The sequence below is a fragment of the Triturus cristatus genome, chromosome 6 (assembly GCF_964204655.1).
Source record: "Triturus cristatus chromosome 6, aTriCri1.1, whole genome shotgun sequence".
In the NCBI taxonomy this organism is placed as follows: domain Eukaryota; kingdom Metazoa; phylum Chordata; class Amphibia; order Caudata; family Salamandridae; genus Triturus; species Triturus cristatus.
This window is the reverse complement of record NC_140589.1, coordinates 856709741-856781829: the sequence shown is the minus strand read 5'-3', so window position 1 is coordinate 856781829 and position 72089 is coordinate 856709741.

Genomic DNA, 72089 nt, shown 5'->3' with positions numbered 1-72089 from the left:
TAAAACAGGAACCCCAGTCAACACCACCACTAAGGGTGCAGCTTCTGGGGGTAAATCAACCCGAAGGCCATGAATCCCAGGAACCCCCTCCCACCTAGGGTTACCCTGCACCTGGACAGTGCTCCCTTCTGGGGCAATACTGGCTTCCTCCACCAAATCCATAACGGGCTTGCTAACTAAATGTTCCTTCGGCAACAAAGGTTCATTTCTGCCCTGATCCGTAGTTAGGTGGCCCACAGTCTGCACTACATTCCTACTGAGATCAGGAGGTTCCCTGGGTGGATTTATAAGGGGAGCTCCAGCCTGTTTACTAGTACCATCCGTTGTAACCTTACCTACAACGGCCATATTTCTCATTGTAGATTCGATGTTCGCTAGCCTATGCTCCAGCTTCCTTAAGGTGTCAGTAATTGGTAAAAGGAGAATGCTAATCATGTCCCCCAGTTGGGGTAAAAAATCTATGGGAATGGGCACCTGTGGGATAACTTCGGCTGATAGAGCAGGCTCTGGGGGGGTCACAACAGGGTTCACGACCGTTGGACAGGTACTAGTGGCCGCCGTCTGGCTATGATCTGGCCCAATTAATAACCCAGAAACAGACCCTTTAGAAAGATAGTGGCCAAATTCTGAATACTGTATTCTGGGGCCATTGGTCACCCCCACCCTACGCCTTTTTTTCCTGGGAGGAGGGCCATGAGTAATCCCCTTGTTCGGATTCTTAGCCTTTTTTCCTACCCCCCGTCCCACAAGCCGCGTATTAAAAAGTTTAGAATGACTTATGGCATGTGGGGGGAGAGAATCGCTGATAACCTGAACACTAGGGACACAGTTTGTGGGCGAACAGTCACGTAACAATAGCGGAACACCCTCTTGCGAGAGGGGGGTGTCGTTTACACCATTACTACCACTCTCGACAACAGGAATGTTTGGGGAAACAACCTCTGGAGCTCTACGTTTCATATTTTCAATAGAGCGACGACGTTCTAGTCTGCGCTCCTCCAGGGTAGTGTCCAGCTCCTTATCCGTTACGATAGGTTTTTTGAAATAACTGTCAAGGGGGCCATTTACCACTGGCCTTGGTTTCTCCCCAGGCATAACAATCTCGCTAGAAGCCATGGCAATGTTTAAAAGAGAAACTCCCAGTTACCACGATGCAGTAGAGTCACTCCTGGCCCAACCCAGCCTCGATCGGCCTCGGAGGGTCTCAGAGGGTCCGCCCTTAGTCCGGGCTTTGTCCCGGTTGATGTCCCGCAAACGCGTCCCGCTGACGCGTAATACCTTCAGGTATTATACTAGCTGTTGATAAAGGGGGCGGAGTCACGGGAAGAGGCGGCAGGTGTGCTGGATGGAACACGCACAGCCTGCTGGTCCTCGCAGTCCCGTCCTCCTCCACAGCAGCTCCCCGATCAACTTTCAATGCCCAACGGGGCTCCCTGGACACAGGTTAGGTGAGATCAATGCCCTACGGGGCTCCAGTAGGCAGCAAGCAACGCAGGTCAAGTACTCCTCTACGAGCGGCGCCCGCGAAGCGGGGGCCGCGAGGAGTTTTCAGCGGTCAGCAGGGGGCGGAGCCACGGGAAGAGGCGGCAGGTGTGCTGGATGGAACACGCACAGCCTGCTGGTCCTCGCAGTCCCGTCCTCCTCCACAGCAGCTCCCCGAACAACTTTCAATGCCCAACGGGGCTCCCTGGACACAGGTTAGGTGAGATCAATGCCCTACGGGGCTCCAGTAGGCAGCAAGCAACGCAGGTCAAGTACTCCTCTACGAGCGGCGCCCGCGAAGCGGGGGCCGCGAGGAGTTTTCAGCGGTCAGCAGGGGGCGGAGTCACGGGAAGAGGCGGCAGGTGTGCTGGATGGAACACGCACAGCCTGCTGGTCCTCGCAGTCCCGTCCTCCTCCACAGCAGCTCCCCGATCAACTTTCAATGCCCAACGGGGCTCCCTGGACACAGGTTAGGTGAGATCAATGCCCTACGGGGCTCCAGTAGGCAGCAAGCAACGCAGGTCAAGTACTCCTCTACGAGCGGCTCCCGCGAAGCGGGGGCCGCGAGGAGTTTTCAGCGGTCAGCAGGGGGCGGAGTCACGGGAAGAGGCGGCAGGTGTGCTGGATGGAACACGCACAGCCTGCTGGTCCTCGCAGTCCCGTCCTCCTCCACAGCAGCTCCCCGATCAACTTTCAATGCCCAACGGGGCTCCCTGGACACAGGTTAGGTGAGATCAATGCCCTACGGGGCTCCAGTAGGCAGCAAGCAACGCAGGTCAAGTACTCCTCTACGAGCGGCGCCCGCGAAGCGGGGGCCGCGAGGAGTTTTCAGCGGTCAGCAGGGGGCGGAGTCACGGGAAGAGGCGGCAGGTGTGCTGGATGGAACACGCACAGCCTGCTGGTCCTCGCAGTCCCGTCCTCCTCCACAGCAGCTCCCCGATCAACTTTCAATGCCCAACAGGGCTCCCTGGACACAGGTTAGGTGAGATCAATGCCCTACGGGGCTCCAGTAGGCAGCAAGCAACGCAGGTCAAGTACTCCTCTACGAGCGGCTCCCGCGAAGCGGGGGCCGCGAGGAGTTTTCAGCGGTCAGCAGGGGGCGGAGTCACGGGAAGAGGCGGCAGGTGTGCTGGATGGAACACGCACAGCCTGCTGGTCCTCGCAGTCCCGTCCTCCTCCACAGCAGCTCCCCGATCAACTTTCAATGCCCAACGGGGCTCCCTGGACACAGGTTAGGTGAGATCAATGCCCTACGGGGCTCCAGTAGGCAGCAAGCAACGCAGGTCAAGTACTCCTCTACGAGCGGCTCCCGCGAAGCGGGGGCCGCGAGGAGTTTTCAGCGGTCAGCAGGGGGCGGAGTCACGGGAAGAGGCGGCAGGTGTGCTGGATGGAACACGCACAGCCTGCTGGTCCTCGCAGTCCCGTCCTCCTCCACAGCAGCTCCCCGATCAACTTTCAATGCCCAACGGGGCTCCCTGGACACAGGTTAGGTGAGATCAATGCCCTACGGGGCTCCAGTAGGCAGCAAGCAACGCAGGTCAAGTACTCCTCCACTATTCTATATTCCTTCATCAATTATAATGGTAAGTCAATCTCTCTTTTAATCATGTTGTTTGTCACTAAACAAAATTAATAGCAACTGAAGATTTGCAGTACCTTATAGTGATGTCTTCAGCATAATAATTTTCTGTCAAGATGGTAGTGATATGGATGACCTATGGAGCTCTTGTAAGTTAATCAAAGACTTTGACTGTCAACAATGCTGCCAAATCCTTCTTTCGATACCTGTTCTAGAAGTAGTTCTTCAGAGTAAAATACTGCCTTTGGGGATGGAATGAGTTGTCTTAAGTTTGAGTGATTGACTTCCTTTCTTACAGAGGGCAGCTCATTTATCCTCTTTCCCTGCACTCTGTATGTGGGACACTGATACTCAAGACGGATGGATGTTTATGATACTTTGTGTTCTTTTAACTCCATCCCACTTTTAAAAGGAGCACAATGCTTTCAGTGGTTCAGAGTACTTTCCCATTGCACCTCCTGCTTGGCTTGCATTCATAAATAGATGGTTACCTAGGTCATAATTGCTGATGTCTAATCCACCTGTGCCATCTTGACCCAGGGCAACAGGCTAAGTGTTGCCCTGACATCATAATGCTACAGCAGAATGTCATCTTACATGAGGGCCAATCAGTTGCCTAGAAAGCAATAGGATGGTATCATGGCATTGAAATGGGTAGCAGGGTAGACAGTATGCCCAGGTCAAGACTAAGATGGCGAGATGATAGAGAACTAGTCACTTTTTGAGACTTATGAATTTGTTTGAGGGTGTGGTTGATAATAATAATCTTGACTAACCTATTGCTTAACTGATAGGCGTGCTAAAATGAAGATATTAGAATCTCTTATTCATAATTATTATTCCCACTAACTCTAGCATAAAACTTTCTCCCTCAAATTATCAGATGACTTAGTTGCCATTGATGTACCATAACCGAAAAGAATTTCAGGGAGAAGGGTACACTGTCACTTGGCTGGCAAGCACATCATTTTATCTACGTCCTAAAATAGGTCCTAGAGTTCTGGAGGAGTGGTAGCAAAGAAGGCAAAGGATTGAGGAATGTATACTTGGTCGAAAACAAAAACTGAAATTTGACTTTTTAGTGAGCTGTGGATTTTCACAATATCACAGACGCCATAGTACAGAATATTTACGCTTTATATAAAAATCACTTTTTTGTTGTATTGCCTGAGATTGAAAATATTCAAGTTTTAATAATGTACTAACAGTGGACTTCTCCATCTGCAGAATATACTGAATGACCAGCAGTGGCAGTGTTGCAGCAGAGAATTTCCCAGCATTGCTGATTAAATATTCAAAAACAAAATCAGCATTCTATATTCCTTCATCAATAACTATGGTATTTCAATCTCTCTTTTAATCATGTTTGTCACCCAAAAAAACAAAATCACTATTCTATATTCCTTCATCAATTATAATGGTAAGTCAATCTCTCTTTTAATCATGTTGTTTGTCACTAAACAAAATTAATAGCAACTGAAGATTTGCAGTACCTTATAGTGATGTCTTCAGCATAATAATTTTCTGTCAAGATGGTAGTGATATGGATGACCCATGGAGCTCTTGTAAGTTAATCAAAGACTTTGACTGTCAACAATGCTGGCAAATCCTTCTCTCGATACCTGTTCTAGAAGTAGTTCTACAGAGTAAAATACTGCCTTTGGGGATGGAATGAGTTGTCTTAAGTTTGAGTGATTGACTATCTTTCTTACCGAGGGCAGCTCATTTATCCTCTTTCCCTGCACTCTGTATGTGGAACACTGATAAGACGGATGGATGTTTATGATACTCTGTGTTCTTTTAACTCCATCCCACTTTTGAAAGGAGCACAATGCTTTCAGTGGTTCAGAGTACTTTCCCATTACACCTCCTGCTTGGCTTGCATTCATAAATAGATGGTTACCTAGGTCATAATTGCTGATGTCTAATCCACCTGTGCCATCTTGACCCAGGGCAACAGGCTAAGTGTTGCCCTGACATCATAATGCTACAGCAGAATGTCATCTTACATGAGGGCCAATCAGTTGCCTAGAAAGCAATAGGATGGTATCATGGCATTGAAATGGGTAGCAGGGTAGACAGTACGCCCAGGTCAAGACTAAGATGGCGAGATGATAGAGAACTAGTCCCTTTTTGAGACTTATGAATTTGTTTGAGGGTGTGGTTGATAATAATAATCTTGACTAACCTATTGCTTAACTGATAGGCGTGCTAAAATGAAGATATTAGAATCTCTTATTCATAATTATTATTCCCACTATCTCTAGCATAAAACTTTCTCCCTCAAATCATCAGATGACTTAGTTGCCATTGATGTACCATAACCGAAAAGAATTTCAGGGAGAAGGGTACACTGTCACTTGGCTGGCAAGCAGATCATTTTATCTATGTCCTAAAATAGGTCCTAGAGTTCTGGAGGAGTGGTAGCAAAGAAGGCATAGGATTGAGGAATGTATACTTGGTCGAAAACAAAAACTGAAATTTGACTTTTTAGTGAGCTGTGGATTTTCATAATATCACAGACGCCATAGTACAGATTATTAACGCTTTATAAAAATCACTTTTTTGTTGTATTGCCTGAGATTGAAAATATTCAAGTTTTAATAATGTACTAACAGTGGACTTTTCCATCTACAGAATATACTGAATGACCAGCAGTGGCAGTGTTGCAGCAGAGAATTTCCCAGCATTGCTGATTAAATAATCAAAAACAAAATCAGCATTCTATATTCCTTCATCAATAACTATGGTATTTCAATCTCTCTTTTAATCATGTTTGTCACCCAAAAAAACAAAATCACTATTCTATATTCCTTCATCAATTATAATGGTAAGTCAATCTCTCTTTTAATCATGTTGTTTGTCACTAAACAAAATTAATAGCAACTGAAGATTTGCAGTACCTTATAGTGATGTCTTCAGCATAATAATTTTCTGTCAAGATGGTAGTGATATGGATGACCTATGGAGCTCATGTAAGTTAATCAAAGACTTTGACTGTCAACAATGCTGCCAAATCCTTCTTTCGATACCTGTTCTAGAAGTAGTTCTTCAGAGTAAAATACTGCCTTTGGGGATGGAATGAGTTGTCTTACGTTTGAGTGATTGACTTCCTTTCTTACAGAGGGCAGCTGATTTATCTTCTTTCCCTGCACTCTGTATGTGGGACACTGATACTCAAGACGGATGGATGTTTATGATACTCTGTGTTCTTTTAACTCCATCCCACTTTTAAAACGGAGCACAATGCTTTCAGTGGTTCAGAGTACTTTCCCATTACACCTCCTGCTTGGCTTGCATTCATAAATAGATGGTTACCTAGGTCATAATTGCTGATGTCTAAACCACCTGTGCCATCTTGACGCAGGGCAACAGGCTAAGTGTTGCCCTGACATCATAATGCTACAGCAGAATGTCAGCTTACATGAGGGCCAATCAGTTGCCTAGAAAGCAATAGGATGGTATCATGGTATTGAAATGGGTAGCAGGGTAGACAGTACGTCCAGGTCAAGACTAAGATGGTGAGATGATAGAGAACTAGTCACTTTTTGAGACTTATGAATTTGTTTGAGGGTGTGGTTGATAATAGTCTTGACTAACCTATTGCTTAACTGGTAGGCGTGCTAAAATGAAGATATTAGAATCTCTTATTCATAATTATTATTCCCACTAACTCTAGTATAAAACTTTCTCCCTCAAATTATCAGATGACTTAGTTGCCATTGATGTACCATAACCGAAAAGAATTTCAGGGAGAAGGGTACACTGTCACTTGGCTGGCAAGCAGATCATTTTATCTACGTCCTAAAATAGGTCCTAGAGTTCTGGAGGAGTGGTAGCAAAGAAGGCATAGGATTGAGGAATGTATACTTGGTCGAAAACAAAAACTGAAATTTGACTTTTTAGTGAGCTGTGGATTTTCACAATATCACAGACGCCATAGTACAGATTATGAACGCTTTATAAAAATCACTTTTTTGTTGTATTGCCTGAGATTGAAAATATTCAAGTTTTAATAATGTACTAACAGTGGACTTCTCCATCTGCAGAATATACTGAATGACCAGCAGTGGCAGTGTTGCAGCAGAGAATTTCCCAGCATTGCTGATTAAATATTCAAAAACAAAATCAGCATTCTATATTCCTTCATCAATAACTATGGTATTTCAGTCTCTCTTTTAATCATGTTTTTCACCCAAAAAAACAAAATCACTATTCTATATTCCTTCATCAATTATAATGGTAAGTCAATCTCTCTTTTAATCATGTTTGTCACTAAACAAAATTAATAGCAACTGAAGATTTGCAGTACCTTATAGTGATGTCTTCAGCATAATAATTTTCTGTCAAGATGGTAGTGATATGGATGACCTATGGAGCTCTTGTAAGTTAATCAAAGACTTTGACTGTCAACAATGCTGACAAATCCTTCTCTCGATACCTGTTCTAGAAGTAGTTCCACAGAGTAAAATACTGCCTTTGGGGATGGAATGAGTTGTCTTAAGTTTGAGTGATTGACTATCTTTCTTACCGAGGGCAGCTCATTTATCCTCTTTCCCTGCACTCTGTATGTGGAACACTGATAAGACGGATGGATGTTTATGATACTCTGTGTTCTTTTAACTCCATCCCACTTTTAAAAGGAGCACAATGCTTTCAGTGGTTCCAGAGTACTTTCCCATTACACCTCCAGCTTGGCTTGCATTCATAAATAGATGGTTACCTAGGTCATAATTGCTGATGTCTAATCCACCTGTGCCATCTTGACCCAGGGCAACAGGCTAAGTGTTGCCCTGACATCATAATGCTACAGCAGAATGTCATCTTACATGAGGGCCAATCAGTTGCCTAGAAAGCAATAGGATGGTATCATGGCATTGAAATGGGTAGCAGGGTAGACAGTACGCCCAGGTCAAGACTAAGATGGCGAGATGAGAGAGAACTAGTCACTTTTTGGGACTTATGAATTTGTTTGAGGGTGTGGTTGATAATAATAATCTTGACTAACCTATTGCTTAACTGATAGGCGCGCTAAAATGAAGATATTAGAATCTCTTATTCATAATTATTATTCCCACTAACTCTAGCATAAAACTTTCTCCCTCAAATTATCAGATGACTTAGTTGCCATTGATGTACCATAACCGAAAAGAATTTCAGGGAGAAGGGTACACTGTCACTTGGCTGGCAAGCAGATCATTTTATCTACGTCCTAAAATAGGTCCTAGAGTTCTGGAGGAGTGGTAGCAAAGGAGGCATAGGATTGAGGAATGTATACTTGGTCGAAAACAAAAACTGAAATTTGACTTTTTAGTGAGCTGTGGATTTTCACAATATCACAGACGCCATAGTACAGATTATTAACGCTTTATAAAAATCCCTTTTTTGTTGTATTGCCTGAGATTGAAAATATTCAAGTTTTAATAATGTACTAACAGTGGACTTTTCCATCTGCAGAATATACTGAATGACCAGCAGTGGCAGTGTTGCAGCAGAGAATTTCCCAGCATTGCTGATTAAATAATCAAAACAAAATCAGCATTCTATATTCCTTCATCAATAACTATAGTATTTCAACCTCTCTTTTAATCATGTTTGTCACCCAAAAAAACAAAATCACTATTCTATATTCCTTCATCAATTATAATGGTAAGTCAATCTCTCTTTTAATCATGTTGTTTGTCACTAAGCTAAATTAATAGCAACTGAAGATTTGCAGTACCTTAAAGTGATGTCTTCAGCATAATAATTTTCTGTCAAGATGGTAGTGATATGGATGACCTATGGAGCTCTTGTAAGTTAATCAAAGACTTTGACTGTCAACAATGCTGCCAAATCCTTCTTTCGATACCTGTTCTAGAAGTAGTTCTTCAGAGTAAAATCCTGCCTTTGTGGATGGAATGAGTTGTCTTAAGTTTGAGTGATTGACTTCCTTTCTTACAGAGGGCAGCTCGTTTATCCTCTTTCCCTGCACTCTGTATGTGGGACACTGATAAGACGGATGGATGTTTATGATACTCTGTGTTCTTTTAACTCCATCCCACTTTTAAAAGGAGCACAATGCTTTCAGTGGTTCAGAGTACTTTCCCATTATACCTCCTGCTTGGCTTGCATTCATAAATAGATGGTTACCTAGGTCATAATTGCTGATGTCTAATCCACCTGTGCCATCTTGACCCAGGGCAACAGGCTAAGTGTTGCCCTGACATCATAATGCTACAGCAGAATGTCATCTTACATGAGGGTCAATCACTTGCCTAGAAAGCAATAGGATGGTATCATGGCATTGAAATGGGTAGCAGGGTAGACAGTACGCCCAGGTCAAGACTAAGATGGCGAGATGAGAGAGAACTAGTCACTTTTTGGGACTTATGAATTTGTTTGAGGGTGTGGTTGATAATAATAATCTTGACTAACCTATTGCTTAACTGATAGGCGTGCTAAAATTGAGATATTAGAATCTCTTATTCATAATTATTATTCCCACTAACTCTAGCATAAAACTTTCTCCCTCAAATTATCAGATGACTTAGTTGCCATTGATGTACCATAACCGAAAAGAATTTCAGGGAGAAGGGTACACTGTCACTTGGCTGGCAAGCAGATCATTTTATCTATGTCCTAAAATAGGTCCTAGAGTTCTGGAGGAGTGGTAGCAAAGAAGGCATAGGATTGAGGAATGTATACTTGGTCAAAAACAAATACTGAAATTTGACTTTTTAGTGAGCTGTGGATTTTCACAATATCACAGACGCCATAGTACAGATTATTAACGCTTTATAAAAATCACATTTTTGTTGTATTGCCTGAGATTGAAAATATTCAAGTTTTAATAATGTACTAACAGTGGACTTCTCCATCTGCAGAATATACTGAATGACCAGCAGTGGCAGTGTTGCAGCAGAGAATTTCCCAGCATTGCTGATTAAATATTCAAAAACAAAATCAGCATTCTATATTCCTTCATCAATAACTATGGTATTTCAATCTCTCTTTTAATCATGTTTGTCACCCAAAAAAACAAAATCACTATTCTATATTCCTTCATCAATTATAATGGTAAGTCAATCTCTCTTTTAATCATGTTGTTTGTCACTAAACAAAATTAATAGCAACTGAAGATTTGCAGTACCTTATAGTGATGTCTTCAGCATAATAATTTTCTGTCAAGATGGTAGTGATATGGATGACCCATGGAGCTCTTGTAAGTTAATCAAAGACTTTGACTGTCAACAATGCTGACAAATCCTTCTCTCGATACCTGTTCTAGAAGTAGTTCTACAGAGTAAAATACTGCCTTTGGGGATGGAATGAGTTGTCTTAAGTTTGAGTGATTGACTATCTTTCTTACCGAGGGCAGCTCATTTATCCTCTTTCCCTGCACTCTGTATGTGGAACACTGATAAGACGGATGGATGTTTATGATACTTTATGTTCTTTTAACTCCATCCCACTTTTAAAAGGAGCACAATGCTTTCAGTGGTTCAGAGTACTTTCCCATTGCACCTCCTGCTTGCATTCATAAATAGATGGTTACCTAGGTCATAATTGCTAATGTCTAATCCACCTGTGCCATCTTGACCCAGGGCAACAGGCTAAGTGTTGCCCTGACATCATAATGCTACAGCAGAATGTCATCTTACATGAGGGCCAATCAGTTGCCTAGAAAGCAATAGGATGGTATCATGGCATTGAAATGGGTAGCAGGGTAGACAGTATGCCCAGGTCAAGACTAAGATGGCGAGATAATAGAGAACTAGTCACTTTTTGAGACTTATGAATTTGTTTGAGGGTGTGGTTGATAATAATAATCTTGACTAACCTATTGCTTAACTGATAGGCGTGCTAAAATGAAGATATTAGAATCTCTTATTCATAATTATTATTCCCACTATCTCTAGCATAAAACTTTCTCCCTCAAATCATCAGATGACTTAGTTGCCATTAATGTACCATAACCGAAAAGAATTTCAGCGAGAAGGGTACACTGTCACTTGGCTGGCAAGCAGATCATTTTATCTATGTCCTAACATAGGTCCTAGAGTTCTGGAGGAGTGGTAGTAAAGAAGGCATAGGATTGAGGAATGTATACTTGGTTGAAAACAAAAACTGAAATTTGACTTTTTAGTGAGCTGTGGATTTTCACAATATCACAGACGCCATAGTACAGATTATTAACACTTTATAAAAATCACTTTTTTGTTGTATTGCCTGAGATTGAAAATATTCAAGTTTTAATAATGTACTAACAGTGGACTTCTCCATCTGCAGAATATACTGAATGACCAGCAGTGGCACTGTTGCAGCAGAGAATTTCCCAGCATTGCTGATTAAATATTCAAAAACAAAATCAGCATTCTATATTCCTTCATCAATAACTATGGTATTTCAGTCTCTCTTTTAATCATGTTTGTCACCCAAAAAAACAAAATCACTATTCTATATTCCTTCATCAATTATAATGGTAAGTCAATCTCTCTTTTAATCATGTTGTTTGTCACTAAACAAAATTAATAGCAACTGAAGATTTGCAGTACCTTATAGTGATGTCTTCAGCATAATAATTTTCTGTCAAGATGGTAGTGATATGGATGACCTATGGAGCTCTTGTAAGTTAATCAAAGACTTTGACTGTCAACAATGCTGACAAATCCTTCTCTCGATACCTGTTCTAGAAGTAGTTCTTCAGAGTAAAATACTGCCTTTGGGGATGGAATGAGTTGTCTTAAGTTTGAGTGATTGACTATCTTTCTTACCAAGGGCAGCTCATTTATCCTCTTTCCCTGCACTCTGTATGTGGGACACTGATACTCAAGACGGATGGATGTTTATGATACTCTGTGTTCTTTTAACTCCATCCCACTTTTAAAAGGAGCACAATGCTTTCAGTGGTTCAGAGTACTTTCCCATTACACCTCCAGCTTGGCTTGCATTCATAAATAGATGGTTACCTAGGTCATAATTGCTGATGCCTAATCCACCTGTGCCATCTTGACCCAGGGCAACAGGCTAAGTGTTGCCCTGACATCATAATTCTACAGCAGAATGTCATCTTACATGAGGGCCAATCAGTTGCCTAGAAAGCAATAGGATGGTATCATGGTATTGAAATGGGTAGCAGGGTAGACAGTACGTCCAGGTCAAGACTAAGATGGTGAGATGATAGAGAACTAGTCACTTTTTGAGACTTATGAATTTGTTTGAGGGTGTGGTTGATAATAGTCTTGATTAACCTATTGCTTAACTGGTAGGCGTGCTAAAATGAAGATATTAGAATCTCTTATTCATAATTAATATTCCCACTAACTCTAGTATAAAACTTTCTCCCTCAAATTATCAGATGACTTAGTTGCCATTGATGTACCATAACCGAAAAGAATTTCAGGGAGAAGGGTACACTGTCACTTGGCTGGCAAGCAGATCATTTTATCTACGTCCTAAAATAGGTCCTAGAGTTCTGGAGGAGTGGTAGCAAAGAAGGCATAGGATTGAGGAATGTATACTTGGTCGAAAACAAAAACTGAAATTTGACTTTTTAGTGAGCTGTGGATTTTCACAATATCACAGACGCCATAGTACAGATTATGAACGCTTTATAAAAATCACTTTTTTGTTGTATTGCCTGAGATTGAAAATATTCAAGTTTTAATAATGTACTAACAGTGGACTTCTCCATCTGCAGAATATACTGAATGACCAGCAGTGGCAGTGTTGCAGCAGAGAATTTCCCAGCATTGCTGATTAAATATTCAAAAACAAAATCAGCATTCTATATTCCTTCATCAATAACTATGGTATTTCAGTCTCTCTTTTAATCATGTTTGTCACCCAAAAAAACAAAATCACTATTCTATATTCCTTCATCAATTATAATGGTAAGTCAATCTCTCTTTTAATCATGTTGTTGGTCACTAAACAAAATTAATAGCAACTGAAGATTTGCAGTACCTTATAGTGATGTCTTCAGCATAATAATTTTCTGTCAAGATGGTAGTGATATGGATGACCTATGGAGCTCTTGTAAGTTAATCAAAGACTTTGACTGTCAACAATGCTGACAAATCCTTCTCTCGATACCTGTTCTAGAAGTAGATCTTCAGAGTAAAATACTGCCTTTGGGGATGGAATGAGTTGTCTTAAGTTTGAGTGATTGACTTCCTTTCTTACAGAGGGCAGCTCATTTATCCTCTTTCCCTGCACTCTCTATGTGGGACACTGATAAGACGGATGGATGTTTATGATACTCTGTGTTCTTTGAACTCCATCCCACTTTTAAAAGGAGCACAATGCTTTCAGTGGTTCAGAGTACTTTCCCATTAAACCTCCTGCTTGGCTTGCATTCATAAATAGATGGTTACCTAGGTCATAATTGCTGATGTCTAATCCACCTGTGCCATCTTGACCCAGGGCAACAGGCTAAGTGTTGCCCTGACATCATAATGCTACAGCAGAATGTCATCTTACATGAGGGCCAATCAGTTGCCTAGAAAGCAATAGGATGGTATCATGGCATTGAAATGGGTAGCAGGGTAGACAGTACGTCCAGGTCAAGACTAAGATGGCGAGATGATAGAGAACTAGTCACTTTTTGAGACTTATGAATTTGTTTGAGGGTGTGGTTGATAATAATAATGTTGACTAACCTATTGCTTAAATGATAGGCGTGCTAAAATGAAGATATTAGAATCTCTTATTCATAATTATTATTCCCACTATCTCTAGCATAAAACTTTCTCCCTCAAATCATCAGATGACTTAGTTGCCATTCATGTACCATAACCGAAAAGAATTTCAGGGAGAAGGGTACACTGTCACTTGGCTGGCAAGCAGATTCATTTTATCTATGTCCTAAAATAGGTCCTAGAGTTCTGGAGGAGTGGTAGCAAAGAAGGCATAGGATTGAGGAATGTATACTTGGTCGAAAACAAAAACTGAAATTTGACTTTTTAGTGAGCTGTGGATTTTCACAATATCACAGACGCCATAGTACAGATTATTAACGCTTTATAAAAATCACTTTTTTGTTGTATTGCCTGAGATTGAAAATATTCAAGTTTTAATAATGTACTAACAGTGGACTTCTCCATCTGCAGAATATACTGAATGACCAGCAGTGGCAGTGTTGCAGCAGAGAATTTCCCAGCATTGCTGATTAAATAATCAAAAACAAAATCAGCATTCTATATTCCTTCATCAATAACTATGGTATTTCAATCTCTTTTAATCATGTTAGTCAACCAAAAAAACAAAATCACTATTCTATATTCCTTCATCAATTATAATGGTAAGTCAATCTCTCTTTTACATGTTGTTTGTCACTAAACAAAATTAATAGCAACTGAAGTTTTGCAGTACCTTATAGTGATGTCTTCAGCATAATAATTTTCTGTCAAGATGGTAGTGATATGGATGACCTATGGAGCTCTTGTAAGTTAATCAAAGACTTTGACTGTCAACAATGCTGACAAATCCTTCTCTCGATACCTGTTCTAGAAGTAGTTCTTCAGAGTAAAATACTGCCTTTGGGGATGGAATGAGTTGTCTTAAGTTTGAGTGATTGACTTCCTTTCTTACAGAGGGCAGCTCATGTATCCTCTTTCCCTGCACTCTGTATGTGGGACACTGATACTCAAGATGGATGGATGTTTATGATACTCTGTGTTCTTTTAACTCCATCCCACTTTTAAAACGGAGCACAATGCTTTCAGTGGTTCAGAGTACTTTCCCATTACACCTCCTGCTTGGCTTGCATTCATAAATAGATGGTTACCTAGGTCATAATTGCTGATGTCTAAACCACCTGTGCCATCTTGACGCAGGGCAACAGGCTAAGTGTTGCCCTGACATCATAATGCTACAGCAGAATGTCATCTTACATGAGGGCCAATCAGTTGCCTAGAAAGCAATAGGATGGTATCATGGTATTGAAATGGGTAGCAGGGTAGACAGTACGTCCAGGTCAAGACTAAGATGGCGAGATGATGGAGAACTAGTCACTTTTTGAGACTTATGAATTTGTTTGAGGGTGTGGTTGATAATAATAATGTTGACTAACCTATTGCTTAACTGGTAGGCGTGCTAAAATGAAGATATTAGAATCTCTTATTCATAATTATTATTTCCACTAACTCTAGTATAAAACTTTCTCCCTCAAATTATCAGATGACTTAGTTGCCATTGATGTACCATAACCGAAAAGAATTTCAGGGAGAAGGGTACACTGTCACTTGGCTGGCAAGCAGATCATTTTATCTACGTCCTAAAATAGGTCCTAGAGTTCTGGAGGAGTGGTAGCAAAGAACGCATAGGATTGAGGAATGTATACTTGGTCGAAAAAAAAACCTGAAATTTGACTTTTTAGTGAGCTGTGGATTTTCACAATATCACAGACGCCATAGTACAGATTATTAACGCTTTATAAAAATCACTTTTTTGTTGTATTGCCTGAGATTGAAAATATTCAAGTTTTAATAATGTACTAACAGTGGACTTTTCCATCTGCAGAATATACTGAATGACCAGCAGTGGCAGTGTTGCAGCAGAGAATTTCCCAGCATTGCTGATTAAATAATCAAAAACAAAATCAGCATTCTATATTCCTTCATCAATAACTATGGTATTTCAATCTCTCTTTTAATCATGTTTGTCACCCAAAAAAACAAAATCACTATTCTATATTCCTTCATCAATATAAATGGTATTTCAGTCTCTCTTTTAATCATGTTTTTCACCCAAAAAAACAAAATCACTATTCTATATTCCTTCATCAATTATAATGGTAAGTCAATCTCTCTTTTAATCATGTTGTTTGTCACTAAACAAAATTAATAGCAACTGAAGATTTGCAGTACCTTATAGTGATGTCTTCAGCATAATAATTTTCTGTCAAGATGGTAGTGATATGGATGACCTATGGAGCTCTTGTAAGTTAATCAAAGACTTTGACTGTCAACAATGCTGACAAATCCTCTCTCGATACCTGTTCTAGAAGTAGTTCTACAGAGTAAAATACTGCCTTTGGGGATGGAATGAGTTGTCTTAAGTTTGAGTGATTGACTATCTTTCTTACCGAGGGCAGCTCATTTATCCTCTTTCCCTGCACTCTGTATGTGGGACACTGATAAGACGGATGGATGTTTATGATAATCTGTGTTCTTTTAACTCCATCCCACTTTTAAAAGGAGCACAATGCTTTCAGTGGTTCGGAGTACTTTCCCATTACACCTCCTGCTTGGCTTGCATTCATAAATAGATGGTTACCTAGGTCATAATTGCTGATGTCTAATCCACCTGTGCCATCTTGACCCAGGGCAACAGGCTAAGTTTTGCCCTGACATCATAATGCTACAGCAGAATGTCATCTTACATGAGGGCCAATCAGTTGCCTAGAAAGCAATAGGATGGTATAATGGCATTGAAATGGGTAGCAGGGTAGACAGTACGCCCAGGTCAAGACTAAGATGGCGAGATGATAGAGAACTAGTCACTTTTTGAGACTTATGAATTTATTTGAGGGTGTGGTTGATAATAATAATCTTGACTAACCTATTGCTTAACTGATAGGCGTGCTAAAATGAAGATATTAGAATCTCTTATTCATAATTATTATTCCCACTATCTCTAGCATAAAACGTTCTCCCTCAAATCATCAGATGACTTAGTTGCCATTGATGTACCATAACCGAAAAGAATTTCAGGGAGAAGGGTACACTGTCACTTGGCTGGAAAGCAGATCATTTTATCTATGTCCTAAAATAGGTCCTAGAGTTCTGGAGGAGTGGTAGCAAAGAAGGCATAGGATTGAGGAATGTATACTTGGTCGAAAACAAAAACTGAAATTTGACTTTTTAGTGAGCTGTGGATTTTCACAATATCACAGACGCCGTAGTACAGATTAGTAACGCTTTATAAAAATCACTTTTTTGTTGTATTGCCTGAGATTGAAAATATTCAAGTTTTAATAATGTACTAACAGTGGACATTTCCATCTGCAGAATATACTGAATGACCAGCAGTGGCAGTGTTGCAGCAGAGAATTTCCCAGCATTGCTGATTAAATAATCAAAAACAAAATCAGCATTCTATATTCCTTCATCAATAACTATGGTATTTCAATCTCTCTTTTAATCATGTTTGTCACCCAAAAAATCAAAATCACTATTCTATATTCCTTCATCAATTATAATGGTAAGTCAATCTCTCTTTTACATGTTGTTTGTCACTAAACAAAATTAATAGCAACTGAAGATTTGCAGTACCTTATAGTGATGTCTTCAGCATAATAATTTTCTGTCAAGATGGTAGTGATATGGATGACCTATGGAGCTCATGTAAGTTAATCAAAGACTTTGACTGAGAACAATGCTGACAAATCCTTCTTTCGATACCTGTTCTAGAAGTAGTTTTTCAGAGTAAAATACTGCCTTTGGGGATGGAATGAGTTGTCTTAAGTTTGAGTGATTGACTTCCTTTCTTACAGAGGGCAGCTCATTTATCCTCTTTCCCTGCACTGTGTATGTGGGACACTGATACTCAAGACGGATGGATGTTTATGATACTCTGTGTTCTTTTAACTCCATCCCACTTTTAAAAAGGAGCACAATGCTTTCAGTGGTTCAGAGTACTTTCCCATTACACCTCCTGCTTGGCTTGCATTCATAAATAGATGGTTACCTAGGTCATAATTGCTGATGTCTAATCCACCTGTGCCATCTTGACCCAGGGCAAAAGGCTAAGTGTTGCCCTGACATCATAATGCTACAGCAGAATGTCATCTTACATGAGGGCCAATCAGTTGCCTAGAAAGCAATAGGATGGTATCATGGCATTGAAATGGGTAGCAGGGTAGGCAGTATGCCCAGGTCAAGACTAAGATGGCGAGATGATAGAGAACTAGTCACTTTTTGAGACTTATGAATTTGTTTGAAGGTGTGGTTGATAATAATCTTGACCAACCTATTGCTTAACTGATAGGCGTGCTAAAATGAAGATATTAGAATCTCTTGTTCATAATTATTATTCCCACTAACTCTAGCATAAAACTTTCTCCCTCAAATTATCAGATGACTTAGTTGCCATTGATGTACCATAACCGAAAAGAATTTCAGGGAGAAGGGTACACTGTCACTTGGCTGGCAAGCAGATCATTTTATCTACGTACTAAAATAGGTCCTAGAGTTCTGGAGGAGTGGTAGCAAAGAAGGCATAGGATTGAGGAATGTATACTTGGTCGAAAACAAAAACTGAAATTTGACTTTTTAGTGAGCTGTGGATTTTCACAATATCACAGACGCCATAGTACAGATTATTAACGCTTTATAAAAATCACTTTTTTGTTGTATTGCCTGAGATTGAAAATATTCAAGTTTTAATAATGTACTAACAGTGGACTTCTCCATCTGCAGAATATACTGAATGACCAGCAGTGGCAGTGTTGCAGCAGAGAATTTCCCAGCATTGCTGATTAGATATTCAAAAACAAAATCAGCATTCTATATTCCTTCATCAATAACTATGGTATTTCAGTCTCTCTTTTAATCATGTTTGTCACCCAAAAAAACAAAATCACTATTCTATATTCCTTCATCAATTATAATGGTAAGTCAATCTCTCTTTTAATCATGTTGTTTGTCACTAAACAAAATTAATAGCAACTGAAGATTTGCAGTACCTTATAGTGATGTCTTCAGCATAATAATTTTCTGTCAAGATGGTAGTGATATGGATGACCCATGGAGCTCTTGTAAGTTAATCAAAGACTTTGACTGTCAACAATGCTGACAAATCCTTCTCTCGATACCTGTTCTAGAAGTAGTTCTACAGAGTAAAATACTGCCTTTGGGGATGGAATGAGTTGTCTTAAGTTTGAGTGATTGACTATCTTTCTTACCGAGGGCAGCTCATTTATCCTCTTTCCCTGCACTCTGTATGTGGAACACTGATAAGACGGATGGATGTTTATGATACTTTATGTTCTTTTAACTCCATCCCACTTTTAAAACGGAGCACAATGCTTTCAGTGGTTCAGAGTACTTTCCCATTACACCTCCTGCTTGGCTTGCATTCATAAATAGATGGTTACCTAGGTCATAATTGCTGATGTCTAAACCACCTGTGCCATCTTGACGCAGGGCAACAGGCTAAGTGTTGCCCTGACATCATAATGCTACAGCAGAATGTCATCTTACATGAGGGCCAATCAGTTGCCTAGAAAGCAATAGGATGGTATCATGGTATTGAAATGGGTAGCAGGGTAGACAGTACGTCCAGGTCAAGACTAAGATGGCGAGATAATAGAGAACTAGTCACTTTTTGAGACTTATGAATTTGTTTGAGGGTGTGGTTGATAATAATAATCTTGACTAACCTATTGCTTAACTGATAGGCGTGCTAAAATGAAGATATTAGAATCTCTTATTCATAATTATTATTCCCACTAACTCTAGCATAAAACTTTCTCCCTCAAATCATCAGATGACTTAGTTGCCATTGATGTACCATAACCGAAAAGAATTTCAGCGAGAAGGGTACACTGTCACTTGGCTGGCAAGCAGATCATTTTATCTATGTCCTAAAATAGGTCCTAGAGTTCTGGAGGAGTGGTAGCAAAGAAGGCATAGGATTGAGGAATGTATACTTGGTTGAAAAAAAAAACTGAAATTTGACTTTTTAGTGAGCTGTGGATTTTCACAATATCACAGACGCCATAGTACAGATTATTAACGCTGTATAAAAATCACTTTTTTGTTGTATTGCCTGAGATTGAAAATTTTCAAGTTTTAATAATGTACTAACAGTGGACTTCTCCATCTGCAGAATATACTGAATGACCAGCAGTGGCAGTGTTGCAGCAGAGAATTTCCCAGCATTGCTGATTAAATATTCAAAAACAAAATCAGCATTCTATATTCCTTCATCAATAACTATGGTAATTCAGTCTCTCTTTTAATCATGTTTGTCACCCAAAAAAACAAAATCACTATTCTATATTCCTTCATCAATTATAATGGTAAGTCAATCTCTCTTTTAATCATGTTGTTTGTCACTAAACAAAATTAATAGCAACTGAAGATTTGCAGTACCTTATAGTGATGTCTTCAGCATAATAATTTTCTGTCAAGATGGTAGTGATATGGATGACCTATGGAGCTCATGTAAGTTAATCAAAGACTTTGACTGTCAACAATGCAGCCAAATCCTTCTTTCGATACCTGTTCTAGAAGTAGTTCTTCAGAGTAAAATACTGCCTTTGGGGATGGAATGAGTTGTCTTACGTTTGAGTGATTGACTTCCTTTCTTACAGAGGGCAGCTCATTTATCTTCTTTCTCTGCACTCTGTATGTGGGACACTGATACTCAAGACGGATGGATGTTTATGATACTCTGTGTTCTTTTAACTCCATCCCACTTTTAAAACGGAGCACAATGCTTTCAGTGGTTCAGAGTACTTTCCCATTACACCTCCTGCTTGGCTTGCATTCATAAATAGATGGTTACCTAGGTCATAATTGCTGATGTCTAAACCACCTGTGCCATCTTGACGCAGGGCAACAGGCTAAGTGTTGCCCTGACATCATAATGCTACAGCAGAATGTCATCTTACATGAGGGCCAATCAGTTGCCTAGAAAGCAATAGGATGGTATCATGGTATTGAAATGGGTAGCAGGGTAGACAGTACGTCCAGGTCAAGACTAAGATGGTGAGATGATAGAGAACTAGTCACTTTTTGAGACTTATGAATTTGTTTGAGGGTGTGGTTGATAATAGTCTTGACTAACCTATTGCTTAACTGGTAGGCGTGCTAAAATGAAGATATTAGAATCTCTTATTCATAATTATTATTCCCACTATCTCTAGCATAAAACTTTCTCCCTCAAATCATCAGATGACTTAGTTGCCATTGATGTACCATAACCGAAAAGAATTTCAGCGAGAAGGGTACACTGTCACTTGGCTGGCAAGCAGATCATTTTATCTATGTCCTAAAATAGGTCCTAGAGTTCTGGAGGAGTGGTAGTAAAGAAGGCATAGGATTGAGGAATGTATACTTGGTTGAAAAAAAAAACTGAAATTTGACTTTTTAGTGAGCTGTGGATTTTCACAATATCACAGACGCCATAGTACAGATTATTAACACTTTATAAAAATCACTTTTTTGTTGTATTGCCTGAGATTGAAAATATTCAAGTTTTAATAATGTACTAACAGTGGACTTCTCCATCTGCAGAATATACTGAATGACCAGCAGTGGCAGTGTTGCAGCAGAGAATTTCCCAGCATTGCTGATTAAATATTCAAAAACAAAATCAGCATTCTATATTCCTTCATCAATAACTATGGTATTTCAGTCTCTCTTTTAATCATGTTTGTCACCCAAAAAAACAAAATCACTATTCTATATTCCTTCATCAATTATAATGGTAAGTCAATCTCTCTTTTAATCATGTTGTTTGTCACTAAACAAAATTAATAGCAACTGAAGATTTGCAGTACCTTATAGTGATGTCTTCAGCATAATAATTTTCTGTCAAGATGGTAGTGATATGGATGACCTATGGAGCTCTTGTAAGTTAATCAAAGACTTTGACTGTCAACAATGCTGACAAATCCTTCTCTCGATACCTGTTCTAGAAGTAGTTCTTCAGAGTAAAATACTGCCTTTGGGGTTGGAATGAGTTGTCTTAAGTTCGAGTGATTGACTATCTTTCTTACCGAGGGCAGCTCATTTATCCTCTTTCCCTGCACTCTGTATGTGGGACACTTATAAGACGGATGGATGTTTATGATACTCTGTGTTCTTTGAACTCCATCCCACTTTTAAAAGGAGCACAATGCTTTCAGTGGTTCAGAGTACTTTCCCATTACACCTCCTGCTTGGCTTGCATTCATAAATAGATGGTTACCTAGGTCATAATTGCTGATGTCTAATCCACCTGTGCCATCTTGACCCAGGGCAACAGGCTAAGTGTTGCCCTGACATCATAATGCTACAGCAGAATGTCATCTTACATGAGGGCCAATCAGTTGCCTAGAAAGCAATAGGATGGTATCATGGCATTGAAATGGGTAGCAGGGTAGACAGTACGTCCAGGTCAAGACTAAGATGGCGAGATGATAGAGAACTAGTCACTTTTTGAGACTTATGAATTTGTTTGAGGGTGTGGTTTATAATAATAATGTTGACTAACCTATTGCTTAAATGATAGGCGTGCTAAAATGAAGATATTAGAATCTCTTATTCATAATTATTATTCCCACTATCTCTAGCATAAAACTTTCTCCCTCAAATCATCAGATGACTTAGTTGCCATTGATGTACCATAACCGAAAAGAATTTCAGGGAGAAGGGTACACTGTCACTTGGCTGGCAAGCAGATCATTTTATCTACGTCCTAAAATAGGTCCTAGAGTTCTGGAGGAGTGGTAGCAAAGAAGGCATAGGATTGAGGAATGTATACTTGGTCGAAAACAAAAACTGAAATTTGACTTTTTAGTGAGCTGTGGATTTTCACAATATCACAGACGCCATAGTACAGATTATTAACGCTGTATAAAAATCACTTTTTTGTTGTATTGCCTGAGATTGAAAATATTCAAGTTTTAATAATGTACTAACAGTGGACTTTTCCATCTGCAGAATATACTGAATGACCAGCAGTGGCAGTGTTGCAGCAGAGAATTTCCCAGCATTGCTGATTAAATAATCAAAAACAAAATCAGCATTCTATATTCCTTCATCAATAACTATGGTATTTCAATCTCTCTTTTAATCATGTTTGTCACCCAAAAAAACAAAATCACTATTCTATATTCCTTCATCAATTATAATGGTAAGTCAATCTCTCTTTTAATCATGTTGTTTGTCACTAAACAAAATTAATAGCAACTGAAGATTTGCAGTACCTGATAGTGATGTCTTCAGCATAATAATTTTCTGTCAAGATGGTAGTGATATGGATGACCTCTGGAGCTCTTGTAAGTTAATCAAAGACTTTGACTGTCAACAATGCTGACAAATCCTTCTCTCGATACCTGTTCTAGAAGTAGTTCTTCAGAGTAAAATACTGCTTTTGGGGATGGAATGAGTTGTCTTTAGTTTGAGTGATTGACTTCCTTTCTTACAGAGGGCAGCTCATTTATCCTCTTTCCCTGCACTCTGTATGTGGGACACTGATAAGACGGATGGATGTTTATGATACTCTGGGTTCTTTTAACTCCATCCCGCTTTTAAAAGGAGCACAATGCTTTCAGTGGTTCGGAGTACTTTCCCATTACACCTCCTGCTTGGCTTGCATTCATAAATAGATGGTTACCTAGGTCATAATTGCTGATGTCTAATCCACCTGTGCCATCTTGACCCAGGGCAACAGGCTAAGTTTTGCCCTGACATCATAATGCTACAGCAGAATGTCATCTTACATGAGGGCCAATCAGTTGCCTAGAAAGCAATAGGATGGTATAATGGCATTGAAATGGGTAGCAGGGTAGACAGTACGCCCAGGTCAAGACTAAGATGGCGAGATGATAGAGAACTAGTCACTTTTTGAGACTTATGAATTTATTTGAGGGTGTGGTTGATAATAATAATCTTGACTAACCTATTGCTTAACTGATAGGCGTGCTAAAATGAAGATATTAGAATCTCTTATTCATAATTATTATTCCCACTATCTCTAGCATAAAACGTTCTCCCTCAAATCATCAGATGACTTAGTTGCCATTGATGTACCATAACCGAAAAGAATTTCAGGGAGAAGGGTACACTGTCACTTGGCTGGAAAGCAGATCATTTTATCTATGTCCTAAAATAGGTCCTAGAGTTCTGGAGGAGTGGTAGCAAAGAAGGCATAGGATTGAGGAATGTATACTTGGTCGAAAACAAAAACTGAAATTTGACTTTTTAGTGAGCTGTGGATTTTCACAATATCACAGACGCCGTAGTACAGATTAGTAACGCTTTATAAAAATCACTTTTTTGTTGTATTGCCTGAGATTGAAAATATTCAAGTTTTAATAATGTACTAACAGTGGACATTTCCATCTGCAGAATATACTGAATGACCAGCAGTGGCAGTGTTGCAGCAGAGAATTTCCCAGCATTGCTGATTAAATAATCAAAAACAAAATCAGCATTCTATATTCCTTCATCAATAACTATGGTATTTCAATCTCTCTTTTAATCATGTTTGTCACCCCAAAAATCAAAATCACTATTCTATATTCCTTCATCAATTATAATGGTAAGTCAATCTCTCTTTTACATGTTGTTTGTCACTAAACAAAATTAATAGCAACTGAAGATTTGCAGTACCTTATAGTGATGTCTTCAGCATAATAATTTTCTGTCAAGATGGTAGTGATATGGATGACCAATGGAGCTCATGTAAGTTAATCAAAGACTTTGACTGTCAACAATGCTGACAAATCCTTCTTTCGATACCTGTTCTAGAAGTAGTTTTTCAGAGTAAAATACTGCCTTTGGGGATGGAATGAGTTGTCTTAAGTTTGAGTGATTGACTTCCTTTCTTACAGAGGGCAGCTCATTTATCCTCTTTCCCTGCACTGTGTATGTGGGACACTGATACTCAAGACGGATGGATGTTTATGATACTCTGTGTTCTTTTAACTCCATCCCACTTTTAAAAAGGAGCACAATGCTTTCAGTGGTTCAGAGTACTTTCCCATTACACCTCCTGCTTGGCTTGCATTCATAAATAGATGGTTACCTAGGTCATAATTGCTGATGTCTAATCCACCTGTGCCATCTTGACCCAGGGCAAAAGGCTAAGTGTTGCCCTGACATCATAATGCTACAGCAGAATGTCATCTTACATGAGGGCCAATCAGTTGCCTAGAAAGCAATAGGATGGTATCATGGCATTGAAATGGGTAGCAGGGTAGGCAGTATGCCCAGGTCAAGACTAAGATGGCGAGATGATAGAGAACTAGTCACTTTTTGAGACTTATGAATTTGTTTGAAGGTGTGGTTGATAATAATCTTGACCAACCTATTGCTTAACTGATAGGCGTGCTAAAATGAAGATATTAGAATCTCTTGTTCATAATTATTATTCCCACTAACTCTAGCATAAAACTTTCTCCCTCAAATTATCAGATGACTTAGTTGCCATTGATGTACCATAACCAAAAAGAATTTCAGGGAGAAGGGTACACTGTCACTTGGCTGGCAAGCAGATCATTTTATCTACGTACTAAAATAGGTCCTAGAGTTCTGGAGGAGTGGTAGCAAAGAAGGCATAGGATTGAGGAATGTATACTTGGTCGAAAACAAAAACTGAAATTTGACTTTTTAGTGAGCTGTGGATTTTCACAATATCACAGACGCCATAGTACAGATTATTAACGCTTTATAAAAATCACTTTTTTGTTGTATTGCCTGAGATTGAAAATATTCAAGTTTTAATAATGTACTAACAGTGGACTTCTCCATCTGCAGAATATACTGAATGACCAGCAGTGGCAGTGTTGCAGCAGAGAATTTCCCAGCATTGCTGATTAGATATTCAAAAACAAAATCAGCATTCTATATTCCTTCATCAATAACTATGGTATTTCAGTCTCTCTTTTAATCATGTTTGTCACCCAAAAAAACAAAATCACTATTCTATATTCCTTCATCAATTATAATGGTAAGTCAATCTCTCTTTTAATCATGTTGTTTGTCACTAAACAAAATTAATAGCAACTGAAGATTTGCAGTACCTTATAGTGATGTCTTCAGCATAATAATTTTCTGTCAAGATGGTAGTGATATGGATGACCCATGGAGCTCTTGTAAGTTAATCAAAGACTTTGACTGTCAACAATGCTGACAAATCCTTCTCTCGATACCTGTTCTAGAAGTAGTTCTACAGAGTAAAATACTGCCTTTGGGGATGGAATGAGTTGTCTTAAGTTTGAGTGATTGACTATCTTTCTTACCGAGGGCAGCTCATTTATCCTCTTTCCCTGCACTCTGTATGTGGAACACTGATAAGACGGATGGATGTTTATGATACTTTATGTTCTTTTAACTCCATCCCACTTTTAAAACGGAGCACAATGCTTTCAGTGGTTCAGAGTACTTTCCCATTACACCTCCTGCTTGGCTTGCATTCATAAATAGATGGTTACCTAGGTCATAATTGCTGATGTCTAAACCACCTGTGCCATCTTGACGCAGGGCAACAGGCTAAGTGTTGCCCTGACATCATAATGCTACAGCAGAATGTCATCTTACATGAGGGCCAATCAGTTGCCTAGAAAGCAATAGGATGGTATCATGGTATTGAAATGGGTAGCAGGGTAGACAGTACGTCCAGGTCAAGACTAAGATGGCGAGATAATAGAGAACTAGTCACTTTTTGAGACTTATGAATTTGTTTGAGGGTGTGGTTGATAATAATAATCTTGACTAACCTATTGCTTAACTGATAGGCGTGCTAAAATGAAGATATTAGAATCTCTTATTCATAATTATTATTCCCACTAACTCTAGCATAAAACTTTCTCCCTCAAATCATCAGATGACTTAGTTGCCATTGATGTACCATAACCGAAAAGAATTTCAGCGAGAAGGGTACACTGTCACTTGGCTGGCAAGCAGATCATTTTATCTATGTCCTAAAATAGGTCCTAGAGTTCTGGAGGAGTGGTAGCAAAGAAGGCATAGGATTGAGGAATGTATACTTGGTTGAAAAAAAAACCTGAAATTTGACTTTTTAGTGAGCTGTGGATTTTCACAATATCACAGACGCCATAGTACAGATTATTAACACTTTATAAAAATCACTTTTTTGTTGTATTGCCTGAGATTGAAAATTTTCAAGTTTTAATAATGTACTAACAGTGGACTTCTCCATCTGCAGAATATACTGAATGACCAGCAGTGGCAGTGTTGCAGCAGAGAATTTCCCAGCATTGCTGATTAAATATTCAAAAACAAAATCAGCATTCTATATTCCTTCATCAATAACTATGGTAATTCAGTCTCTCTTTTAATCATGTTTGTCACCCAAAAAAACAAAATCACTATTCTATATTCCTTCATCAATTATAATGGTAAGTCAATCTCTCTTTTAATCATGTTGTTTGTCACTAAACAAAATTAATAGCAACTGAAGATTTGCAGTACCTTATAGTGATGTCTTCAGCATAATAATTTTCTGTCAAGATGGTAGTGATATGGATGACCTATGGAGCTCATGTAAGTTAATCAAAGACTTTGACTGTCAACAATGCTGCCAAATCCTTCTTTCGATACCTGTTCTAGAAGTAGTTCTTCAGAGTAAAATACTGCCTTTGGGGATGGAATGAGTTGTCTTACGTTTGAGTGATTGACTTCCTTTCTTACAGAGGGCAGCTCATTTATCTTCTTTCTCTGCACTCTGTATGTGGGACACTGATACTCAAGACGGATGGATGTTTATGATACTCTGTGTTCTTTTAACTCCATCCCACTTTTAAAACGGAGCACAATGCTTTCAGTGGTTCAGAGTACTTTCCCATTACACCTCCTGCTTGGCTTGCATTCATAAATAGATGGTTACCTAGGTCATAATTGCTGATGTCTAAACCACCTGTGCCATCTTGACGCAGGGCAACAGGCTAAGTGTTGCCCTGACATCATAATGCTACAGCAGAATGTCATCTTACATGAGGGCCAATCAGTTGCCTAGAAAGCAATAGGATGGTATCATGGTATTGAAATGGGTAGCAGGGTAGACAGTACGTCCAGGTCAAGACTAAGATGGTGAGATGATAGAGAACTAGTCACTTTTTGAGACTTATGAATTTGTTTGAGGGTGTGGTTGATAATAGTCTTGACTAACCTATTGCTTAACTGGTAGGCGTGCTAAAATGAAGATATTAGAATCTCTTATTCATAATTATTATTCCCACTATCTCTAGCATAAAACTTTCTCCCTCAAATCATCAGATGACTTAGTTGCCATTGATGTACCATAACCGAAAAGAATTTCAGCGAGAAGGGTACACTGTCACTTGGCTGGCAAGCAGATCATTTTATCTATGTCCTAAAATAGGTCCTAGAGTTCTGGAGGAGTGGTAGTAAAGAAGGCATAGGATTGAGGAATGTATACTTGGTTGAAAAAAAAAACTGAAATTTGACTTTTTAGTGAGCTGTGGATTTTCACAATATCACAGACGCCATAGTACAGATTATTAACACTTTATAAAAATCACTTTTTTGTTGTATTGCCTGAGATTGAAAATATTCAAGTTTTAATAATGTACTAACAGTGGACTTCTCCATCTGCAGAATATACTGAATGACCAGCAGTGGCAGTGTTGCAGCAGAGAATTTCCCAGCATTGCTGATTAAATATTCAAAAACAAAATCAGCATTCTATATTCCTTCATCAATAACTATGGTATTTCAGTCTCTCTTTTAATCATGTTTGTCACCCAAAAAAACAAAATCACTATTCTATATTCCTTCATCAATTATAATGGTAAGTCAATCTCTCTTTTAATCATGTTGTTTGTCACTAAACAAAATTAATAGCAACTGAAGATTTGCAGTACCTTATAGTGATGTCTTCAGCATAATAATTTTCTGTCAAGATGGTAGTGATATGGATGACCTATGGAGCTCATGTAAGTTAATCAAAGACTTTGACTGTCAACAATGCTGACAAATCCTTCTTTCGATACCTGTTCTAGAAGTAGTTTTTCAGAGTAAAATACTGCCTTTGGGGATGGAATGAGTTGTCTTAAGTTTGAGTGATTGACTTCCTTTCTTACAGAGGGCAGCTCATTTATCCTGTTTCCCTGCACTCTGTATGTGGGACACTGATACTCAAGACGGATGGATGTTTATGATACTCTGTGTTCTTTTAACTCCATCCCACTTTTAAAACGGAGCACAATGCTTTCAGTGGTTCAGAGTACTTTCCCATTACACCTCCTGCTTGGCTTGCATTCATAAATAGATGGTTACCTAGGTCATAATTGCTGATGTCTAAACCACCTGTGCCATCTTGACCCAGGGCAACAGGCTAAGTGTTGCCCTGACATCATAATGCTACAGCAGAATGTCATCTTACATGAGGGCCAATCAGTTGCCTAGAAAGCAATAGGATGGTATCATGGCATTGAAATGGGTAGCAGGGTAGACCGTACGCCCAGGTCAAGACTAAGATAGCGAGATGAGAGAGAACTAGTCACTTTTTGAGACTTATGAATTTGTTTGAAGGTGTGGTTGATAATAATCTTGACTAACCTATTGCTTAACTGGTAGGCGTGCTAAAATGAAGATATTAGAATCTCTTATTCATAATTATTATTCCCACTAACTCTAGCATAAAACTTTCTCCCTCAAATTATCAGATGACTTAGTTGCCATTGATGTACTATAACCGAAAAGAATTTCACGGAGAAGGGTACACTGTCACTTGGCTGGCAAGCAGGTCATTTTATCTACATCTTAAAATAGGTCCTAGAGTTCTGGAGGAGTGGTAGCAAAGAAGGCATAGGATTGAGGAATGTATACTTGGTCGAAAACAAAAACTGAAATTTGACATTTTAGTGAGCTGTGGATTTTCACAATATCACAGACGCCATAGTACAGATTATTAACGCTTTATAAAAATCACTTTTTTGTTGTATTGCCTGAGATTGAAAATATTCAAGTTTTAATAATGTACTAACAGTGGACTTCTCCATCTGCAGAATATACTGAATGACCAGCATTGGCAGTGTTGCAGCAGAGAATGTCCCAGCATTGCTGATTAAATATTCAAAAACAAAATCAGCATTCTATATTCCTTCATCAATAACTATGGTATTTCAGTCTCTCTTTTAATCATGTTTGTCACCCAAAAACACAAAATCACTATTCTATATTCCTTCATCAATTATAATGGTAAGTCAATCTCTCTTTTAATCATGTTGTTTGTCACTAAACAAAATTAATAGCAACTGAAGATTTGCAGTACCTTATAGTGATGTCTTCAGCATAATAATTTTCTGTCAAGATGGTAGTGATATGGATGACCTATGGAGCTCTTGTAAGTTAATCAAAGACTTTGACTGTCAACAATGCTGACAAATCCTTCTCTCGATACCTGTTCTAGAAGTAGTTCTTCAGAGTAAAATACTGCCTTTGGGGATGGAATGAGTTGTCTTTAGTTTGAGTGATTGACTTCCTTTCTTACAGAGGGCAGCTCATTTATCCTCTTTCCCTGCACTCTGTATGTGGGACACTGATAAGACGGATGGATGTTTATGATACTCTGGGTTCTTTTAACTCCATCCCGCTTTTAAAAGGAGCACAATGCTTTCAGTGGTTCGGAGTACTTTCCCATTACACCTCCTGCTTGGCTTGCATTCATAAATAGATGGTTACTAGGTCATAATTGCTGATGTCTAATCCACCTGTGCCATCTTGACCCAGGGCAACAGGCTAAGTGTTGCCCTGACATCATAATGCTACAGCAGAATGTCATCTTACATGAGGGCCAATCAGTTGCCTAGAAAGCAATAGGATGGTATCATGGCATTGAAATGGGTAGCAGGGTAGACAGTACGCCCAGGTCAAGACTAAGATGGCGAGATGATAGAGAACTAGTCACTTTTTGAGACTTATGAATTTATTTGAGGGTGTGGTTGAAAATAATTATCTTGACTAACCTATTGCTTAACTGATAGGCGTGCTAAAATGAAGATATTAGAATCTCTTATTCATAATTATTATTCCCACTATCTCTAGCATAAAACGTTCTCCCTCAAATCATCAGATGACTTAGTTGCCATTGATGTACCATAACCGAAAAGAATTTCAGGGAGAAGGGTACACTGTCACTTGACTGGAAAGCAGATCATTTTATCTATGTCCTAAAATGGGTCCTAGAGTTCTGGAGGAGTGGTAGCAAAGAAGGCATAGGATTGAGGAATGTATACTTGGTCGAAAACAAAAACTGAAATTTGACTTTTTAGTGAGCTGTGGATTTTCACAATATCACAGACGCCATAGTACAGATTATTAACGCTGTATAAAAATCACTTTTTTGTTGTATTGCCTGAGATTGAAAATATTCAAGTTTTAATAATGTACTAACAGTGGACTTTTCCATCTGCAGAATATACTGAATGACCAGCAGTGGCAGTGTTGCAGCAGAGAATTTCCCAGCATTGCTGATTAAATATTCAAAAACAAAATCAGCATTCTATATTCCTTCATCAATAACTATGGTATTTCAATCTCTCTTTTAATCATGTTTGTCACCCAAAAAAACAAAATCACTATTCTATATTCCTTCATCAATATAAATGGTATTTCAGTCTCTCTTTTAATCATGTTTTTCACCCAAAAAAACAAAATCACTATTCTATATTCCTTCATCAATTATAATGGTAAGTCAATCTCTCTTTTAATCATGTTGTTTGTCACTAAACAAAATTAATAGCAACTGAAGATTTGCAGTACCTTATAGTGATGTCTTCAGCATAATAATTTTCTGTCAAGATGGTAGTGATATGGATGACCTATGGAGCTCTTGTAAGTTAATCAAAGACTTTGACTGTCAACAATGCTGACAAATCCTTCTCTCGATACCTGTTCTAGAAGTAGTTCTTCAGAGTAAAATACTGCCTTTGGGGATGGAATGAGTTGTCTTTAGTTTGAGTGATTGACTTCCTTTCTTACAGAGGGCAGCTCATTTATCCTCTTTCCCTGCACTCTGTATGTGGGACACTGATAAGACGGATGGATGTTTATGATACTCTGGGTTCTTTTAACTCCATCCCGCTTTTAAAAGGAGCACAATGCTTTCAGTGGTTTAGAGTACTTTCCCATTACACCTCCTGCTTGGCTTGCATTCATAAATAGATGGTTACTAGGTCATAATTGCTGATGTCTAATCCACCTGTGCCATCTTGACCCAGGGCAACAGGCTAAGTGTTGCCCTGACATCATAATGCTACAGCAGAATGTCATCTTACATGAGGGCCAATCAGTTGCCTAGAAAGCAATAGGATGGTATCATGGCATTGAAATGGGTAGCAGGGTAGACAGTACGCCCAGGTCAAGACTAAGATGGCGAGATGATAGAGAACTAGTCACTTTTTGAGACTTATGAATTTATTTGAGGGTGTGGTTGAAAATAATTATCTTGACTAACCTATTGCTTAACTGATAGGCGTGCTAAAATGAAGATATTAGAATCTCTTATTCATAATTATTATTCCCACTATCTCTAGCATAAAACGTTCTCCCTCAAATCATCAGATGACTTAGTTGCCATTGATGTACCATAACCGAAAAGAATTTCAGGGAGAAGGGTACACTGTCACTTGACTGGAAAGCAGATCATTTTATCTATGTCCTAAAATGGGTCCTAGAGTTCTGGAGGAGTGGTAGCAAAGAAGGCATAGGATTGAGGAATGTATACTTGGTCGAAAACAAAAACTGAAATTTGACTTTTTAGTGAGCTGTGGATTTTCACAATATCACAGACGCCATAGTACAGATTATTAACGCTGTATAAAAATCACTTTTTTGTTGTATTGCCTGAGATTGAAAATATTCAAGTTTTAATAATGTACTAACAGTGGACTTCTCCATCTGCAGAATATACTGAATGACCAGCAGTGGCAGTGTTGCAGCAGAGAATTTCCCAGCATTGCTGATTAAATATTCAAAAACAAAATCAGCATTCTATATTCCTTCATCAATAACTATGGTATTTCAGTCTCTCTTTTAATCATGTTTGTCACCCAAAAAAACAAAATCACTATTCTATATTCCTTCATCAATTATAATGGTAAGTCAATCTCTCTTTTAATCATGTTGTTTGTCACTAAACAACATTAATAGCAACTGAAGATTTGCAGTACCTTATAGTGATGTCTTCAGCATAATAATTTTCTGTCAAGATGGTAGTGATATGGATGACCTATGGAGCTCTTGTAAGTTAATCAAAGACTTTGACTGTCAACAATGCTGACAAATCCTTCTCTCGATACCTGTTCTAGAAGTAGTTCTTCAGAGTAAAATAGTGCCTTTGGGGATGGAATGAGTTGTCTTAAGTTTGAGTGATTGACTTCCTTTCTTACAGAGGCCAGCTCATTTATCCTGTTTCCCTGCACTCTGTATGTGGGACACTGATACTCAAGACGGATGGATGTTTATGATACTCTGTGTTCTTTTAACTCCATCCCACTTTTAAAACGGAGCACAATGCTTTCAGTGGTTCAGAGTACTTTCCCATTACACCTCCTGCTTGGCTTGCATTCATAAATAGATGGTTACCTAGGTCATAATTGCTGATGTCTAAACCACCTGTGCCATCTTGACCCAGGGCAACAGGCTAAGTGTTGCCCTGACATCATAATGCTACAGCAGAATGTCCTCTTACATGAGGGCCAATCAGTTGCCTAGAAAGCAATAGGATGGTATCATGGCATTGAAATGGGTAGCAGGGTAGACCGTACGCCCAGGTCAAGACTAAGATAGCGAGAGGAGAGAGAACTAGTCACTTTTTGAGACTTATGAATTTGTTTGAAGGTGTGGTTGATAATAATCTTGACTAACCTATTGCTTAACTGGTAGGCGTGCTAAAATGAAGATATTAGAATCTCTTATTCATAATTATTATTCCCACTAACTCTAGCATAAAACTTTCTCCCTCAAATTATCAGATGACTTAGTTGCCATTGATGTACCATAACCGAAAAGAATTTCAGCGAGAAGGGTACACTGTCACTTGGCTGGCAAGCAGATCATTTTATCTATGTCCTAAAATAGGTCCTAGAGTTCTGGAGGAGTGGTAGTAAAGAAGGCATAGGATTGAGGAATGTATACTTGGTTGAAAAAAAAAACTGAAATTTGACTTTTTAGTGAGCTGTGGATTTTCACAATATCACAGACGCCATAGTACAGATTATTAACACTTTATAAAAATCACTTTTTTGTTGTATTGCCTGAGATTGAAAATATTCAAGTTTTAATAATGTACTAACAGTGGACTTCTCCATCTGCAGAATATACTGAATGACCAGCAGTGGCAGTGTTGCAGCAGAGAATTTCCCAGCATTGCTGATTAAATATTCAAAAACAAAATCAGCATTCTATATTCCTTCATCAATAACTATGGTATTTCAGTCTCTCTTTTAATCATGTTTGTCACCCAAAAAAACAAAATCACTATTCTATATTCCTTCATCAATTATAATGGTAAGTCAATCTCTCTTTTAATCATGTTGTTTGTCACTAAACAAAATTAATAGCAACTGAAGATTTGCAGTACCTTATAGTGATGTCTTCAGCATAATAATTTTCTGTCAAGATGGTAGTGATATGGATGACCTATGGAGCTCATGTAAGTTAATCAAAGACTTTGACTGTCAACAATGCTGACAAATCCTTCTTTCGATACCTGTTCTAGAAGTAGTTTTTCAGAGTAAAATACTGCCTTTGGGGATGGAATGAGTTGTCTTAAGTTTGAGTGATTGACTTCCTTTCTTACAGAGGGCAGCTCATTTATCCTGTTTCCCTGCACTCTGTATGTGGGACACTGATAAGACGGATGGATGTTTATGATACTCTGGCTTCTTTTAACTCCATCCCGCTTTTAAAAGGAGCACAATGCTTTCAGTGGTTCGGAGTACTTTCCCATTACACCTCCTGCTTGGCTTGCATTCATAAATAGATGGTTACTAGGTCATAATTGCTGATGTCTAATCCACCTGTGCCATCTTGACCCAGGGCAACATGCTAAGTGTTGCCCTGACATCATAATGCTACAGCAGAATGTCATCTTACATGAGGGCCAATCAGTTGCCTAGAAAGCAATAGGATGGTATCATGGCATTGAAATGGGTAGCAGGGTAGACAGTACGCCCAGGTCAAGACTAAGATGGCGAGATGATAGAGAACTAGTCACTTTTTGAGACTTATGAATTTATTTGAGGGTGTGGTTGAAAATAATTATCTTGACTAACCTATTGCTTAACTGATAGGCGTGCTAAAATGAAGATATTAGAATCTCTTATTCATAATTATTATTCCCACTATCTCTAGCATAAAACGTTCTCCCTCAAATCATCAGATGACTTAGTTGCCATTGATGTACCATAACCGAAAAGAATTTCAGGGAGAAGGGTACACTGTCACTTGACTGGAAAGCAGATCATTTTATCTATGTCCTCAAATGGGTCCTAGAGTTCTGGAGGAGTGGTAGCAAAGAAGGCATAGGATTGAGGAATGTATACTTGGTCGAAAACAAAAACTGAAATTTGACTTTTTAGTGAGCTGTGGATTTTCACAATATCACAGACGCCATAGTACAGATTATTAACGCTGTATAAAAATCACTTTTTTGTTGTATTGCCTGAGATTGAAAATATTCAAGTTTTAATAATGTACTAACAGTGGACTTTTCCATCTGCAGAATATACTGAATGACCAGCAGTGGCAGTGTTGCAGCAGAGAATTTCCCAGCATTGCTGATTAAATATTCAAAAACAAAATCAGCATTCTATATTCCTTCATCAATAACTATGGTATTTCAATCTCTCTTTTAATCATGTTTGTCACCCAAAAAAACAAAATCACTATTCTATATTCCTTCATCAATATAAATGGTATTTCAGTCTCTCTTTTAATCATGTTTTTCACCCAAAAAAACAAAATCACTATTCTATATTCCTTCATCAATTATAATGGTAAGTCAATCTCTCTTTTAATCATGTTGTTTGTCACTAAACAAAATTAATAGCAACTGAAGATTTGCAGTACCTTATAGTGATGTCTTCAGCATAATAATTTTCTGTCAAGATGGTAGTGATATGGATGACCTATGGAGCTCTTGTAAGTTAATCAAAGACTTTGACTGTCAACAATGCTGACAAATCCTTCTCTCGATACCTGTTCTAGAAGTAGTTCTTCAGAGTAAAATACTGCCTTTGGGGATGGAATGAGTTGTCTTTAGTTTGAGTGATTGACTTCCTTTCTTACAGAGGGCAGCTCATTTATCCTCTTTCCCTGCACTCTGTATGTGGGACACTGATAAGACGGATGGATGTTTATGATACTCTGGGTTCTTTTAACTCCATCCCGCTTTTAAAAGGAGCACAATGCTTTCAGTGGTTCGGAGTACTTTCCCATTACACCTCCTGCTTGGCTTGCATTCATAAATAGATGGTTACTAGGTCATAATTGCTGATGTCTAATCCACCTGTGCCATCTTGACCCAGGGCAACAGGCTAAGTGTTGCCCTGACATCATAATGCTACAGCAGAATGTCATCTTACATGAGGGCCAATCAGTTGCCTAGAAAGCAATAGGATGATATCATGGCATTGAAATGGGTAGCAGGGTAGACAGTACGCCCAGGTCAAGACTAAGATGGCGAGATGATAGAGAACTAGTCACTTTTTGAGACTTATGAATTTATTTGAGGGTTTGGTTGAAAATAATTATCTTGACTAACCTATTGCTTAACTGATAGGCGTGCTAAAATGAAGATATTAGAATCTCTTATTCATAATTATTATTCCCACTATCTCTAGCATAAAACGTTCTCCCTCAAATCATCAGATGACTTAGTTGCCATTGATGTACCATAACCGAAAAGAATTTCAGGGAGAAGGGTACACTGTCACTTGACTGGAAAGCAGATCATTTTATCTATGTCCTAAAATGGGTCCTAGAGTTCTGGAGGAGTGGTAGCAAAGAAGGCATAGGATTGAGGAATGTATACTTGGTCGAAAACAAAAACTGAAATTTGACTTTTTAGTGAGCTGTGGATTTTCACAATATCACAGACGCCATAGTACAGATTATTAACGCTGTATAAAAATCACTTTTTTGTTGTATTGCCTGAGATTGAAAATATTCAAGTTTTAATAATGTACTAACAGTGGACTTCTCCATCTGCAGAATATACTGAATGACCAGCATTGGCAGTGTTGCAGCAGAGAATTTCCCAGCATTGCTGATTAAATATTCAAAAACAAAATCAGCATTCTATATTCCTTCATCAATAACTATGGTATTTCAGTCTCTCTTTTAATCATGTTTGTCACCCAAAAAAACAAAATCACTATTCTATATTCCTTCATCAATATAAATGGTATTTCAGTCTCTCTTTTAATCATGTTTTTCACCCAAAAAAACAAAATCACTATTCTATATTCCTTCATCAATTATAATGGTAAGTCAATCTCTCTTTTAATCATGTTGTTTGTTTCTAAACAAAATTAATAGCAACTGAAGATTTGCAGTACCTTATAGTGATGTCTTCAGCATAATAATTTTCTGTCAAGATGGTAGTGATATGGATGACCTATGGAGCTCTTGTAAGTTAATCAAAGACTTTGACTGTCAACAATGCTGACAAATCCTCTCTCGATACCTGTTCTAGAAGTAGTTCTACAGAGTAAAATACTGCCTTTGGGGATGGAATGAGTTGTCTTAAGTTTGAGTGATTGACTATCTTTCTTACCGAGGGCAGCTCATTTATCCTCTTTCCCTGCACTCTGTATGTGGGACACTGATAAGACGGATGGATGTTTATGATAATCTGTGTTCTTTTAACTCCATCCCACTTTTAAAAGGAGCACAATGCTTTCAGTGGTTTAGAGTACTTTCCCATTACACCTCCTGCTTGGCTTGCATTCATAAATAGATGGTTACCTAGGTCATAATTGCTGATGTCTAATCCACCTGTGCCATCTTGACCCAGGGCAACAGGCTAAGTGTTGCCCTGACATCATAATGCTACAGCAGAATGTCATCTTACATGAGGGCCAATCAGTTGCCTAGAAAGCAATAGGATGGTATCATGGCATTGAAATGGGTAGCAGGGTAGACAGTACGCCCAGGTCAAGACTAAGATGGCGAGATGAGAGAGAACTAGTAACTTTTTGGGACTTATGAATTTGTTTGAGGGTGTGGTTGATAATAATAATCTTGACTAACCTATTCCTTAACTGATAGGCGTGCTAAAATGAAGATATTAGAATCTCTTATTCATAATTATTATTCCCACTAACTCTAGCATAAAACTTTCTCCCTCAAATTATCAGATGACTTAGTTGCCATTGATGTACCATAACCGAAAAGAATTTCAGGGAGAAGGGTACACTGTCACTTGGCTGGCAAGCAGATCATTTTATCTACATCCTAAAATAGGTCCTAGAGTTCTGGAGGAGTGGTAGCAAAGAAGGCAAAGGATTGAGGAATGTATACTTGGTCGAAAACAAAAACTGAAATTTGACTTTTTAGTGAGCTGTGGATTTTCACAATATCACAGACGCCATAGTACAGATTATTAACGCTTTATAAAAATCACTTTTTTGTTATATTGCCTGAGATTGAAAATATTCAAGTTTTAATAATGTACTAACAGTGGACTTCTCCATCTGCAGAATATACTGAATGACCAGCAGTGGCAGTGTTGCAGCAGAGAATTTCCCAGCATTGCTGATTAAATATTCAAAAACAAAATCAGCATTCTATATTCCTTCATCAATAACTATGGTATTTCAATCTCTCTTTTAATCATGTTTGTCACCCAAAAAAACAAAATCACTATTCTATATTCCTTCATCAATATAAATGGTATTTCAGTCTCTCTTTTAATCATGTTTTTCACCCAAAAAAACAAAATCACTATTCTATATTCCTTCATCAATTATAATGGTAAGTCAATCTCTCTTTTAATCATGTTGTTTGTCACTAAACAAAATTAATAGCAACTGAAGATTTGCAGTACCTTATAGTGATGTCTTCAGCATAATAATTTTCTGTCAAGATGGTAGTGATATGGATGACCTATGGAGCTCTTGTAAGTTAATCAAAGACTTTGACTGTCAACAATGCTGACAAATCCTCTCTCGATACCTGTTCTAGAAGTAGTTCTACAGAGTAAAATACTGCCTTTGGGGATGGAATGAGTTGTCTTAAGTTTGAGTGATTGACTATCTTTCTTACCGAGGGCAGCTCATTTATCCTCTTTCCCTGCACTCTGTATGTGGGACACTGATAAGACGGATGGATGTTTATGATAATCTGTGTTCTTTTAACTCCATCCCACTTTTAAAAGGAGCACAATGCTTTCAGTGGTTTAGAGTACTTTCCCATTACACCTCCTGCTTGGCTTGCATTCATAAATAGATGGTTACCTAGGTCATAATTGCTGATGTCTAATCCACCTGTGCCATCTTGACCCAGGGCAACAGGCTAAGTGTTGCCCTGACATCATAATGCTACAGCAGAATGTCATCTTACATGAGGGCCAATCAGTTGCCTAGAAAGCAATAGGATGGTATCATGGCATTGAAATGGGTAGCAGGGTAGACAGTACGCCCAGGTCAAGACTAAGATGGCGAGATGAGAGAGAACTAGTAACTTTTTGGGACTTATGAATTTGTTTGAGGGTGTGGTTGATAATAATAATCTTGACTAACCTATTCCTTAACTGATAGGCGTGCTAAAATGAAGATATTAGAATCTCTTATTCATAATTATTATTCCCACTAACTCTAGCATAAAACTTTCTCCCTCAAATTATCAGATGACTTAGTTGCCATTGATGTACCATAACCGAAAAGAATTTCAGGGAGAAGGGTACACTGTCACTTGGCTGGCAAGCAGATCATTTTATCTACATCCTAAAATAGGTCCTAGAGTTCTGGAGGAGTGGTAGCAAAGAAGGCAAAGGATTGAGGAATGTATACTTGGTCGAAAACAAAAACTGAAATTTGACTTTTTAGTGAGCTGTGGATTTTCACAATATCACAGACGCCATAGTACAGATTATTAACGCTTTATAAAAATCACTTTTTTGTTATATTGCCTGAGATTGAAAATATTCAAGTTTTAATAATGTACTAACAGTGGACTTCTCCATCTGCAGAATATACTGAATGACCAGCAGTGGCAGTGTTGCAGCAGAGAATTTCCCAGCATTGCTGATTAAATATTCAAAAACAAAATCAGCATTATATATTCCTTCATCAATAATTATGGTATTTCAATCTCTCTTTTAATCATGTTTGTCACCCAAAAAAACAAAATCACTATTCTATATTCCTTCATCAATTATAATGGTAAGTCAATCTCTCTTTTAATCATGTTGTTTGTCACTAAACAAAATTAATAGCAACTGAAGATTTGCAGTACCTTATAGTGATGTCTTCAGCATAATAATTTTCTGTCAAGATGGTAGTGATATGGATGACCCATGGAGCTCTTGTAAGTTAATCAAAGACTTTGACTGTCAACAATGCTGACAAATCCTTCTCTCGATACCTGTTCTAGAAGTAGTTCTTCAGAGTAAAATACTGCCTTTGGGGATGGAATGAGTTGTCTTAAGTTTGAGTGATTGACTTCCTTTCTTACAGAGGGCAGCTCATTTATCCTCTTTCCCTGCACTCTCTATGTGGGACACTGATAAGACGGATGGATGTTTATGATATTCTGTGTTCTTTTAACTCCATCCCGCTTTTAAAAGGAGCACAATGCTTTCAGTGGTTCAGAGTACTTTCCCATTACACCTCCAGCTTGGCTTGCATTCATAAATAGATGGTTACCTAGGTCATAATTGCTGATGTCTAAACCACCTGTGCCATCTTGACGCAGGGCAACAGGCTAAGTGTTGCCCTGACATCATAATGCTACAGCAGAATGTCATCTTACATGAGGGCCAATCAGTTGCCTAGAAAGCAATAGGATGGTATCATGGTATTGAAATGGGTAGCAGGGTAGACAGTACGTCCAGGTCAAGACTAAGATGGTGAGATGATAGAGAACTAGTCACTTTTTGAGACTTATGAATTTGTTTGAGGGTGTGGTTGATAATAGTCTTGACTAACCTATTGCTTAACTGGTAGGCGTGCTAAAATGAAGATATTAGAATCTCTTATTCATAATTATTATTCCCACTAACTCTAGTATAAAACTTTCTCCCTCCAATTATCAGATGACTTAGTTGCCATTGATGTACCATAACCGAAAAGAATTTCAGGGAGAAGGGTACACTGTCACTTGGCTGGAAAGCAGATCATTTTATCTATGTCCTAAAATAGGTCCTAGAGTTCTGGAGGAGTGGTAGCAAAGAAGGCATAGGATTGAGGAATGTATACTTGGTCGAAAACAAAAACTGAAATTTGACTTTTTAGTGAGCTGTGGATTTTCACAATATCACAGACGCCATAGTACAGATTATTAACGCTTTATAAAAATCACTTTTTTGTTGTATTGCCTGAGATTGAAAATATTCAAGTTTTAATAATGTACTAACAGTGGACTTCTCCATCTGCAGAATATACTGAATGACCAGCATTGGCAGTGTTGCAGCAGAGAATTTCCCAGCATTGCTGATTAAATATTCAAAAACAAAATCAGCATTCTATATTCCTTCATCAATAACTATGGTATTTCAGTCTCTCTTTTAATCATGTTTGTCACCCAAAAACACAAAATCACTATTCTATATTCCTTCATCAATTATAATGGTAAGTCAATCTCTCTTTTAATCATGTTGTTTGTCACTAAACAAAATTAATAGCAACTGAAGATTTGCAGTACCTTATAGTGATGTCTTCAGCATAATAATTTTCTGTCAAGATGGTAGTGATATGGATGACCTATGGAGCTCTTGTAAGTTAATCAAAGACTTTGACTGTCAACAATGCTGACACATCCTTCTCTCGATACCTGTTCTAGAAGTAGTTCTTCAGAGTAAAATACTGCCTTTGGGGATGGAATGAGTTGTCTTAAGTTTGAGTGATTGACTATCTTTCTTACCGAGGGCAGCTCATTTATCCTCTTTCCCTGCACTCTGTATGTGGGACACTGATAAGACGGATGGATGTTTATGATACTTTGTGTTCTTTGAACTCCATCCCACTTTTAAAAGGAGCACAATGCTTTCAGTGGTTCAGAGTACTTTCCCATTAAACCTCCTGCTTGGCTTGCATTCATAAATAGATGGTTACCTATTTCATAATTGCTGATGTCTAATCCACCTGTGCCATCTTGACCCAGGGCAACAGGCTAAGTGTTGCCCTGACATCATAATGCTACAGCAGAATGTCATCTTACATGAGGGCCAATCAGTTGCCTAGAAAGCAATAGTATGGTATCATGGCATTGAAATGGGTAGCAGGGTAGACAGTACGTCCAGGTCAAGACTAAGATGGCGAGATGATAGAGAACTAGTCACTTTTTGAGACTTATGAATTTGTTTGAGGGTGTGGTTGATAATAATAATCTTGACTAACCTATTGCTTAACTGATAGGCGTGCTAAAATGAAGATATTGGAATCTCTTATTCATAATTATTATTCCCACTATCTCTAGCATAAAACATTCTCCCTCAAATCATCAGATGACTTAGTTGCCATTGATGTACCATAACCGAAAAGAATTTCAGGGACAAGGGTACACTGTTACTTGGCTGGCAAGCAGATCATTTTATCTACGTCCTAAAATAGGTCCTAGAGTTCTGGAGGAGTGGTAGCAAAGAAGGCATAGGATTGAGGAATGTATACTTGGTCGAAAACAAAAACTGAAATTTGACTTTTTAGTGAGCTGTGGATTTTCATAATATCACAGACGCCATAGTACAGATTATTAACGCTTTATAAAAATCACTTTTTTGTTGTATTGCCTGAGATTGAAAATATTCAAGTTTTAATAATGTACTAACAGTGGACTTTTCCATCTACAGAATATACTGAATGACCAGCAGTGGCAGTGTTGCAGCAGAGAATTTCCCAGCATTGCTGATTAAATAATCAAAAACAAAATCAGCATTCTATATTCCTTCATCAATAACTATGGTATTTCAATCTCTCTTTTAATCATGTTTGTCACCCAAAAAAACAAAATCACTTTTCTATATTCCTTCATCAATTATAATGGTAAGTCAATCTCTCTTTTAATCATGTTGTTTGTCACTAAACAAAATTAATAGCAACTGAAGATTTGCAGTACCTTATAGTGATGTCTTCAGCATAATAATTTTCTGTCAAGATGGTAGTGATATGGATGACCTATGGAGCTCATGTAAGTTAATCAAAGACTTTGACTGTCAACAATGCTGCCAAATCCTTCTTTCGATACCTGTTCTAGAAGTAGTTCTTCAGAGTAAAATACTGCCTTTGGGGATGGAATGAGTTGTCTTACGTTTGAGTGATTGACTTCCTTTCTTACAGAGGGCAGCTCATTTATCTTCTTTCCCTGCACTCTGTATGTGGGACACTGATACTCAAGACGGATGGATGTTTATGATACTCTGTGTTCTTTTAACTCCATCCCGCTTTTAAAAGGAGCACAATGCTTTCAGTGGTTCAGAGTACTTTCCCATTACACCTCCAGCTTGGCTTGCATTCATAAATAGATGGTTACCTAGGTCATAATTGCTGATGTCTAAACCACCTGTGCCATCTTGACGCAGGGCAACAGGCTAAGTGTTGCCCTGACATCATAATGCTACAGCAGAATGTCGTCTTACATGAGGGCCAATCAGTTGCCTAGAAAGCAATAGGATGGTATCATGGTATTGAAATGGGTAGCAGGGTAGACAGTACGTCCAGTTCAAGACTAAGATGGTGAGATGATAGAGAACTAGTCACTTTTTGAGACTTATGAATTTGTTTGAGGGTGTGGTTGATAATAGTCTTGACTAACCTATTGCTTAACTGGTAGGCGTGCTAAAATGAAGATATTAGAATCTCTTATTCATAATTATTATTCCCACTAACTCTAGTATAAAACTTTCTCCCTCAAATTATCAGATGACTTAGTTGCCATTGATGTACCATAACCGAAAAGAATTTCAGGGAGAAGGGTACACTGTCACTTGGCTGGCAAGCAGATCATTTTATCTACGTCCTAAAATAGGTCCTAGAGTTCTGGAGGAGTGGTAGCAAAGAAGGCATAGGATTGAGGAATGTATACTTGGTCGAAAACAAAAACTGAAATTTGACTTTTTAGTGAGCTGTAGATTTTCACAATATCACAGACGCCATAGTACAGATTATGAACGCTTTATAAAAATCACTTTTTTGTTGTATTGCCTGAGATTGAAAATATTCGTTTTAATAATGTACTAACAGTGGACTTCTCCATCTGCAGAATATACTGAATGACCAGCAGTGGCAGTGTTGCAGCAGAGAATTTCCCAGCATTGCTGATTAAATATTCAAAAACAAAATCAGCATTCTATATTCCTTCATCAATAACTATGGTATTTCAGTCTCTCTTTTAATCATGTTTGTCACCCAAAAAATCAAAATCACTATTCTATATTCCTTCATCAATTATAATGGTAAGTCAATCTCTCTTTTACATGTTGTTTGTCACTAAACAAAATTAATAGCAACTGAAGTTTTGCAGTACCTTATAGTGATGTCTTCAGCATAATAATTTTCTGTCAAGATGGTAGTGATATGGATGACCTATGGAGCTCTTGTAAGTTAATCAAAGACTTTGACTGTCTACAATGCTGACAAATCCTTATTTAGATACCTGTTCTAGAAGTAGTTTTTCAGAGTAAAATACTGCCTTTGGGGATGGAATGAGTTGTCTTAAGTTTGAGTGATTGACTTCCTTTCTTACAGAGGGCAGCTCATTTATCCTCTTTCCCTGCACTCTGTATGTGGGACACTGATACTCAAGACGGATGGATGTTTATGATACTCTGTGTTCTTTTAACTCCATCCCACTTTTAAAAAGGAGCACAATGCTTTCAGTGGTTCAGAGTACTTTCCCATTACACCTCCTGCTTGGCTTGCATTCATAAATAGATGGTTACCTATTTCATAATTGCTGATGTCTAATCCACCTGTGCCATCTTGACCCAGGGCAACAGGCTAAGTGTTGCCCTGACATCATAATGCTACAGCAGAATGTCATCTTACATGAGGGCCAATCAGTTGCCTAGAAAGCAATAGGATGGTATCATGGCATTGAAATGGGTAGCAGGGTAGACAGTACGTCCAGGTCAAGACTAAGATGGCGAGATGATAGAGAACTAGTCACTTTTTGAGACTTATGAATTTGTTTGAGGGTGTGGTTGATAATAATAATCTTGACTAACCTATTGCTTAACTGATAGGCGTGCTAAAATGAAGATATTGGAATGTCTTATTCATAATTATTATTCCCACTATCTCTAGCATAAAACTTTCTCCCTCAAATCATCAGATGACTTAGTTGCCATTGATGTACCATAACCGAAAAGAATTTCAGGGACAAGGGTACACTGTTACTTGGCTGGCAAGCAGATCATTTTATCTACGTCCTAAAATAGGTCCTAGAGTTCTGGAGGAGTGGTAGCAAAGAAGGCATAGGATTGAGGAATGTATACTTGGTCGAAAACAAAAACTGAAATTTGACTTTTTAGTGAGCAGTGGATTTTCATAATATCACAGACGCCATAGTACAGATTATTAACGCTTTATAAAAATCACTTTTTTGTTGTATTGCCTGAGATTGAAAATATTCAAGTTTTAATAATGTACTAACAGTGGACTTTTCCATCTACAGAATATACTGAATGACCAGGAGTGGCAGTGTTGCAGCAGAGAATTTCCCAGCATTGCTGATTAAATAATCAAAAACAAAATCAGCATTCTATATTCCTTCATCAATAACTATGGTATTTCAATCTCTCTTTTAATCATGTTTGTCACCCAAAAAAACAAAATCACTTTTCTATATTCCTTCATCAATTATAATGGTAAGTCAATCTCTCTTTTAATCATGTTGTTTGTCACTAAACAAAATTAATAGCAACTGAAGATTTGCAGTACCTTATAGTGATGTCTTCAGCATAATAATTTTCTGTCAAGATGGTAGTAATATGGATGACCTATGGAGCTCTTGTAAGTTAATCGAAGACTTTGACTGTCAACAATGCTGACAAATCCTTATTTAGATACCTGTTCTAGAAGTAGTTTTTCAGAGTAAAATACTGCCTTTGGGGATGGAATGAGTTGTCTTAAGTTTGAGTGATTGACTTCCTTTCTTACAGAGGGCAGCTCATTTATCCTGTTTCCCTGCACTCTGTATGTGGGACACTGATACTCAAGACGGATGGATGTTTATGATACACTGTGTTCTTTTAACTCCATCCCACTTTTAAAAGGAGCACAATGCTTTCAGTGGTTCAGAGTACTTTCCCATTCCACCTCCTGCTTGGCTTGCATTCATAAATAGATGGTTACCTAGGTCATAATTGCTGATGTCTAAACCACCTGTGCCATCTTGACCCAGGGCAACAGGCTAAGTGTTGCCCTGACATCATAATGCTACAGCAGAATGTCATCTTACATGAGGGCCAATCAGTTGCCTAGAAAGCAATAGGATGGTATCATGGCATTGAAATGGGTAGCAGGGTAGACTGTACGCCCAGGTCAAGACTAAGATAGCGAGATGAGAGAGAACTAGTCACTTTTTGAGACTTATGAATTTGTTTGAAGGTGTGGTTGATAATAATCTTGACTAACCTATTGCTTAACTGGTAGGCGTGCTAAAATGAAGATATTAGAATCTCTTATTCATAATTATTATTCCCACTAACTCTAGCATAAAACTTTCTCCCTCAAATTATCAGATGACTTAGTTGCCATTGATGTACTATAACCGAAAAGAATTTCAGGGAGAAGGGTACACTGTCACTTGGCTGGCAAGCAGGTCATTTTATCTACATCTTAAAATAGGTCCTAGAGTTCTGGAGGAGTGGTAGCAAAGAAGGCATAGGATTGAGGAATGTATACTTGGTCGATAACAAAAACTGAAATTTGACTTTTTAGTGAGCTGTGGATTTTCACAATATCACAGACGCCATAGTACAGATTATTAACGCTTTATAAAAATCACTTTTTTGTTGTATTGCCTGAGATTGAAAATATTCAAGTTTTAATAATGTACTAACAGTGGACTTCTCCATCTGCAGAATATACTGAATGACCAGCATTGGCAGTGTTGCAGCAGAGAATTTCCCAGCATTGCTGATTAAATATTCAAAAACAAAATCAGCATTCTATATTCCTTCATCAATAACTATGGTATTTCAGTCTCTCTTTTAATCATGTTTGTCACCCAAAAACACAAAATCACTATTCTATATTCCTTCATCAATTATAATGGTAAGTCAATCTCTCTTTTAATCATGTTGTTTGTCACTAAACAAAATTAATAGCAACTGAAGATTTGCAGTACCTTATAGTGATGTCTTCAGCATAATAATTTTCTGTCAAGATGGTAGTGATATGGATGACCTATGGAGCTCTTGTAAGTTAATCAAAGACTTTGACTGTCAACAATGCTGACAAATCCTTCTCTCGATACCTGTTCTAGAAGTAGTTCTTCAGAGTAAAATACTGCCTTTGGGGATGGAATGAGTTGTCTTTAGTTTGAGTGATTGACTTCCTTTCTTACAGAGGGCAGCTCATTTATCCTCTTTCCCTGCACTCTGTATGTGGGACACTGACAAGACGGATGGATGTTTATGATACTCTGGGTTCTTTTAACTCCATCCCGCTTTTAAAAGGAGCACAATGCTTTCAGTGGTTCGGAGTACTTTCCCATTACACCTCCTGCTTGGCTTGCATTCATAAATAGATGGTTACTAGGTCATAATTGCTGATGTCTAATCCACCTGTGCCATCTTGACCCAGGGCAACAGGCTAAGTGTTGCCCTGACATCATAATGCTACAGCAGAATGTCATCTTACATGAGGGCCAATCAGTTGCCTAGAAAGCAATAGGATGGTATCATGGCATTGAAATGGGTAGCAGGGTAGACAGTACGCCCAGGTCAAGACTAAGATGGCGAGATGATAGAGAACTAGTCACTTTTTGAGACTTATGAATTTATTTGAGGGTTTGGTTGAAAATAATTATCTTGACTAACCTATTGCTTAACTGATAGGCGTGCTAAAATGAAGATATTAGAATCTCTTATTCATAATTATTATTCCCACTATCTCTAGCATAAAACGTTCTCCCTCAAATCATCAGATGACTTAGTTGCCATTGATGTACCATAACCGAAAAGAATTTCAGGGAGAAGGGTACACTGTCACTTGACTGGAAAGCAGATCATTTTATCTATGTCCTAAAATGGGTCCTAGAGTTCTGGAGGAGTGGTAGCAAAGAAGGCATAGGATTGAGGAATGTATACTTGGTCGAAAACAAAAACTGAAATTTGACTTTTTAGTGAGCTGTGGATTTTCACAATATCACAGACGCCATAGTACAGATTATTAACGCTGTATAAAAATCACTTTTTTGTTGTATTGCCTGAGATTGAAAATATTCAAGTTTTAATAATGTACTAACAGTGGACTTCTCCATCTGCAGAATATACTGAATGACCAGCAGTGGCAGTGTTGCAGCAGAGAATTTCCCAGCATTGCTGATTAAATATTCAAAAACAAAATCAGCATTCTATATTCCTTCATCAATAACTATGGTATTTCAGTCTCTCTTTTAATCATGTTTGTCACCCAAAAAAACAAAATCACTATTCTATATTCCTTCATCAATTATAATGGTAAGTCAATCTCTCTTTTAATCATGTTGTTTGTCACTAAACAAAATTAATAGCAACTGAAGATTTGCAGTACCTTATAGTGATGTCTTCAGCATAATAATTTTCTGTCAAGATGGTAGTGATATGGATGACCTATGGAGCTCATGTAAGTTAATCAAAGACTTTGACTGTCAACAATGCTGCCAAATCCTTCTTTCGATACCTGTTCTAGAAGTAGTTCTTCAGAGTAAAATACTGCCTTTGGGGATGGAATGAGTTGTCTTACGTTTGAGTGATTGACTTCCTTTCTTACAGAGGGCAGCTCATTTATCTTCTTTCTCTGCACTCTGTATGTGGGACACTGATACTCAAGACGGATGGATGTTTATGATAATCTGTGTTCTTTTAACTCCATCCCACTTTTAAAACGGAGCACCATGCTTTCAGTGGTTCAGAGTACTTTCCCATTACACCTCCTGCTTGGCTTGCATTCATAAATAGATGGTTACCTAGGTCATAATTGCTGATGTCTAAACCACCTGTGCCATCTTGACGCAGGGCAACAGGCTAAGTGTTGCCCTGACATCATAATGCTACAGCAGAATGTCATCTTACATGAGGGCCAATCAGTTGCCTAGAAAGCAATAGGATGGTATCATGGTATTGAAATGGGTAGCAGGGTAGACAGTACGTCCAGGTCAAGACTAAGATGGTGAGATGATAGAGAACTAGTCACTTTTTGAGACTTATGAATTTGTTTGAGGGTGTGGTTGATAATAGTCTTGACTAACCTATTGCTTAACTGGTAGGCGTGCTAAAATGAAGATATTAGAATCTCTTATTCATAATTATTATTCCCACTATCTCTAGCATAAAACTTTCTCCCTCAAATCATCAGATGACTTAGTTGCCATTGATGTACCATAACCGAAAAGAATTTCAGCGAGAAGGGTACACTGTCACTTGGCTGGCAAGCAGATCATTTTATCTATGTCCTAAAATAGGTCCTAGAGTTCTGGAGGAGTGCTAGTAAAGAAGGCATAGGATTGAGGAATGTATACTTGGTTGAAAAAAAAAACTGAAATTTGACTTTTTAGTGAGCTGTGGATTTTCACAATATCACAGACGCCATAGTACAGATTATTAACACTTTATAAAAATCACTTTTTTGTTGTATTGCCTGAGATTGAAAATATTCAAGTTTTAATAATGTACTAACAGTGGACTTCTCCATCTGCAGAATATACTGAATGACCAGCAGTGGCAGTGTTGCAGCAGAGAATTTCCCAGCATTGCTGATTAAATATTCAAAAACAAAATCAGCATTCTATATTCCTTCATCAATAACTATGGTATTTCAGTCTCTCTTTTAATCATGTTTGTCACCCAAAAAAACAAAATCACTATTCTATATTCCTTCATCAATTATAATGGTAAGTCAATCTCTCTTTTAATCATGTTGTTTGTCACTAAACAAAATTAATAGCAACTGAAGATTTGCAGTACCTTATAGTGATGTCTTCAGCATAATAATTTTCTGTCAAGATGGTAGTGATATGGATGACCTATGGAGCTCTTGTAAGTTAATCAAAGACTTTGACTGTCAACAATGCTGACAAATCCTTCTCTCGATACCTGTTCTAGAAGTAGTTCTTCAGAGTAAAATACTGCCTTTGGGGATGGAATGAGTTGTCTTAAGTTCGAGTGATTGACTATCTTTCTTACCGAGGGCAGCTCATTTATCCTCTTTCCCTGCACTCTGTATGTGGGACACTGATAAGACGGATGGATGTTTATGATACTCTGTGTTCTTTTAACTCCATCCCACTTTTGAAAGGAGCACAATGCTTTCAGTGGTTCAGAGTACTTTCCCATTACACCTCCTGCTTGGCTTGCATTCATAAATAGATGGTTACCTAGGTCATAATTGCTGATGTCTAATCCACCTGTGCCATCTTGACCCAGGGCAACAGGCTAAGTGTTGCCCTGACATCATAATGCTACAGCAGAATGTCATCTTACATGAGGGCCAATCAGTTGCCTAGAAAGCAATAGGATGGTATCATGGCATTGAAATGGGTAGCAGGGTAGACAGTACGTCCAGGTCAAGACTAAGATGGCGAGATGATAGAGAACTAGTCACTTTTTGAGACTTATGAATTTGTTTGAGGGTGTGGTTGATAATAATAATGTTGACTAACCTATTGCTTAAATGATAGGCGTGCTAAAATGAAGATATTAGAATCTCTTATTCATAATTATTATTCCCACTATCTCTAGCATAAAACTTTCTCTCTCAAATCATCAGATGACTTAGTTGCCATTCATGTACCATAACCGAAAAGAATTTCAGGGAGAAGGGTACACTGTCACTTGGCTGGCAAGCAGATCATTTTATCTATGTCCTAAAATAGGTCCTAGAGTTCTGGAGGAGTGGTAGCAAAGAAGGCATAGGATTGAGGAATGTATACTTGGTCGAAAACAAAAACTGAAATTTGACTTTTTAGTGAGCTGTGGATTTTCACAATATCACAGACGCCATAGTACAGATTATTAACGCTTTATAAAAATCACTTTTTTGTTGTATTGCCTGAGATTGAAAATATTCAAGTTTTAATAATGTACTAACAGTGGACTTCTCCATCTGCAGAATATACTGAATGACCAGCATTGGCAGTGTTGCAGCAGAGAATTTCCCAGCATTGCTGATTAAATATTCAAAAACAAAATCACTATTCTATATTCCTTCATCAATATAAATGGTATTTCAGTCTCTCTTTTAATCATGTTTTTCACCCAAAAAAACAAAATCACTATTCTATATTCCTTCATCAATTATAATGGTAAGTCAATCTCTCTTTTAATCATGTTGTTTGTCACTAAACAAAATTAATAGCAACTGAAGATTTGCAGTACCTTATAGTGATGTCGTCAGCATAATAATTTTCTGTCAAGATGGTAGTGATATGGATGACCTATGGAGCTCTTGTAAGTTAATCAAAGACTTTGACTGTCAACAATGCTGACAAATCCTCTCTCGATACCTGTTCTAGAAGTAGTTCTACAGAGTAAAATACTGCCTTTGGGGATGGAATGAGTTGTCTTAAGTTTGAGTGATTGACTATCTTTCTTACCGAGGGCAGCTCATTTATCCTCTTTCCCTGCACTCTGTATGTGGGACACTGATAAGACGGATGGATGTTTATGATAATCTGTGTTCTTTTAACTCCATCCCACTTTTAAAAGGAGCACAATGCTTTCAGTGGTTTAGAGTACTTTCCCATTACACCTCCTGCTTGGCTTGCATTCATAAATAGATGGTTACCTAGGTCATAATTGCTGATGTCTAATCCACCTGTGCCATCTTGACCCAGGGCAACAGGCTAAGTGTTGCCCTGACATCATAATGCTACAGCAGAATGTCATCTTACATGAGGGCCAATCAGTTGCCTAGAAAGCAATAGGATGGTATCATGGCATTGAAATGGGTAGCAGGGTAGACAGTACGCCCAGGTCAAGACTAAGATGGCGAGATGAGAGAGAACTAGTAACTTTTTGGGACTTATGAATTTGTTTGAGGGTGTGGTTGATAATAATAATCTTGACTAACCTATTCCTTAACTGATAGGCGTGCTAAAATGAAGATATTAGAATCTCTTATTCATAATTATTATTCCCACTAACTCTAGCATAAAACTTTCTCCCTCAAATTATCAGATGACTTAGTTGCCATTGATGTACCATAACCGAAAAGAATTTCAGGGAGAAGGGTACACTGTCACTTGGCTGGCAAGCAGATCATTTTATCTACATCCTAAAATAGGTCCTAGAGTTCTGGAGGAGTGGTAGCAAAGAAGGCAAAGGATTGAGGAATGTATACTTGGTCGAAAACAAAAACTGAAATTTGACTTTTTAGTGAGCTGTGGATTTTCACAATATCACAGACGCCATAGTACAGATTATTAACGCTTTATAAAAATCACTTTTTTGTTATATTGCCTGAGATTGAAAATATTCAAGTTTTAATAATGTACTAACAGTGGACTTCTCCATCTGCAGAATATACTGAATGACCAGCAGTGGCAGTGTTGCAGCAGAGAATTTCCCAGCATTGCTGATTAAATATTCAAAAACAAAATCAGCATTATATATTCCTTCATCAATAATTATGGTATTTCAATCTCTCTTTTAATCATGTTTGTCACCCAAAAAAACAAAATCACTATTCTATATTCCTTCATCAATTATAATGGTAAGTCAATCTCTCTTTTAATCATGTTGTTTGTCACTAAACAAAATTAATAGCAACTGAAGATTTGCAGTACCTTATAGTGATGTCTTCAGCATAATAATTTTCTGTCAAGATGGTAGTGATATGGATGACCCATGGAGCTCTTGTAAGTTAATCAAAGACTTTGACTGTCAACAATGCTGACAAATCCTTCTCTCGATACCTGTTCTAGAAGTAGTTCTTCAGAGTAAAATACTGCCTTTGGGGATGGAATGAGTTGTCTTAAGTTTGAGTGATTGACTTCCTTTCTTACAGAGGGCAGCTCATTTATCCTCTTTCCCTGCACTCTCTATGTGGGACACTGATAAGACGGATGGATGTTTATGATATTCTGTGTTCTTTTAACTCCATCCCGCTTTTAAAAGGAGCACAATGCTTTCAGTGGTTCAGAGTACTTTCCCATTACACCTCCAGCTTGCTTGCATTCATAAATAGATGGTTACCTAGGTCATAATTGCTGATGTCTAAACCACCTGTGCCATCTTGACGCAGGGCAACAGGCTAAGTGTTGCCCTGACATCATAATGCTACAGCAGAATGTCATCTTACATGAGGGCCAATCAGTTGCCTAGAAAGCAATAGGATGGTATCATGGTATTGAAATGGGTAGCAGGGTAGACAGTACGTCCAGGTCAAGACTAAGATGGTGAGATGATAGAGAACTAGTCACTTTTTGAGACTTATGAATTTGTTTGAGGGTGTGGTTGATAATAGTCTTGACTAACCTATTGCTTAACTGGTAGGCGTGCTAAAATGAAGATATTAGAATCTCTTATTCATAATTATTATTCCCACTAACTCTAGTATAAAACTTTCTCCCTCAAATTATCAGATGACTTAGTTGCCATTGATGTACCATAACCGAAAAGAATTTCAGGGAGAAGGGTACACTGTCACTTGGCTGGAAAGCAGATCATTTTATCTATGTCCTAAAATAGGTCCTAGAGTTCTGGAGGAGTGGTAGCAAAGAAGGCATAGGATTGAGGAATGTATACTTGGTCGAAAACAAAAACTGAAATTTGACTTTTTAGTGAGCTGTGGATTTTCACAATATCACAGACGCCATAGTACAGATTATTAACGCTTTATAAAAATCACTTTTTTGTTGTATTGCCTGAGATTGAAAATATTCAAGTTTTAATAATGTACTAACAGTGGACTTCTCCATCTGCAGAATATACTGAATGACCAGCATTGGCAGTGTTGCAGCAGAGAATTTCCCAGCATTGCTGATTAAATATTCAAAAACAAAATCAGCATTCTATATTCCTTCATCAATAACTATGGTATTTCAGTCTCTCTTTTAATCATGTTTGTCACCCAAAAACACAAAATCACTATTCTATATTCCTTCATCAATTATAATGGTAAGTCAATCTCTCTTTTAATCATGTTGTTTGTCACTAAACAAAATTAATAGCAACTGAAGATTTGCAGTACCTTATAGTGATGTCTTCAGCATAATAATTTTCTGTCAAGATGGTAGTGATATGGATGACCTATGGAGCTCTTGTAAGTTAATCAAAGACTTTGACTGTCAACAATGATGACACATCCTTCTCTCGATACCTGTTCTAGAAGTAGTTCTTCAGAGTAAAATACTGCCTTTGGGGATGGAATGAGTTGTCTTAAGTTTGAGTGATTGACTTCCTTTCTTACAGAGGGCAGCTCATTTATCCTCTTTCCCTGCACTCTGTATGTGGGACACTGATAAGACGGATGGATGTTTATGATACTTTGTGTTCTTTGAACTCCATCCCACTTTTAAAAGGAGCACAATGCTTTCAGTGGTTCAGAGTACTTTCCCATTAAACCTCCTGCTTGGCTTGCATTCATAAATAGATGGTTACCTATTTCATAATTGCTGATGTCTAATCCACCTGTGCCATCTTGACCCAGGGCAACAGGCTAAGTGTTGCCCTGACATCATAATGCTACAGCAGAATGTCATCTTACATGAGGGCCAATCAGTTGCCTAGAAAGCAATAGGATGGTATCATGGCATTGAAATGGGTAGCAGGGTAGACAGTACGTCCAGGTCAAGACTAAGATGGCGAGATGATAGAGAACTAGTCACTTTTTGAGACTTATGAATTTGTTTGAGGGTGTGGTTGATAATAATAATCTTGACTAACCTATTGCTTAACTGATAGGCGTGCTAAAATGAAGATATTGGAATCTCTTATTCATAATTATTATTCCCACTATCTCTAGCATAAAACTTTCTCCCTCAAATCATCAGATGACTTAGTTGCCATTGATGTACCATAACCGAAAAGAATTTCAGGGACAAGGGTACACTGTTACTTGGCTGGCAAGCAGATCATTTTATCTACGTCCTAAAATAGGTCCTAGAGTTCTGGAGTAGTGGGAGCAAAGAAGGCATAGGATTGAGGAATGTATACTTGGTCGAAAACAAAAACTGAAATTTGACTTTTTAGTGAGCTGTGGATTTTCATAATATCACAGACGCCATAGTACAGATTATTAACGCTTTATAAAAATCACTTTTTTGTTGTATTGCCTGAGATTGAAAATATTCAAGTTTTAATAATGTACTAACAGTGGACTTTTCCATCTACAGAATATACTGAATGACCAGCAGTGGCAGTGTTGCAGCAGAGAATTTCCCAGCATTGCTGATTAAATAATCAAAAACAAAATCAGCATTCTATATTCCTTCATCAATAACTATGGTATTTCAATCTCTCTTTTAATCATGTTTGTCACCCAAAAAAACAAAATCACTTTTCTATATTCCTTCATCAATTATAATGGTAAGTCAATCTCTCTTTTAATCATGTTGTTTGTCACTAAACAAAATTAATAGCAACTGAAGATTTGCAGTACCTTATAGTGATGTCTTCAGCATAATAATTTTCTGTCAAGATGGTAGTGATATGGATGACCTATGGAGCTCATGTAAGTTAATCAAAGACTTTGACTGTCAACAATGCTGCCAAATCCTTCTTTCGATACCTGTTCTAGAAGTAGTTCTTCAGAGTAAAATACTGCCTTTGGGGATGGAATGAGTTGTCTTACGTTTGAGTGATTGACTTCCTTTCTTACAGAGGGCAGCTCATTTATCTTCTTTCCCTGCACTCTGTATGTGGGACACTGATACTCAAGACGGATGGATGTTTATGATACTCTGTGTTCTTTTAACTCCATCCCGCTTTTAAAAGGAGCACAATGCTTTCAGTGGTTCAGAGTACTTTCCCAGTACACCTCCAGCTTGGCTTGCATTCATAAATAGATGGTTACCTAGGTCATAATTGCTGATGTCTAAACCACCTGTGCCATCTTGACGCAGGGCAACAGGCTAAGTGTTGCCCTGACATCATAATGCTACAGCAGAATGTCATCTTACATGAGGGCCAATCAGTTGCCTAGAAAGCAATAGGATGGTATCATGGCATTGAAATGGGTAGCAGGGTAGACAGTACGCCCAGGTCAAGACTAAGATAGCGAGATGATAGAGAACTAGTCACTTTTTGAGACTTATGAATTTGTTTGAGGGTGTGGTTGATAATAATAATCTTGACTAACCTATTGCTTAACTGATAGGCGTGCTAAAATGAAGATATTAGAATCTCTTATTCATAATTATTATTCCCACTAACTCTAGCATAAAACTTTCTCCCTCAAATTATCAGATGACTTAGTTGCCATTGATGTACCATAACCGAAAAGAATTTCAGGGAGAAGGGTACACTGTCACTTGGCTGGCAAGTAGATCATTTTATCTACGTCCTAAAATAGGTCCTAGAGTTCTGGAGGAGTGGTAGCAAAGAAGGCAAAGGATTGAGGAATGTATACTTGGTCGAAAACAAAAACTGAAATTTGACTTTTTAGTGAGCTGTGGATTTTCACAATATCACAGACGCCATAGTACAGATTATTAACGCTTTATAAAAATCACTTTTTTGTTGTATTGCCTGAGATTGAAAATATTCAAGTTTTAATAATGTACTAACAGTGGACTTCTCCATCTGCAGAATATACTGAATGACCAGCAGTGGCAGTGTTGCAGCAGAGAATTTCCCAGCATTGCTGATTAAATATTCAAAAACAAAATCAGCATTCTATATTCCTTCATCAATAACTATGGTATTTCAGTCTCTCTTTTAATCATGTTTGTCACCCAAAAAAACAAAATCACTATTCTATATTCCTTCATCAATTATAATGGTAAGTCAATCTCTCTTTTAATCATGTTGTTTGTCACTAAACAAAATTAATAGCAACTGAAGATTTGCAGTACCTTATAGTGATGTCTTCAGCATAATAATTTTCTGTCAAGATGGTAGTGATATGGATGACCTATGGAGCTCTTGTAAGTTAATCAAAGACTTTGACTGTCTACAATGCTGACAAATCCTTATTTAGATACCTGTTCTAGAAGTAGTTCTTCAGAGTAAAATACTGCATTTGGGGATGGAATGAGTTGTCTTTAGTTTGAGTGATTGACTTCCTTTCTCACAGTGGGCAGCTCATTTATCCTGTTTCCCTGCACTCTGTATGTGGGACACAGATACTCAAGACAGATGGATGTTTATGATACTCTGTGTTCTTTTAACTCCATCCCACTTTTAAAAGGAGCCCAATGCTTTCAGTGGTTCAGAGTACTTTCCCATTACACCTCCTGCTTGGCTTGCATTCATAAATAGATGGTTACTGTTAGACCTGTCATCCCTTTGGGTGGTCTCTCCTCATCATTATTTATTTTGTCCCACTTTTGCCTCAAACCCTGTTATAATTTTTCCTTTTTGGGAACCACCAGACTTTTTAGTGTTGATGCAGGGTCAGGGAGCCATTTTCCCTACCCCTGGAACTTCTGTCTGAGGGCCTGAGACACAAAATGGTGGCCACCCATTGTCACCTGTGACATCATCAGAACCCACTGGAGATTTCTAGAACCTTCCGTAACATTCTGGAACCCTGTGACAGTGAGAGGCAGTTTAGAATGTTGGGAGGCCATCTCAGGGTGGCAGTTGGCATCTGACTAGAGAAGAGAGAGGACCAGTTCAGAAGGAGGTCGGAGTAAGGCAGCAGGGGTGGAAACCAGTGCTTGGAGTGGGGTCCAGAAACCCACCCTTGATGCTAGTCCCTACTGACCAAGCCCAGCCTAGAGCCCTGTGTGGGACCAAGACCATAAAAAACATCTTAAGGACCTAAATATTGTGAAGAGGCCTTAAAGAAGAAGACCAGCAAGCTCCTGACCTGTTTAGCGGTGTCCTCCTGGAGCCCTGACGTCGAGAAGCCTGGAGACCTGAGGCCTGAGGTGGAGAAGCGGCGCTGACAGAAAGCAGACGTCGTACCCGGAGCCGTCAGAGGTCGATAGAGGGCGCCGATGGAGGTCGTGGAGGGGCACCGGAGGTCGAGTAAGGAGTCACCTGAGGTCGAGGTGAAGCGCGCCGGAGGTCGGGAGTGGAGATCGCTCTCCGGAGACGCCGGAATCTGAGGTGAAAGCGCGCCGGAGGTCGGGAGTGGAGGTCGCACTCCGGAGACACCCGGAAGCGGGGAGACCGTGACCCTGTGACGCCGGAAGGCGACATCGAGCCGGAGCAGCCCAGCGACATCGAGCCGAGGCCGCCCAGCGACATCGATCCGGAACAGCCCAGCGACATCGATCCGGAGCCGCCCCAGCGACACCGAACCGAGGTCGCCCAGCGACATCGAACCGGAGCCGCCCAGCGACGTCGACCCGGCGCCGAGCGGAGCCGATCATCGTGAAAAGGGCAGTAAGTGGTAGAAAGGGCATCTGAGGCCTTGTGGAGCCCTAAAAGACCATTCTAGGGGCTAGAGGGGTGTTAGAACCAGCCTGGGAGTGCCAGGGGTGAACTGAGACTGGTGCAGTGACCTCTGTGAGGGGTTGTGTATTTTGGGAGAACCAGATCCTTAGGTTACCCTTATTCTACCTCAGTTCAGGCCCAGCCTTTACCAATCTAGGTGGGACACCCCCCATGTCATCCAAATGACCACAAGCTGTATTTGGGCATAGTAAAACCAAACTACCTCAGGAAAGTGATGTGAACTGTAATTGTCATTAATTGTGTTATTTAAGTTATTGAAGGTGCTTTATTTATTGACTGTATTTATTGTCTGACTGTATCTATTCCTGCATTGTATTTATTGTCTGACAGTATTTATTAGCCATTTGTATTTATTGCACCCCTATTTATTCCGTGTTTATTTATGACCTGATCCTATTTATTGAAACCCCACTGTGGTATTATTTATTTGACCTGCTATTTTAAAGGAGAATCTTATGGTACTGTGTTTACTTTATGAACCCTGCAACTAAGAGAAAATAAGATAAAGACAAACTACTTTCTTTCATAATTTTTACGGTGTAGTGTCGTTTTTGGAACGGATGAACGCATGGTTATTGTGAGGGTGTGACGTACGCTTAACACGGTGCCTGACCCCCGACCGCTCGAGCCAAGCTACCATTGTGCTGGGAACCTGGTGACTGCTAACCCGGTTGCCTGGTTTCCAACATAAAATTGGTGTTCAGTGGTGGGATTGAGCTGTGCTTGCATCCACTCGACAATAACTGTGGGTAGTCCATAGGCCTACACCGGGAGTTTTCTCCAAGCGGACTTCCTAATTTTGAGTTTTGTTTTTCCAAATTTACTTCTGGTGGTGGGAGGAGGTATTACAAAAGGTACCCCCCTGCATAGCTTCTGTCAGCAACTGTCTTCTATCCTGAGTGGGCAAAATGGAGTTTGTATTAGAGGATCTGGAAACTTACACGGTGACCCAACTCAGGGAGTTTTGTCAGAGAGAGGGGGTGTTTTGTCCCCAAGGTGCAAAGAAGGGTAAGCTCCAGACCAGCTTAAGGGCTTGGTGGGAGGCACGACGAGAAAGTAAGGTTGAGAAGGAGGACAGGGATGGAGAGCCTGACAGCGAGGGGGCTGGTTTGTACCAACCTGAGGTGGGGAACCTAGTAGCAGGGCCCAGAACACTTTCCAGGAAGGGCAGCAGTGTCTCTAGCAACGGCTTGTTAGAAGCAGAATTCGTTGACCGGAGGGAGAAAAGACAGCTCACATGGGATTTGGCGAAGCTGGAGAAAGAAAAAGAGGAACGGAGGATGGCTCACGAGTTGAGGCTCAGGGAGATAGATCTCCAGATCCTACGGGTCGGGGCACACACTGTTCCTAATGGTGGCAGCGAAGAAAGAGAAATCACCAGGGAACCCAAACCCTATCTGCCAAAAGACATAGTAGCTAGCTATAGTGCAGGGGATGATATCGCCAAGTGGCTAGCGGCCTATGAGGTCTCTTTAAGAGCCCATGGGGTTCCAGAGAAATATTGGGGAGGGGGGTTGTATAAATACATGCCTCCAGCTGGCAGGGATACATTATTGGCCCTGGAGCAGGATGAGCAGACCCACTACCCCACCATGAAAGTGGCGCTCGTAAGAAAGTTTGGACTAACACCCGAGAAGTACAGACAGAAGTTCCGGGGTAGCCACAAACTGGGCACACAGAATTGGGTGGATTTCCTGGACTATGCAAAGAAGGTATTAGAGGGATGGATACAAGGCAGTGAGGTGAGGGACTACGAGGGGTTGTTTGATTTGATATTGAAGGAACACCTGCTCGAAAAATGTTTCCCTGAACTGCGTCAACACCTGGTGGATAGCAAGCTGACCAATCCCCGGAAGCTTGCTGAGGAGGCGGACATTTGGGCTAGTACCCGGGTGTCCACAAGGGGGACTGGAGGGGACTCTCAAAAGACTGGACAGGGCGCCCCCCAGAAGAAAGAGGGAGGGGAACAGAAAACGGAGTTCTCTAAAGGCCCCCAAAATAGTTTCCAAGGGAAGGGAACAGGATTCACCCCTAGGGCTAACCCACCCAGAAACCCTAATCCTGGCCAGAGTCAGCAGCCTAGGGTCGTCCATTGCTACGAGTGCGGTGGTGTCGGACACAATAAGGGAGATGTGAAGTGCCCGAAAAGACCACCCCCTCCCATTGGAGGAAAGGCCCCCGGATTAGCTAGTGTAGTGCTTGGGGAGGAGATGCCTTTAGATAAGGGAAGGGAGTGGGCGGGTGTCACTTTAGTGTCCCTGGGAGAACGGGAGATGGTTCCTAAGATCCAGGTGCCCGCAAATACCACAAAGTATGGGCAATGGGTCACCATCAACGGCCAAAGAGGGGAGGCTCTGAGAGACACAGGAGCCAGTATGACTATGGTACGTAGCCAACTGGTGTCTCCAGAGCAGGTAATTCCCCATGTACTCCACCCTGCCGCGATGGCTGACGGCAGAATGGGCCACTATTCGGTGGCCGAGGTTCCATTTGAATGGGAAGGGGTTGCAGGTTTACTTCGAGTTGCCGTAAGCCCTGCCGTGCCAGTCGATTGTCTGCTGGGGAATGACATGGAGCATAATGCTTGGAAGGAGGTGGAATACCGGACTCATGCTGAGATGCTGGGTACACCTGACTGGGCCTGTGTCAGCACCAGGTCTGCGACTACCCGGAGGGGGAGTTCGTTTAGGCGGGAGCCTGGAACAAAGGCACCGCCGGCTGCTGACCAAGGGAAGAACCGAGGGCAGGGGGAGCCTGCCTCGGCATCCGCGCCCCGTGTGACGGATAGGCCACCGGAGGTGGTGGACCAGGAGTCCGCGGAGGGGGATGTTACCAAACTGGAGAACCTACCCATCCCGGCCGAGTGGCACGTGGAGGGAGGGCCGACCAGGGAGGAATTCTGCAAGGGCCAGAAGGAGTGTCCTACCCTTGAGGGACTGAGGCGACAGGCCGAAGCCCAGGCAGCAGGGAAGGTTGAGGGGAACTACAATATTTACTGGGAGGATGGACTCCTCTACAGTGAACCCAAGGCACCCATGCACGGTTCGTCACGGGCCTTGGTTGTCCCTCAACGTTACCGAGCCTTCCTTCTGGAATTGGCTCATGAAATCCCCTTGGCAGGACACCTGGGGCAAGACAAGACCTTTGCCCGTCTTGTCCCACATTTTTATTGGCCTCAGATGAAAGTGTCGTCCGACACCTACTGCCGGACGTGTGTGTCTTGTCAAGCCAGTGGGAAAACAGGGGTGAAGCTGAAAGCTCCCCTGGAACCACTTCCTGTCGTTAGCACCCCCTTTGAAAGGGTGGGCATCGACATTGTGGGTCCGTTAGATCCGCCTACTACAGCTGGTCACCGGTTTATCCTGGTTTTGGTGGATCATGCCACACGGTACCCAGAGGCTATACCTCTGAGGACCATTACTGCACCTGTCGTGGCTAGGGCCCTGATGGGAGTCTTTACCCGAGTGGGTTTTCCCAAGGAAGTTGTGTCCGACAGGGGGACCAACTTCATGTCAGCATACATGCGGGCCATGTGGAAGGAGTGTGGAGTGACCTACCGGTTCACCACTCCTTACCACCCCCACACCAATGGTCTGGTGGAGAGGTTCAATAAGACCTTGAAAGGCATGATCAGAAGTCTGCCTGAAAGCCTGCGGAGGAAATGGGACGTCCTTCTACCCTGTCTATTGTTTTCCTACAGGGAAGTGCCACAGAAGGGAGTGGGCTTCAGCCCCTTCGAGCTTTTGTATGGGCACCCTGTGCGTGGACCTCTCAGCCTGGTGAGAGACGGATGGGAAAGAACTCCCAGAAAGCTTCCCCAGGACGTGGTGAGCTACATGCTGGCCTTCCGGAGCCAAATGGCTAGGTTGTGGAAGCAAGCTTCTGACAACTTGGAAGCCAGCCAAGCAGTGATGAAGGCGTGGTATGACCACAATGCTCACCCGGTGGAGTTGGAGCCTGGCCAGAAGGTGTGGGTGATCGAACCAGGAGAGCTTAGCGCCCTCCAGGATCGCTGGTCAGGACCCTTTGAGGTGTTGGAGAAGAAGGGTAAGGCTACCTACTTGGTGGACCTGAAGACCCCTCGTCAGCCCCTACGGGTGCTGCATGCCAACAGCCTCAAGCCCCACAATGAGAGGCCCGAAGTCCTATTGTTAATGGTGACTGACGGAGCAGAGGACATGGAAAGCGAGCCTCTCCCCGACTTATTTGCGTCTCAAGAGAAGGATGGGTTGGTGGAGGGAGTGTTTCTCTCCCCATCTCTAACTCCTGAACAGTAGGAGGACTGCCGCCAGGTCCTGGGGCAGTACTCTTCGTTGTTCTCCCTTGTTCCGGGTAGGACTCACCTGTGCGTCTATGACGTGGACACAGGAGACAGCCCACCTGTGAAGTCAAAGATCTACCGGATGACAGACAAGGTGAAGGCCAGCATTCACAGTGAAGTCACTAAGATGCTGGAGCTAGGAGTAATTGAACCTTCCAACAGCCCCTGGTCCAGTCCGGTGGTATTAGTACCAAAAGCTGCACCACCGGGGGCCCAACCGGAACTGAGGTTCTGTGTGGACTATCGGGGACTGAACTCAGTAACAAAGACTGATGCTCATCCGATCCCGAGGGCGGATGAACTGATTGACCGGCTGGGAGCTGCCCAATATTTGAGTACCTTTGACCTTACATCCGGGTACTGGCAGATCTCTCTGACGGATGGAGCTAAGGAAAGGTCAGCCTTCTCCACGCCCAAGGGCCACTACCAGTTCTGCGTGATGCCCTTTGGGCTCAAGAACGCACCTGCCACGTTTCAGCTTCTGGTGAACCAGATCCTCGCCGGAATGGAGAGTTTCTCTGCTGCTTATCTGGACGACATTGCCGTCTTCAGTAACAGCTGGGAGGATCACTTGCGTCACCTGCAAGCTGTTCTCCAGGCCCTGAAACACGCTGGTTTAACGATCAAGGCCAATAAATGCCAGATCGGGCAGGGGTCGGTAGTGTACCTTGGACACTTGGTGGGTAGGGGAGCGGTGCAACCCCTCCAGGCGAAAATCGCGGCTATCATGGCCTGGGAACCCCCCAAGACTCAGACTGAGGTCCGAGCTTTTCTGGGCCTCACAGGATATTACTGCCGCTTCGTGAAGGGGTATGGGACCATTTTGGCCCCCCTCACGCAGCTTACGTCCAAGAAACAACCTCGACGGGTAGTCTGGACGGAGGCTTGTCAGCAGGCCTTTGTGAAACTGAAGCAAGCCATGTGCGAGGCCCCGGTCTTAAGGGCCCCAGATTTTTCCAAGGAGTTCATTGTCCAGACGGATGCATCGGAACATGGCATTGGGGCAGTGTTATCGCAACTCAATGAAGAGGGTCTGGATCAACCCGTGGTCTTCCTATCCCGGAGACTACTTCCCAGGGAACAGAAGTGGAGTGCAATAGAGCGTGAAGCCTTTGCAGTGGTATGGGCTCTGAAGAAGTTGCGGCCATACCTGGTTGGCTCACACTTCCTAGTTCAGACCGACCACAGACCCCTTCGTTGGCTGATGCAGATGAAGGGGGGAGAATCCCAAGTTGCTAAGGTGGTCTATCTCCCTACAGGGAATGGACTTTCAGGTGGAACATCGGCCTGGAGTGGACCACGCCAATGCAGACGGTCTCTCAAGGTATTTCCGCCTTAGTGATGAGAACTCCCAAGGGGTTGGGTAGCTCTCCCCACTTTCAGCTGGGGGGGACGCGTGTTAGACCTGTCAGCCCTTTGGGTGGTCTCTCCTCATCATTATTTATTTTGTCCCACTTTTGCCTCAAACCCTGTTATAATTTTTCCTTTTTGGGAACCACCAGACTTTTTAGTGTTGATGCAGGGTCAGGGAGCCATTTTCCCTACCCCTGGAACTTCTGTCTGAGGGCCTGAGACACAAAATGGTGGCCACCCATTGTCACCTGTGACATCATCAGAACCCACTGGAGATTTCTAGAACCTTCCGTAACATTCTGGAACCCTGTGACAGTGAGAGGCAGTTTAGAATGTTGGGAGGCCATCTCAGGGTGGCAGTTGGCATCTGACTAGAGAGGAGAGAGGACCAGTTCAGAAGGAGGTCGGAGTAAGGCAGCAGGGGTGGAAACCAGTGCTTGGAGTGGGGTCCAGAAACCCACCCTTGATGCTAGTCCCTACTGACCAAGCCCAGCCTAGAGCCCTGTGTGGGACCAAGACCAGAAAAACCATCTTAAGGACCTAAATATTGTGAAGAGGCCTTAAAGAAGAAGACCAGCAAGCTCCTGACCTGTTTAGCGGTGTCCTCCTGGAGCCCTGACGTCGAGAAGCCTGGAGACCTGAGGCCTGAGGTGGAGAAGCGGCGCTGACAGAAAGCAGACGTCGTACCCGGAGCCGTCAGAGGTCGATAGAGGGCGCCGACTGAGGTCGTGGAGGGGCACCGGAGGTCGAGTAAGGAGTCACCTGAGGTTGAGGTGAAGCGCGCCGGTGGTCGGGAGTGGGGATCGCACTCCGGAGTCGCCGGAGATCGAGGTGAAGTGCGCCGGAGGTCGGGAGTGGAGATCGCACTCCGGAGACGCCGGAATCTGAGGTGAAGCGCGCCGGAGGTCGGGAGTGGAGGTCGCACTCCGGAGACACCCGGAAGCGGGGAGACCGTGACCCTGTGACGCCGGAAGGCGACATCGAGCCGGAGCAGCCCAGCGACATCGATCCGGAACAGCCCAGCGACATCGATCCGGAGCCGCCCCAGCGACACCGAACCTAGGCCGCCCAGCGACATCGAACCGGAGCCGCCCAGCGACATCGACCCGGCGCCGAGCGGAGCCGATCATCGTGAAAAGGGCAGTAAGTGGTAGAAAGGGCATCTGAGGCCCTGTGGAGCCCTAAAAGACCATTCTAGGGGCTAGAGGGGTGTTAGAACCAGCCTGGGAGTGCCAGGGGTGAACTGAGACTGGTGCAGTGACCTCTGTGAGGAGTTGTGTATTTTGGGAGAACCAGATCCTTAGGTTACCCTTATTCTACCTCAGTTCAGGCCCAGCCTTTACCAATCTAGGTGGGACACCCCCCATGTCATCCAAATGACCACAAGCTGTATTTGGGCATAGTAAAACCAAACTATCTCAGGAAAGTGATGTGAACTGTAATTGTCATTAATTGTGTTATTTAAGTTATTGTAGGTGCTTTATTTATTGACTGTATTTATTGTCTGACTGTATCTATTCCTGCATTGTATTTATTGTCTGACAGTATTTATTAGCCATTTGTATTTATTGCACCCCTATTTATTCCGTGTTTATTTATGACCTGATCCTATTTATTGAAACCCCACTGTGGTATTATTTATTTGACCTGCTATTTTAAAGGAGAATCTTATGGTACTGTGTTTACTTTATGAACCCTGCAACTAAGAGAAAATAAGATAAAGACAAACTACTTTCTTTCATAATTTTTACGGTGTAGTGTCGTTTTTGGAACGGATGAACGCATGGTTATTGTGAGGGTGTGACGTACGCTTAACACGGTGCCTGACCCCCGACCGCTCGAGCCAAGCTACCATTGTGCTGGGAACCTGGTGACTGCTAACCCGGTTGCCCGGTTTCCAACAGTTACCTAGGTCATAATTGCTGATGTCTAAACCACCTGTGCCATCTTCACCCAGGGCAACAGGCTAAGTGTTGCCCTGACATCATAATGCTACAGCAGAATGCCATCTTACATGAGGGATAATCAGTTGCCTAGAAAGCAATAGGATGTTATCATGGCATTGAAATGGGTAGCAGGGTAGACAGTACGCCCAGGTCAAGACTAAGATGGCGAGATGAGAGAGAACTAGTCACTTTTTGAGACTTATGAATTTGTTTGAAGGTGTGGTTGATAATAGTATTGACTAACCTATTGCTTAACTGGTAGGCGTGCTAAAATGAAGATATTAGAATCTCTTATTCATAATTATTATTCCCACTAACTCTAGCATAAAACTTTCTCCCTCAAATTATCAGATGACTTAGTTGCCATTCATGTACCATAACCGAAAATAATTTCAGGGAGAAGGGTACACTGTCACTTGGCTGGCAAGCAGATCGTTTTATCTACGTCCTAAAATAGGTCCTAGAGTTCTGGAGGAGTGGTAGCAAAGAAGGCATAGGATTGAGGAATGTATACTTGGTCGGAAACAAAAACTGAAATTTGACTTTTTAGTGAGCTGTGGATTTTCACAATATCACAGATGCCATAGTACAGATTATTAACGCTTTATAAAAATCACTTTTTTGTTGTATTGCCTGAGATTGAAAATATTCAAGTTTTAATAATGTACTAACAGCGGACTTTTCCATCTGCAGAATATACTGAATGACCAGCAGTGGCAGTGTTGCAGCAGAGAATTTCCCAGCATTGCTCATTAAATAATCAAAAACAAAATCAGAATTCTATATTCCTTCATCAATAACTATGGTATTTCAATCTCTCTTTTAATCATGTTTGTCACCCAAAAAAACAAAATCACTATTCTATATTCCTTCATCAATTATAATGGTAAGTCAATCTCTCTTTTAATCATGTTGTTTGACACTAAACAAAATTAATAGCAACTGAAGGTTTGCAGTACCTTATAGTGATGTCTTCAGCATAATAAGTTTCTGTCAAGATGGTAGTGATCTGGATGACCTATGGAGCTCCTCTTGTAAGTTAATCGAAGACTTTGACTGTCTACAATGCTGACATCCTGATTTAGATACCTCTTTCTAGAAGTAGTTCTTCAGAGTAAAATACTGCCTTTGGGGATGGAATGAGTTGTCTTTAGTTTGAGTGATTGACTTCCTTCCTTACAGAGGGCAGGTCATTTATCCTCTTTCCCTGCACTCTGTATGTGGGACACTGATACTCAAGACGGATGGATGTTTATGATACTCTGTGTTCTTTTAACTCCATCCCACTTTTAAAAAGGAGCACAATGCTTTCAGTGGTTCAGAGTACTTTCCCATTACACCTCCTGCTTGGCTTGCATTCATAAATAGATGGTTACCTAGGTCATAATTGCTGATGTCTAATCCACCTGTGCCATCTTGACCCCAGGGTAACAGGCTAAGTGTTGCCCTGACATCATAATGCTACAGCAGAATGTCATCTTACATGAGGGCCAATCAGTTGCCTAGAAAGCAATAGGATGGTATCATGGCATTGAAATGGGTAGCAGGGTAGACAGTACGCCCAGGTCAAGACTAAGATGGCGAGATGATAGAGAACTAGTCCCTTTTTGAGACTTATGAATTTGTTTAGGGTGTGGTTGATAATAATAATCTTGACTAACCTATTGCTTAACTGATAGGCGTGCTAAAATGAAGATATTAGAATCTCCTATTCGTAATTATTATTCCCACTAACTCTAGCATAAAACTTTCTCCCTCAAATTATCAGATGACTTAGTTGCCATTGATGTACCATAACTGAAAAGGATTTCAGGGAGAAGGGTACACTGTCACTTGGCTGGCAAGCAGATCCTTTTATCTACATCCTAAAATAGGTCCTTGAGTTCTGGAGGAGTGGTAGCAAAGAAGGCATAGGATTGAGGAATGTATACTTGGTCGAAAACAAAAACTGAAATTTGACTTTTTAGTGAGCTGTGGATTTTCACAATATCACAGACGCCATAGTACAGATTATTAACGCTTTATAAAAATCACTTTTTTGTTGTATTGCCTGAGATTGAAAATATTCAAGTTTTAGTAATGTACTAACAGTGGACATTTCCATCTGCAGAATATACTGAATGACCAGCAGTGGCAGTGTTGCAGCAGAGAATTTCCCAGCATTGCTGATTAAATAATCAAAAACAAAATCAGAATTCTATATTCCTTCATCAATAACTATGGTATTTCAATCTCTCTTTTAATCATGTTGTTTGACACTAAACAAAATTAATAGCAACTGAAGGTTTGCAGTACCTTATAGTGATGTCTTCAGCATAATAATTTTCTGTCAAGATGGTAGTGATATGGGAAGGGGCGTTTACTTCGCATGCGTTTCTTCGCATGCCGTTAGTACGACCGCGTTGTTAGTTAGCATACCGTTTGTACGCAATTCGGAAATACGAATTGCAGTAAGGGGGAGAAGGTGTTGGATTTAAAATCCAACACCTTCCCTAGTGTCCGCATAGACTGGAGTTGGAATAGTAAATTATACTATTCCAACATCCAGCACCCCGTTACTGCAATTCGTAGTTCCGAATTGCGTACAAACGGTATGCTAACTAACAACGCGGTCGTACTAACGACCGCGTAGAAACGGCATGCGAAGTAAACGCATGCGAAAAAAAGATATATATTCTAGTGATATGGATGACCTATGGAGCTCTTGTAAGTTAATCGAAGACTTTGACTGTCTACAATGCTGACAAATCCTTATTTAGATACCTGTTCTAGAAGTAGTTCTTCAGAGTAAAATACTGCCTTTGGGGATGGAATGAGTTGTCTTTAGTTTGAGTGATTGACTTCATTTCTTACAGAGGGCAGCTCATTTATCCTGTTTCCTTGCACTCTGTATGTGGGACACTGATACTCAAGACGGATGGATGTTTATGATACTCTGTGTTCTTTTAACTCCATCCCACTTTTAAAAGGAGCCCAATGCTTTCAGTGGTTCAGAGTACTTTCCCATTACACCTCCTGCTCGGCTTTCATTCATAGCCATTCATTTCATTCATTGCCTGAGATTGAAAATATTCAAGTTTTAATAATGTACTAACAGTGGACTTTTCCATCTGCAGAATATACTGTATGACCAGCAGTGGCAGTGTTGCAGCAGAGAATTTCCCAGCATTGCTGATTAAATAATCAAAAACAAAATCAGCATTCTATATTCCTTCATCAATTTCTATGGTAAGTCAATCTCTCTTTTAATTATGTTGTTTGTCACTAAACAAAATTAATAACAACTGAAGGTTTGCAGTACCTTATAGTGATGTGTTGCGCATAATAATTTTCTGTCAAGATGGTAGTGATCTGGATGACCTATGGAGCTCATGTAAGTTAATCAAAGACTTTGACTGTCAACAATGCTGACAAATCCTTATTTCGATACCTGTTCTAGAAGTAGTTCTTCAGAGTAAAATACTGCCTTTGGGGATGGAATGAGTTGTCTTTAGTTTGAGTGATTGACTTCCTTTCTTACAGAGGGCAGCTCATTTATCCTCTTTCCCTGCACTCTCTATGTGGGACACTGATACTAAAGACGGATGGATGTTTATGATACTCTGTGTTCTTTTAACTCCATCCCACTTTTAAAAGGAGCCCAATGCTTTCAGTGGTTCAGAGTACTTTCCCATTACACCTCCTGCTCGGCTTTCATTCATAAATAGATGGTTACCTAGGTCATAATTGCCGATGTCTAAACCACCTGTGCCATCGTGACCCAGGGCAACAGGCTAAGTGTTGCCCTGACATCATAATGCTACAGCAGAATGTCATCTTACATGAGGGCCAATGAGTTGCCTAGAAAGCAATAGGATATTATCATGGCATTGAAATGGGTAGCAGGGTAGACAGGACACCCATGTCAAGACTAAGATGGCGAGATGATATAGAACTAGTCACTATTTGAAAGTTATGAATTTTAAGGTGTGGTTGATAATAATAATCTTGACTAACCTATTGCCTAACTGATAGGCGTGCTAAAATGAAGATATTAGAATCTTTTATTCATAATTATTATTCCCACTAACTCTAGCATAAAACTTTCTCCCTCAAATTATCAGATGACTTAGTTGCCATTGATGTACCATAACCGAAAAGAATTTCAGGGAGAAGGGTACACTGTCACTTGACTGGCAAGCAGATAATTTTATCTACGTCCTTAAATAGGTCCTAGAGTTCTGGAGGAGTGGTAGCAAAGAAGGCATTGGATTGAGGAATGTATACTTGGTCGAAAAAAAACCCTGAAATTTGACTTTTTAGTGAGCTGTGGATTTTCACAATATCACAAACGCCATAGTACAGATTATTAACGCTACATAAAAATCACTTTTTTGTTATATTGCCTGAGATTGACAATATTAAAGTTCTAATAATGGACTAACAGTGGACTTTTCCATCTGCAGAATATACTGAATGACTGGCAGTGTTGCAGCAGAGAATTTCCCAGCATTGCTGATTAAATAATCAAAAACAAAATCAGCATTCTTTATTCCTTCATCAATAACTATGGTATTTCTATCTTTTTTTTAATCATGTTTGTCACCCAAAAAAACAAAATCACTATTCTATATTCCTTCATCAATTTCTATGGTAAGTCAATCTCTCTTTTAATCATGTTGTTTGTCACTAAACAAAATTAATAACAACTGAAGGTTTGCAGTACCTTATAGTGATGTGTTCCGCATAATAATTTTCTGTCAAGATGGTAGTGATCTGGATGACCTATGGAGCTCATGTAAGTTAATCAAAGACTTTGACTGTCAACAATGCTGACAAATCCTTCTTTCGAGACCTGTTCTAGAAGCAGTTCTTCAGAGTAAAATACTGCCTTTGGGGATGGAATGAGTTGTCTTAAGTTTGAGTGATTGACTTCCTTTCTTACAGAGGGCAGCTCATTTATCCTGTTTCCCTGCACTCTGTATTTGGGACACCGATACTCAAGACGGATGGATGTTTATGATACTCTGTGTTCATTTAACTCCATCCCACTTTTAAAAGGAGCCCAATGCTTTCAGTGGTTCAGAGTACTTTCCCATTACACCTCCTGCTTGGCTTGCATTCATAAATAGATGGTTACCTAGGTCATAATTGCTGATGTCTAAACCACCTGTGCCATCTTGACCCAGGGCAACAGGCTAAGTGTTGCCCTGACATCCTAATGCTACAGCAGAATGTCATCTTACATGAGGGCCAATCAGTTGCCTAGAAAGCAATAGGATATTATGATGGCATTGAAATGCGTAGCAGGGTAGACAGGACGCCCAGGTCAAGACTAAGATGGTGAGATGATAGAGAACTAGTCACTTTTTGAGACTTATGAATTTGTTTGAAGGTGTGGTTGATAATAATCTTGACTAACCTATTGCTTAACTGGTAGGCGTGCTAAAATGAAGATATTAGAATCTCTTATTCATAATTATTATTCCACTAACTCTAGCATAAAACTTTCTCCCTCAAATTATCAGACTACTTAGTTGCCATTGATGTACCATAACCGAAAAGAATTTCAGGGAGAAGGGTACACTGTCACTTGACTGGCAAGCAGATCATTTTATCTACGTCCTTAAATAGGTCCTAGAGTTCTGGAGGAGTGGTAGCAAAGAAGGCATTGGATTGAGGAATGTATACTTGGTCGAAAAAAAACCTGAAATTTGACTTTTTAGTGAGCTGTGGATTTTCACAATATCACAGACGCCATAGTACAGATTATTAACGCTTGATAAAAATCACTTTTTTGTTATATTGC